At 32.9% G+C, this 72089-nt stretch overlaps 1 protein-coding gene and 1 long non-coding RNA gene across 6 annotated transcripts; both read left to right on the top strand.

Moving 5' to 3' along the window:
* Positions 1–30842: 30842 nt before the first annotated feature.
* LOC127850598 (plasma kallikrein-like) lies at positions 30843–36780 on the top strand. 2 transcript variants are annotated; one of them, XM_052383735.1, is made up of 8 exons: positions 30843–30940; positions 31292–31352; positions 33469–33646; positions 34050–34235; positions 34805–34902; positions 35599–35738; positions 36206–36263; positions 36570–36780. In XM_052383735.1, the coding sequence occupies exons 2-8, from the start codon at positions 31298–31300 to the stop codon at positions 36692–36694; spliced, it is 840 nt and encodes a 279-aa protein (XP_052239695.1). In that variant the 5' UTR covers positions 30843–30940; positions 31292–31297; the 3' UTR covers positions 36695–36780. The 2 variants fall into 2 exon arrangements, with proteins under 2 accessions (XP_052239695.1, XP_052239694.1); XM_052383734.1 differs by lacking the exon at positions 30843–30940 and adding an exon at positions 31002–31025.
* A 5069-nt stretch (positions 36781–41849) lies between these two features.
* LOC127850777 (uncharacterized) lies at positions 41850–48443 on the top strand. 4 transcript variants are annotated; one of them, XR_008035446.1, is made up of 5 exons: positions 41850–41972; positions 44572–44749; positions 45161–46107; positions 46256–46395; positions 48252–48443. It is a non-coding gene; the product is annotated as an uncharacterized LOC127850777 (long non-coding RNA). The 4 variants fall into 4 exon arrangements; XR_008035445.1 differs by lacking the exon at positions 41850–41972 and adding an exon at positions 43625–43769; XR_008035444.1 differs by lacking the exon at positions 41850–41972 and having other exon boundaries at positions 43778–44749; positions 45161–45378; positions 46001–46107.
* Positions 48444–72089: the final 23646 nt, after the last annotated feature.

Genomic DNA, 72089 nt, shown 5'->3' with positions numbered 1-72089 from the left:
AGCTAAAATTAACGGGTTTCTAAATAACCATATGGAATCACGCTTGTTTAAAATCATCGACATCATGTTGTTACTGAAAATCAAGTACCATACGTCACACATAATGTTGCATATCATTGAAATATAAGTGTTTTAATGTGTTTAACAAATCGCATGAAGTTGACAACCTGACATCATCAACTTGTAATTTTCATCAGATAGGTGTTTTATGTGTACAAAACTTTCTTTCAAAATATATGATTGTTCAATCTATTAAACAACACATTGTGCTCTTAAGTAATTTCAAGGTCGTTAAAAACGTGTAGAGCAGAACGGTATCGCTTCATTTTCCGTATTCAATATCAGTTTATTTTTTAGGCGATCGAGTGTATTTATTAATAATTTTGATACATCAAGGTGTATAATACAAGATAATTTCTTGTTAACAATAAATTCTATAATGATGATGATTTTTGGAGGAGGAGATTCAGTACCTTTATAAAGGTCGACACAATTCACAAGTGGTTCAAGCGAGTTGATCGGCAAAACTTACCCCATAATAAGTCAATGAACAAAAGTTCAATTACACAATATAAGGTATGAAGAAAATTAACCTTTATTTTATCAATACAAAATATGATATGATTTATTTTATTTATTTGAATTAACGTGGACACGTTTGATTGAAACAAAGTTTCGGTTTTCTGTATTTCATGCATTTATAATTTAACGTTGTAGATCAATAAGCCTCTCCTGAAATCATGCTTTTATAAGTAATTAAAACAGTATTTGCTTTCACTGTGTTAAACACGTTCTACACTTAAATCATAATAACATAAAAACACTTCAAATGCACACAAACCCATTGAATATAGATTCACGAGAAATACATGTATTGCATGATAACAATAATTAGTGATACATATTCCACGCCATTTTTAATAAATATACCCACGTAAATATTCTGAATCTTTCAATCGTGTCTTCTTCAATCAAAACAAACTAATTGATAGATTTTGTTCGTGACGCATGTGTACGCAGAAACCAAGCACGGTTGAAAGTAGATCAATTGAATGATATTATTTTGTTTTGTAAATTAAAAGCACGTACCGTTATGTGAATGTAATGGAGGTAGAGACAGTAGCTACGCAATACAAACCAAACAGTTGTGTGTTGTTTTTCAGAAACATTTTGTTTAGAAAAAAGTAAATGCAGTATTGGGTGAATTATTTGGGGAAAACCCAAATTGTTTGTCGGGATCTTGGCGAACAGATCACATTTGTACGACTATGTCTGATTGTTTTATTTTATAGACACATGTATTAGAACAATATGTGTCAAATTCTTGATTTTAGAAACATATGTGTCAAAATAGGCGCAAAGAAAGTAAGCTGCAACATTCAGTCGTCCGAAAATGCAACACATGTTAACCAATTGTGTATAAAAAACAGCATTATTTTCCATAAACAAAACACACTTTGTTCATGTTATATATATGTTATTATAAATTGGAACCCCTTCATCTAGATGTTGCAAGTGAAATGTTTGAACATTACCCGAAAACCCTCTATCCTTGATGCGTATGCTCCAAATAAATCGAGGCATGCCTTGAATCATGAACACTATGGACTATATCAGCATTGCTTAAATTTGTATAGACATTTCTATAGTTCAATTTTCAATAGATCTTATATGCACGTGTTTTGAGAGATATGCAATTTGGGACAATGTATACAATTCAACCTTACCGAGCATTGTTTTATTACATTTATAATATCCAACGAAATACACATGTCATTTATCCGACTCAAATATTACGACACCCATTATCTAACTTTCCAATTTTTTGTTCGACATATTGATGGAAACTCTAAATGTTATAGCTTCGGTTCGAACATTTGATTCCACATTGAATTCTACATTAAGTCAAAATTAAATAAAAAGTAACGTTTTACACAATTTTAAATCAATAATATGATAAGGTTTGTAACATTCTGAATCATCCATTTAAAACAATATATCCCATGTATTTTTTATATTGACATTGATGCATGGTTGTTTTCTGTTACTTTTCAAAACACGGCCGCGTGTTTACGCTGCGCGATAAGTTAGCGATGGTATTGTTTTAATTTGTAAATAACATGTGCATCACCGAGGAATGGATCATAATCGCATGATATCATATATTCACACTTTATATGTGTACGTACATGTAAGTTAGCCACAGGCAGAAATGACTGAAACAAGAAAAAAAAACATTAAACGACGTTGCGTGACCACTGAACCTCCAAGCATTTTAGTATTTAAGTTAAGTGCCTTTAAGTTCGTGTGTCTAATGCAGTGCAAAAGACAGAAAACAGGAGGTAAAGCTTGTTTCTTTGCGAAGCAATAATTGAGTGTAATACGTTTTGACCATAGGCGATACGTGTTTGACCTGATATACTGTATGTAGGAATATAATATTGAACAATATACTTATGACAACATTTGAATGGCTTTGCAATTACAAATCGCATCATCGTCGTCATCGTCTTCAACTCCAAATGACACCCAGTCAGTTGATTAACTGATACGCTTTGGGAAAATTCAAATGGGCCGCGTCGCGACAAAACCTGCCTAAATGACATTAATGACGTTTGTGGGAAAACCCGCTTAATCTGCCGTCTTTGTATTACGTGGGAAGTATTTAAGTGTTTACAAAAAGTGATTTTAGGTATTTTTATGATATGCGGAATAACATGATGCATGAAGAAAGGGAGGTAATTATGTGTGTGTTCATGATAGTAGTGTTATGCAAATGTCTGTTTGAAATATGTTAATTATATTCCTTTATTAATATGAAACGTCTGACAGAGATGGTAATCACGTGAAAGTCAAGATGGCGACGTTCATGCCGGGGCATGGCAACGTTCATGCCGAGGCAGGTATTGTTCGCCGTTTTACACCTTTTATTACTTTTATTAATTGTTAATGCCGCTCACTTCCCAGCCATATCAGCAAGAAAGTTACTGGAGTTTATTTCGTGTTGATATTCGCTCTTTATATCGACTTTACTCGCTGCAAATTTTCTTAGCGGGATGACCTGATTAAAGCTCCACTAAGAACATTTTTGTCGAGTAAAGTCAAGATATAAAGCGAATTTTAATACAAAATAAACGCTAAACACATGTTTACTGATATTGTTCGAAAGTGAGCGTCGTTTAAAAATAAAACAAAAGTTATTTTTGGAATAAAACGGCGAAAAATAACTGGCTTGAAATGGGCGTCGCCATCTTTACTATCACTGTGATTACTCGCTTTGTCTGAATTGAATGTAACAATAAAATGTAACTGTTTTGCTAATTAGCGTTTATTAAACTTTGCGCTATCGAAATCTATGAATTCTATGTTATGCTTAATAAAAGTGTATACTCTATGTACATTTTAAATCAATGTTTTTTTTTTAATTAATCCCAAACTTAACCTAAAACCTCAAGCATGTAGTTTGTAAGCATATAGTTATGATAGATTGTTAATATTGTTATATCAATACTAACATTGCTACAAAAGCAACGAATTGTGGTGTATGAACTTTTTAATGAGAAAATATTAACATCATTTTAAATGTTGACATTTCAAAATTGTCGAGTCATTCTAGTCTTTTAACAATGATAACTAATATATCTCGCTAATTTCCTTCAGAGTTTATAGGCGAGTCTGTGGTGTAAGGCATGCATAGAGGTGCTCCGATATCAGGTGTCAGTAGTAAAATTCCCAACTTCGAAGCGTTTTTATGTACTTGTATTTATTTTATTTTTTACCTATTTACGTGCAAATTATCTATCATACCGCTGCATTGACATCTGCCTGATATAACGTTGCATGTGCTTATTTCATACCGCTGCAATAATATCTGTCTGATATAACGTTACATGAATATTTTTATATCAGTTCAACAGGAAGTTCTTATATCAGTCGATGATAGGAGGTAGGTCATATTACTCGGAATAAACTATAAAGTAATATTTTTTTGGTAAAATCGAATCATATTCACAAACCAAACAATTTGATACCAAGATATAATATATAATTTAAACAATAAATGCACACACACCAAACAACCTTTTTACAAATATTAAGCGCACTTGCTCATGACGTCAAACGACAAAAGTCATATTCTTTCCAGCTAAAATGCAGCTTTTTAGTGATGTTTTCATTATTTCTTTAAAATCGGGGACGTAGAGGTGTGAACAGAAAAACAGGTTACTGTCTTATCTTTTTTTAAATATATATGGCTCGGCAGGAATAAAATATATATTATTCTAAGCCTTGCCTGATATATTACAACAAGTTCAGGCATTAACCTGTTATTCTTTATATATCAGTTCAGCAGAAAGTTCCAACATAAGTCAATGAAAGAAGGTATGTCGTATTAATCGGAATCAACTATAAAGAACACTTTTTTAGTCGGGGACGTATAGGTATGATAAACAGAAAAACGGGTTACTGTCTGATCTTTTTTCAGGCTCGGCACGAATAAAATAACGGCTCGGAGTGCCTCGCCGTTATATTAGTCTAAGCCTTGCCTGATATTTTACACACAAAAAAGATCAGACAGTAAACTGTTACTTCCAATGTATTACATAACTTATATTGAATCTTTATCATGTTAATAAAATTCAAGCGCTTCAATTTAACCTACAAGCATTGTTAACATATTTGTGTATATGCATTGTTAAGTGCGGTTGAGTAAAAAGAAATCACAATTTAAAATTGTGTTGCAACGAAATGGTGAAATTTTTAATAAGTCAGCTTTTTATGAAGCCGTTTTTTTGTACAGTTATTTATAGAAGTGAATTGTCAATGTTCTGACATGCGCGAACATGTCTATTATTTTAGACTTAATGTGGCTTTTGTATAAATATAGAAGGAGAAGAATCGGGCGGTAATCCCGATGCCGGCGGCACCACGGGGAATGAACAACAAACAACCGGCGTACTTACCTGCGAGCACTACTAAGCTCGACTACAAAAACTACACAATGTACTGTACGAGTGCATTGGAACAAAGAGTAATTTAAGTCTCTGTTTCAAAGAAAGACATATGTTCAGAATGCATCATACAAATTTGGATAGCCTCTCCCTGTAATGATGTCTACGCTAGGTGTGGGAACATGAGAAAACGCGTGGAAGACGCTCTAGAAGATAAGGAAAAGCTTGAGACGATGGATGCGTACGGTGACCACAAAAGCGTGCTAAGATGTAATCTCCTATTACATATATTTTTGTCATATGTATTCGTCATCTATTTACATTGACCATTGTTGCATTAATATGACTTAGTTAACACATCAGTTTCCTTATGATTGAGTTTTTTTTTTTAAATGTGACAAGAACATACACTATTTATTGAAAGAGACATTATATATATTATAGGAACGAGAGCTCTATAATCCGTGTTTACCAAGAAGGCGCGAACCAACGGACGCTGATAGTTACCATCATTACATATTTGACTTTAGCCAAAGTGTGAGCCTTCTCTTACTCCATACACATGGGATTCCTATACTGTCTGTCCTTGAGGAAGATCCATATCTTTGGTGTTAGATTAGATGGCGAGCCCAGCCAACTCAATTTACTCATTGATGAAAATGAGAATATGGCTAAAGATGGTTGCGATACTCAAGGCTCGAACGTTGTAATCCGGCGTCTTTTGCCATTCATGCAGATAACTGTCCAGGTATACATATTTATATTAAGTCTTTAAAGTTCAATTTTTTAAATCTTGTGAAGAGTATTAGCTTATTGTTTATGGTTAATATTTTTCTTAATTTCAAACATGCATTTTATGTACAAATTAAATAATAATAATATCAATTACATATTTATAAGTTTTTAAAACATATGTATTTTTTTATATTTTAGGTCAAAACAACAACCGGCTCCTCTTGGGCTATTTTATGTGGCGAGTTATGACTGGGCAGCAAAATACAACCGAGTACCTTATGTAGATACCAGGTTGGTAACTCAACGCAAGAAAATGATGTAAACATTTATTCGAAAATATGAACGCATAGGTGCGAATATTAATTTAATAACTCGTATAGATGTGTTGAATTACTTGTTAATGGCAAACGGTATTAATGAAATTAAAAATTTATTAAATTAAAGAAGCTTAAATTCAGTATACTGACAGAAATAACCCAATAATTATAATAAACATCATTTGCAAGACCAAACACGCAACTGAAAATAGTATGTGTATGCATGAATACCATTAAAGAGCATGCAATATGCAATGTGGATTGATGGTTTGGTAATATTAAGACGTTCCGACGGACCGAGTGTAAAAGTATTGACCAGTTGGAGGCCGTGGTATCTAAATCGACTGAAACCAACATAACCGTGCGATACCCGGCTTGTACGTAGAGGAATTAGGAAGCAGTTTATTGCAGAGTATATAATAATGTCAATGGAATACAGCATGCATACTTATACGCTTAATTTATAAACGATTTCGGAGTTCAATGTTTTATCAAATTAGCTTCTTTTTTGTTACAACTATACGCTGTATGGATTCGTTATTTCGGTACACAAAGAAACAAACGTGTATATTCGTTTGCAGGCAGAACCTGTACTTAAAGTGTTTTGCAAATGAACCGGGATTCGTAACACTAAGGGCTAGCACGTGACGCTGTACATAGGACTGCGTGCATCTTTAAGGATCCCGTGTTCCCCTCAGTGATGCTACTAGGCCAGATGTTGTGCCCGCTGCCGGCTTGAGCTCAGCAAAACATTATATATGTCGTCCCGACCGTACGTTCGATCCGCGTACCAGGACTCTATATGCCCAGGATCAGACGCCAAGCATGCCCTGCGCAAAGGCTGTCTGCCAAGTGCACCAGCAGCAAGTTTACGACTTGTCTGGTGTAATCAAACAAACTGCTTTTTTTAGGCCCACCCAATGTTATAACGAAAGAGTTGTCTAATTCTCACATTCAAACAAATAAGGATTGCCGAATATTATACCCCAATTCTAATGATCAAACTTGAACTGTATCTCCTATATTATTTTCGTTCCTTCGTTGTTACGCAAAAATATTGTATGTTTTATGATAACAAAATGATTAAAACGCCATAATTAATCCATGTAATTGTCCGTATGATAAATGAACGTGTTAGTAATTTTGTTAACAAAACCAGAATTCAAATACTGCGCGTGATATTTTCTTGATTTGTCGCAAATGAATTCAACAAAAAACAAAAATGGGACATTGCATGACTGTCGGGAAAATGCCCATCAATTAAGAGTAGCCGATTTGAATAGTTTTTCTACCATTAAACTCCATCATGAAATGCTGTAAAACTCGACTAAAAACCGAACATGTTAAAATTTGTCATAAACACATTTTTTACGACAGCGGCCCAAATGGTTTTCATTTAAAAAAACATGTGATTGAGATGTCTTACTGTCGTGTTTAATTCAAATGTTATTGTTTAAATCTCGTCCATTTGTTTGTACGATTTTTCAAAGGCTCACTAACTAAATTATTGTCAGTTATTTTTCATCTTACACGATCTGCTGGTAACGCACCTGCGTTAACGTTTAGTTTATTTTTTTAATAATTGAGTCTTATTCTGAGAAAACTCTGCATAATGCATGTGCGTAAAGTGACAGTCCCAGATTAGCCTGTGCGGAATCAGGGACGACACTTTCCGCCTAAATTGGATTTTTGCTTCGAAGAGACTTCATTTAAAAGAAAAATGTCATAAAAGCGAAAAGTGTCGTCCTTGATTAGCCTGTGCGGACTGCAGCTAATCTGGGACGTCTTTTTACGCACATGCATTATGCCCAGTTTTCTCAGAACACGACTCAATTAATACCATTTCCATTAGTTTCCTTTCAAAATGCAAGTATACACAATAAAAACATTTAAATATTCGTGCGCATTAAGTAACGTTGAAATAATTCCATATTCCATGGAGTTTAATTACAAGACGAATCTAGACGAAAGACGTCGTAAGAAATTAGCCTCTTTAGCGGTACCAGATTTTTTACAAAAAAACCGATCTAATTACGTAACATTAAGCAATCATTCTAATGAAATACATTGTTAGAAACTTTTCCCCCCTCCAGAGCTGTAATTTAAACATTTAGCCATTAAACAAAGCCGTTGTTAACCTGGTTATGTCAAACGAAGCTTCAATAAACAAGCAATACTCTGCGGAAACGTTCGTAAGATTTCCTAATGGAAGGCTGTGTATATAACAAACACGTATTTAGCCCGTTTTTGTCTTCTTTTGTAGACATAATTGTTTTGAAACAGTATCATTACTTGTTTTTTTTACCATGTTCATATTTTAGCGTGTTTTATTATATTACTTACGCAAATAACAAATCTATAACATATATTTATAATAAAATTAGTAAACTATTAAATAAATATCAATGATTTAATGACCCCCCCGTATACTTTAAATTAAGGATATATATGCAAAATATCAAAAATCTAATAATTGCGATTTGGGCGATAATTATTTTAGTCTCCTAACTAATTTCAAATCGCAAAAAGCGGTTGCATATATTATTTAAAGAAAAGTTGATTAAAACAATAGAAATATTGTCCTTAAATATTTACTTACAAAGAACGGATTATTTGTATTCAAAGACACCTTTTCAGTATATGTGGCTTATAAATATCATATCGTCAGTTGTATGCAACCCCCATACCGACTCCTCGTTGTTTGCTGTCACGAACATTATTGCAATTGACTTGTTGGAAAGTAGTTTGTCCATGCGGAAAACGAAAGCGTTTTAACAAATATGTGTACGATTTTTGTAAATAGCAAAATTCGTACAAACCATAGCATATATACATAAACACTACTAGCAAAATGTAAAGAAAGTAATGCGTTGATTTGGGGTGCATATTTGATTGCGTTTCGAAATCACTATACATGTATATGATTACAAAACTGATGACGATTTCTGCTTAAGTCTGTTGTTACATTGCAGTTGAAATGATTGCATTCTTTTAAACAGTAGGCTGCTATTTTGATGACATTTTAATGTGGTAGCTAGTGCCCTGCATGCCCCTATCTGAAAAAATTAAGCAATTACGTTTACATATATCGGTTGCTAACCGTTTCATGTTAGAGACAAATATACATGTACCACAAAATATGACATTTTACGACTTTTGGGGGGGGGAAGGAACTTATACGAACACAGGTCAGTTGTGTGTACTCTTGGTTTGTTTCTTATGTATGAAAATAATTGATAACTAAGTTGTAAGTTCAAATTTCTTCTCTTTAATGACTATGAAACCAGTGTTCCTTCATTCACATTATACATGTAAAAAGAATAAGATTTCTAGTCTTGTCTTCCCTTCACTCGTCCTAAAATATCAAAACAAAATACAATTTAATAGTAATATAAAACTATTACGCATTTCCTGAAATATATAAACATTCAAGAAGATAACATATGTCAACATATTAAAACAATCATGATGACCTTCAATCATTAATATGACCTTGTATGCCAAACCAATTATTGAAGCATAAAAGAATGGTTTTTCAAAAAGGCCCAGAAACACATATAGACAATATAAAAATACCTTTAACAATAATACAAGAACATGAAAAGGACAGTTCATTACTTACAGAGTATGTGGTACTCTAAACTCTTTCGCACCCGACGCCTTCGAACTTTTCTCTCTCTCTTGTTAGTTCAGTGACTTAGATATCCATATTCCTTATTTAAAGTAAAGATTAATGATATGTCAATGGATGGCAAGAGATATTCCCTGATGAAATTCTAAATTCAAAATGTCTACATTCTTTTACAAGCTAACCGACTTCCGCCGAAAAATGCTAGTCTCACACCTCTACATATTTTCGGTACCATTCAGGTGACAATACACTAAAAGTTCACCTGGTAACATGTGGTAGGTGCTGTTCTATATCAAGTTCAAAATGGTTCAAAGAAAGTTATTTCATGTGCCAGAAGAAATTTGTCTAAAACTGAAAGAAATTTTTCTGACAAGCATCAGTGTGTAATTCAAAGTTCAAATTTCTTCTCTTTAATGACTATGGAACCAGTGTTCCTTCATTCACATTATACATGTAAAAAAAAAGATTTCTATTGTTGTCTTCCCTTAACTCGTCCTAAAATAACAAAACATAATACAATTTAATAATAATATAAATATCACGTATTTCCTGAAATATATAAACATTCAAGGAGATAACATATGTCAACATATTAAAACAATCATGATGACCTTCAATCATTAATATGACTTTGTATGCCAAACCCATTATTTAAGCATAAAAGAATGTTTTTTCAAAAAGGTCCAGAAAACACATATAGACAATTTAAAAATACCTTTAACAATAATAAACGAACATGAAAAGGACAGTTCATTACTTACAGAGTAGGTGATACTCTAGACTCTTTCGCACCCGACGCCTTCGAACTTTTCTCTCTCTCTTGTTAGTTCAGTGACTTAGATGTCCATATTTCTTATTTAAAGTAAAGATAAATGATATGTCAATGGATGACAAGAGATATTCCCTGATGAAATTCTAAATTCAAAATTTCTACATTCTTTTACAAGCTATCCGACTTCCGCCGTAAAATGCTAGCCTCACACCTCTACATATTTTCGGTACCATTCAGGTGACAATACACTAAAAGTTCACCTGGTAAAATGTGGCATACCTATAACTCTATGTAACAAATCTCAATTAGGAAATTTCTATAGAATCCCATGATGCAAAAGAAAAACTGGGAAAACGATTGTGCATTTTAATCCGCCATACATAAATAGCTATTCTTAACAAACATCAATAAAGACCCATGCTTTGTTTTAGTTGTTTGATTATAAAATAAACATTTCAGAAAAAATAGCATACAAAACTTACAACGGTAAATGCGTTTTTACAATCAAGATCGCCTGGGTAATGTCAAACAAACCATGATATAATATTGGCATGTTGAATAAATCAAAATAAAGCATATCTACTTTAACATTGCATCGAAAAACGGAAAAACACATCAATACACGCCGTATCTAACAATTCTAGTAGTATATTTTCGAAACAATACCGAGTATGGGATATATACTGTTCGAACGAGATGCGTCTGTCAATACATCACTCTCTGCTATGACAAAAAGATGTATTTGAACAACGAGCATAGCATGTGATATATTTATCTTAATAAAAGGCAATAAGCACCAAAGTGTTACTATTTATTTATTTCCTAAAACACACCCTTATATGAATCAAAGTTTCCTAATATTTTTTAAATAGATTGGCATATAATTGTGACTGACTCTAAAGCGGACGATACTAAGGACTTGAACACTTGCATGCGGATCACGAACTAAGTAGTACGTGAATCTCTTGTAATATTTGTGTTCAGCGAATTTTACTTGTACTGTGATTTCCATGTTAACAGTTTATGCAATAACTAATGTTTACAGAACGCTTTCTAGGTATTGAACTTACGAAAACATTCAAAGCGCCTAGAACATTGTAATTGTGGTTCTAAAATAATATTGTGTTAATGTTAAAACGTGATTGTCTTGTTATCCATTCAATTCCCATTGTGGGAGAAACTAACCGGCTTTAACCCTCGATGCTTTTTATTTAGCAATACAAGGCGCCAACCCTTACCAAAATTATGATTGTTTATGTTTATTGCGTCATAGTATGCATTGTATCATAAAAACAATTGGTCATTTTCCTGAACAAAAGAATAATTAGACAGCAAAATTATCCTTATAAAGTTTCCAAGTTTGCATTATTCTTATTTAGTAAATGAAAAACGAAGAAATCCTCCACCAAGACAAATACATATTACATCAATTTTGTCGTATCAAAATTGACAAGCAGTACATACGGTTTCGGTTATCCTTAATTCGAAATTACGAATTTATTTAGAGGACGCCTCAACTTAAATTTCAGAATACTATATCAAGAATTTGAAAAGCGCTTGATTGTTGGACCGTTCGTAAATTGTTGTTTTGTATTTCCATTCTGCAAATCACGCAACTTTTGATTGCATCTGTTAACACGCAATATTAGCTTGTGCATCTCCATTTGGGTTGTTGCTTTAAAAAAAACAACAGTATTAAGATGTAACTCGTCACGTTTGTTAATCTAAAACAATAGAAACCGAATTGAAGGTTCATCCCGACAGAGTGTGCTGCCTTTGGTGTATGCTTTTAAGGATACACATACATGACAACGCGTTTTTTTTTCAGATCCCGCGTGGAGATTCGATATATAAGAAGAAAGATTTGGACAATATTCGTCAAGTATGACACTATTAAAACGCTATATTTGTTTCCGTTTCTAATAATTGAATGATTTGCTTCCTATGATTTATATCACGAATCAGAATCAGAATCTAACATTCCAAATGATATGGGTCAATAATTGATAGAGGTGTTATCTGACATTAAATTTAATGATAAAAAAACTGGCATTGTTTATGCCATTGGATGTGCAATGTCTTCATAAACCATCAAATATATTTTACAAGAGCAAATCGCCCCGATCAGGCGATAAACCTTTCAGTGCCCAAAAGCATTGCATGAAATAATTCATAGCAATAACTGCATAAACCACACGTGCACATGGATACGAGTTTTTATCTATATATAGGACAAAATGTTGTACTTTGAAAAGTAGGATTGACATAAAAGGTTCACTTATCGTGTAGATACTGATATATGCAAACTGATTCGTCTTTAATAACAAAGATTTTACCACGTTATTCTTTAACGCTTTCAATTGCAAAAAATGTAAATCACCAATCACTCATTCATCATTCTGAATAATATAACTTAAATTTACTCTAAAAGAGAAAAGTAAAGGTACAATGTACTTATAAATATGTCATAGTACGAGAAGTGATTCATATGGCGACTTTAAACACATGTAGATTGCCCATTCTGTAACGCCCACGACGATTTTAACTCCTATAAATATAGCTTCAGTTGAAGTATATAATGAATATTACAATGAACAAAGATTCCAACACAATCTGTTAACGAAAATCGGACGAGGAACTCCTTATAACATCGTTATTTAAAAATATTGTTAATTTATTATATCAAAAGTGGACACAGTCGGTGCGAGTTAAACAAGTTGAAATAAGTTTGTTTCTGTATCAATTAAACATGCATACGTGGTAATATGAACTTGTTAATACCAATGTTTGTAACGCACCAAAGATAAATCGTACCATATGTCGGTTACCTTATGTCTGTTTGTGTATGTTAATGCAAAATTGTAGAGATAAGTGGGTACTGGAACGTAATGCTTTGGTAAAATGTCTGTTCTTTTCTGAACATAAAATACAGTGTTTTTATAATGTTTGTTATTTTGAAACTGATGTAAAATGTTGTTAGGTCTGTTTTGGGGTAAACGTTTATGTAAACTGAAAATGCACTAAATGGCTAAGATTACTGAATGCAAGTATTCCATATGATAATATAGATACAGCATGCAACATTTCATATTGACAACTTAACACTCTCATCGTTTTATCGACATCTTATTGTCAATGTAACCACACTGTCTGTTTGTTCTTAAATAACAAGTAATGTAACAGCGAATTTATGTTTTGGAAGGATAATATTTACTGCATATCTCTATTGTTATAGACATTTCATGTTAATTTTAATAATGACTAATTATGAAATATTATGCCGAGTATAATCAAACACTTTGTGGTGTATAGTTAGGACCAATAACTTTACCATATAACAATTTAAATCCTCATTTTGATATACACATGTTAAAATGTTATTTCTATAAACATGCATCGCATATAAACACCAAAGACACGTGGTCATACAAGATATATTTTAAGATCGTTCAATCTATAAATTGATTACTACCTACCCGAAATATAATTTATTTGTTGACTAACATTAATAATTCAAACTGTATTTCATAGGAATATTACAAAACTTTAGTAAATATGTATACTCTTGCAATATTCATTACATACAGTGATTATAGTCAAAGAAAATCTTAAAGCGCCATAATAAAGATAAATCTTGTACAACAATTAAAATAACATCAGCCATACAATCTTTTCAATTTTACACATTATTGATTATAAAAATGTTATGATAATGTTTCATAATGATTAAACTTCATAACATATTAATTCAAAGACTGTCAAATTTCAAAGCATGCAAACATAACACTTGTGGCAAAACAAGACCAGATCTTATATATATATGTTATGGCGAATTCAACACTCTGCAATAAGACGTCTGATCATATATAGGGTTAGAACAGTACCCACCCAATAAATATGCAAACATATATATATATATATATGAAGGTTGAAGTAAATAGAAAAACGCATCCTTCATTTACGTCATATACAATATTCCTTGCCGGAGTGTTTAGTAAGTATACTGAAAAATCAGCCAAACCGATAGATGTTGATTGTTTGGAAAGAAATACTATCTCTATCGCGCTTTATGATGTGCATTTACACTGGATATTGAAAGGTCTTCATACGTTATTAAACTGCTCATAGTTCGTTTCTCGTTAGGCACTGCCTGAAAATTATAATTATTTGGAAAAGCGTTTGTTCGATAGCTGTTTGCGTATACCCTGCAAAGTGTCGAGTCATGGGAACACATTTTCCTCCTGAGTGATTCACACTTCCAAATGGCAGCGTAATTAAAGAACAGCTTTAGGACATTAATATTGACAAGTATTCTGAGATGTTATTATCGTAAAATTGATTACATAAAAGAAAACAACTATGGAGAACAAAGAGCCATTTCAGATAGTATGCACTTTGATGCGGTAAAGACTCATTAGGCAGTATCAAGTATTGAAGAAGTTATTAGGCGTTGCTGTTTTGTTTACAACGTTATTACTCGTATCATTATAGAAAGAAAATGCGTAAGAGTGTAATTCTAAACATATTTCTGGTTGCACTAAGATTGTACGTATATGTGTCTGAATTGCTGATCAAATATTGAATCTAAATACATAACACTTCTTAAAATTTAAAGTACATTTCTTGAACGGCAATTTCCATTTTATATTTTAGTAAGGCTCGGAATAAGTTGTTATAGCCAAAACAAACTACCTCTAAAAATTGATATCATTTGAACGTTATATTGAATAGTATATCATCGGATGTTATATCCAATCTCGACTGTAATCAAACTTTGAAATAACATGAGGTCATAAATGTGTAGTTAGTGATTAACAAGGAGTCTATCAGAACAGAATGGCACTATTCTCAACAAAACAAAAGCATTACAAATTTGGCTACACATTAAAAAGCAGTGTTTGTTATAAAAAATGGCAGCATTGTGTTTATTGTTTTGAAATTACCCTACATACGAGCATTTTAAGTTTACAAATTAAAACGTAATGAATTTGTATACATAGTATCATTATACGGTATACATATTGCCGACCTATTTATTTCGTTTCACACAGTATCATTATATTTTCACATACTGTGTGTGCTGCAAATGTTGAATTTAAACACTTTCCTAATGTCCACTGGTTATAAAATTCTTTTTCGCTTTGAACTTACGTCTTACGAGCATTGTTTGTAAATGTTGTAACTGTATGTTTAATAATGTTTGTTAATGTAACGATATTTGTAAGTCTGATATTAATTCTCGCACAAAAGTGACACGTGTGTATATCAATAATACGTTTGTACAAGCTTTCCGACAGTAAATAATTCTCTGAAAAACTGATCCGGCAGTTATGTAACAATTGTCAAAATACTTCAAATTATCACACTCCTTAAATAAGAAGTAAACGTTATGTATTGCTATGTTTTGTCGCCACATCAATATGTGATTGCTGTGTTTGAGTGATTGAAGTGAATGTTAACATGTGATAACATCTCTAGGTTGGATCTGATCGGTGTTTTGGGACTTTTTCAATCATGTGCACTCATCAAAAGATTACAAGATAATATTGAATACATAAGTTCCAATCGTTTCAGAAAAAACTATTTTGCACAATTCATTAGCACAATGTCATATAGTCTCCCTTTATTCATTAATACACGCATCAGTGCCATACAGTAATTAATTTAAACCCATATATTTCTGCGGTTTAAATAACTTATGTTGAATGTTAAATGACCTTCCAGACGGATCAGATCATTACTTTAAACAAGTTGAATTCAATAATTGACAATAAAGATGATGAAAACCAACAATTATCAACGCATTGGATAATTTACAAAGACATGTCATATATGTATTCCTATTTATGGCTTTATTGAAGATTATTTCGTGCATAATAGAATCAGAACACACGATATACAAATATACAATAAATATGTAAATATACCCTTCAAAATCACAGGAATAAAACAAATATGCACCAACATCTGAAATAAAGATACCACTTTGGTAGGCAGTTTAATACCGAGGGGGGGGGACTATAGTCTTTCAATTATTACGTACGATACATATCTTCATCGTCTGTGTCGATATGAATAACATTTGTTTTAAAACTGTGCTGTCTCATTTAAAAAAGAACGTCATGGTCTGGACGCTTTGCCCTGAACAGGAAAAATAATGAAGCATAGAAGTACTCATTAAGATGAATTCCTGGATTTTGAAATAAACCATTATAAACGTTATTTCCGTACTATTAGAGAGTCAAACTGCCAGACAAATAATTTCATCGTTAGCAACCCATTTCACCTATATTCCGATTACGAAACATAAATGTACTTTAACAGATAACATATATTTGTCACTTTCACCATCATCACAAAGCTAATGTGCATTTCGAAGTTAGTTTGGAAATTAACTATTGATTAGGAATATGTAATTAATGCGGCGCTGTTTCCTTTTACGAAACAACCTAATTTTGTCGGCCTAATTGGCGGAAAGATAGCAAACCAACCAATACTAATTATGTACTATTTAATTCTGTCGATGTTAAATTTAGCATGGCTTTTCCTTAAATACTATTTAAAAATGATATTTTACGTTTGGCAAATAATTGACTTTTGTTTTAAAAAAATCAAGAGAAACACCTTGCGGGATCAATACAGGCATTGTCAATTATGTTTCAATGCATCTTACAAGTGAATAAATGGCACTACTAAAGACGTACGCATGCATGATTCTGCAATCGATAAAACAATTAACTGAACCCGTTAGCCAAACACACTTTCAAACGACCGATGCAGTACTGAGCTGCTTTCTGAACTAATATCAAACGGGGATCGTATCGTGATTATGCATTTGATAATATTAATTTACGTAATATGACGCTATCTGAAAAGATTCGCATAAAATCCCGTTAAGCTATCACGAAAACAGTATATATAATCTAAATGTTTCAGATTGCATTTCACTTACACGGAGAGAAACGTAAAACCAGTTGGTGGTTTACGGTCTCAAGCAATACCACCCTAGGTTTTGTTTGTGTAATAACCATTAAGCATCAAACGATTTTACTACTCACAAGCTATTGAAAATCTATCAATAATGCCAATAAAGCGAAACAAAAAGACACGCGAATAAATACATATGTATGCATTTTTGTTTCTTTTGTTTCCGGAGTCTTGGTGTGTAAAGGTACAGGGAAAAAAATTATTCACCTGTATAATGCATTACATTCGTATAAATGAGTCGTTGGTTTCTAATTACTAACTAAACGATTTATGATAAACATGAATTGACGGATAAATTTAACTTCGCTCCAGCTTTGGACTTTGTTCTACTTAATTTCAAACTGCATATGAATGGCTATGTTACCCCTCAGTTGTTTCCTCATTTAATATTACATGTATATATGTTTGAATAACATGACGATATGTACGTTTGCATGCCAGTGCTCGTAGATTGCAACTGCCCAAATATGTAAGTAAAATTCATCAAATAAAGACAATAAATGAAAACTATTTAAATAATGTCAATAGGCGATTCATATACAACATCATGAATCGTTTGAGCAACATTTGTCTAGCCATGTTCGTTTTACATTTCATGTATGAAACTTTTGTTGTTATCGTGATTATTACCTCTTTTCACTTTTCACATAATACTGCAGGGCAAAGTTCTGCACAGTTAATTATTTCGAATCTCTTTCACGTTTTGGCTAAGACAAGTGCCAAACAATTCCAAATTACCAACAAAATAATGTTTTGATGTATTTTAAGATAACGTGTACGTGTTGTTTTGAAAATGCGAATGAAATGCATGTTGGTTTCGATTTGATGAACTTGCGACAAACTGTATCATTTTACCTATCCGTAAATTAAGACAAGCAGTAAAATAAATGATTTCTATTAGCTTGAACATAAAAGAGTTTCACTGAATGTTCTCATTTGTTATCACGTTGTCTTATAAGAATACTCGTTATGACAACCCGTATCAATAGACCAGGCCACAGTATTTGCCTTGACACAAAATCGATGTCTAAGACATTGTGACAGCATCGTTGCTTAACGTAAATATTAATTTAAATTCATAAAACCGGCATGCACTTTAACTGTATTAGGATTGCTTTCATGCAATAACTATTTTTTTCGAAGTGACTGGGCGGGCAAGCTCGTTTGGTTGAGCGCTGGATAACAATACTGAAGATTATAAGGTTATCGTACCGATCAAATAAAGTGTTAAAAAAACGTTCAAGCAATACACTCTAAGGTTATTAATTACATCTGATTAAATAACGCAGATTTCAGTAAATGCAATTTATAAATATTTAGCAGTATGGTAAACCGGCTAGAAAAAAAACGTGAGTTGGTTACATGACAGAAATGATGTTGTAAACGGCAAAACATCCCACCCAATTTAGAATTTGTTAGTAAAAATCGATACACATTTATTGAAAGCATTTGAAAGTGGAATAAAAAACACCACACGTATTCAATTATTCAAAACATAATAACATTAAATTTACACACACATATATATATGTTAATATTGATATTAATATATTTTTTTAATTAATTAATTTATTTATTTATATACTACTTCTTTAACTTTTGAAATTTTATCAGTATCATATACCTTTATAAAAGTGTGTTTACTCTAAGTATATTCAAGGTTCTGATATATTTATAAAATATGCAACAATATAGATGTTCTTTAAAAGGTACTTATCTTTGAAAAAATGGATTAAAGCTACATAAATATTTTTGTATCGGGTCTTTCTTTCTGTATTTTTTTTGTTAAGGCGGAGTGAATATTATTTAAATCATACATGCTATGAAATATTATTTTCGCTTAAAATGGTATGCAATCAGTTTTAAAAGTGTTCCTATTTCAAAATATATCTGCAGGCATACCGGTAGGCTTGAACTCGATTTTATTGTTATGGTAAATTATAACGTCTAGACATACTCTATGATCGGGCATAAGTGAAATTAATTGCAAGTGTCATCTGCATAAGAGTGCGATATGTTTATCATCCACATAAAATACAAAGTGCATACCAATTTTGCAAATTCCTGCATGATGCATGATATTAGCCTGTCCACTGTCTTCTGAAAAAAATGCGAGTATCACGTTCATTGCTGATATATGGACCGCACTGTAATAGTATCGACTAATATACTACTCAAAATTTGATAAGGATCCCTTTTTATTTGCACATTATTTTCAATTTAATTAAATTTAATTTAAATTGTTATTTTGCAGGTTTTGATATTATAATTTGTGTTTTTTATTATTTTATATTTATGTATTGATTTATCATTGATGCGTGACGCTGGCTGAATCTAGCTAGGGTGAACTTCAAATTACACGTACTATTTTGCAGGTTTTGATAGTATAATTTCTATTCCTATGTAAATAATTCATACCAAAACATGCCAAAATAATTCCGCATATTTATCAATGATATTTCATTCTGCATTATATATTATTCGCTCATAAAACGGTAACAGACAACTATACTCAAGGCGTTCATAATCGTTGCTTATTGTAGTAGCTTGTTCGACGAACCTATTTAAATATACAATCGCGTGCGAGATGATAAACGATTTATTCTCCCGAATGTGAACAAGATACTTTATTTATAGCACGATCATGCTGTGTAGAATTGCAGAAGTATTCCTATGGTACTTCAAGATACTTCAATTTCAAGAGCATCCGACATACACTGCCTAGATAGGGCCACGAGTTAATAAGATTTTGGAATAATTATGTGTAACAGTTGCTTTTATTGACGTTTATGTACCTTACAGTATTGAACATGACATGCGATTTGTACTCGGATGTTAATGAGCCGATTTCGTAAGAGTTTTTAAAATGATGTTTTACTGTCAAGAGTACTTGACTTTAAACAAACAAACGAGCTAATCGCTTTTATTCAGATATTTATACAACCTCTAGAATATTTACCAAAATTTTTATGTCGATCGCTAATTGTTTATTTTGATTTTTCCATAACAGCTCAAAAGTAGATTGCAAATAAATTTTTCGTTGCGGTTTTCTAAGATTCAATGATTTAAAAAATTTGGTTAAACTAAAATGCAGCCATAAAAACAATGCAACTATAAATATCATTTATTAAAATGTGTTATTTATGTTTCGCTTTCATTAAAATGAAATTGGCTTTATTATTTAAATCACTAGAATGTGATGCTATATATATGTCAATCATAAGTATAACGTGGGCAGCTCCCATGTTATTTTCTAAACTGTCTTGCTGTACGCCTTTCCAACCTTATACACATTTGCAACGGAACATATAACTTTAACGCTAGCACACAACTATGCAATTAGAAAACCGAAAGAAAATGTTTTAACCTTATACAATGGTCCAAAGTCTACGACCATTCTTAAGCATAATTCCTGCAACAATCAATTCTGATTTATTTTAACGCAACATAATTGTTAGTTTCAATAGTGTGCATACAAATAAAAGAGGTTCAAACCATTCTCTTTAAATATAAATCTGGATAACAATCATGTATTTAATTTATATTTTGTTAGAATGGTATAAATTTAATAGGATCCTAGTACAGGTAATTGTGTCTTTACGTTTTTATTAATTTCGTTATCTTATTTAGCAAAGAATGCCAACGACAGATGTAAATATATCCGTAAGATGTATTTTTCCTACTAAAATAGGAAACTCATTAAGTTTGTAAAACTATTCAAATTAACATATTGTAAAGCAATTTATCCCATCATCAGACGTGCATTGTCGAAATAAACCAGTGTGGAATAAACTTTCCTCTATTTCGGCAGTGCTCGACATATAGCTGTCACGCGCGGCGGAGAATGGTCATATTACTCGGAATCAACTATAAAGTAATCATTTTTAGTAAAATCGAATCAGATTCAACAAAACAAACAATTTGACACCAAGATGTAATATATTTTTAACACATAATGCAACTCAAAAAGCAAAAAAACTTTATTGACAAATATTAAGTGCGCGTACTCGTGACGAAATTATTAACACGTCATACGCCAAAATGCATGTTATTTCACGCTAAAGCTGCAGTTGTTAACTTGTTTTGTGTGTTTTTTTTTCATTATTTCTTAAAAATCGGGGACGTAGATGTATGATAAACAGAACAAGGGACAAAATTGTCACAAAACCAGGTTTTCATTGTGAAAAAAAATCTGATAAAGGGAGAAAACTCAAACTGAACTTTTGAAATGAACAAACAAAATTAACCCCCTTTGTAAGTTTGTTTTAAAAAAAAATCTATTTTTAGTCGTGGCGACCTTGACATTGGAGATATTGACGTGATTCTTTCGTGCGACACACCGTCCCATGATGGTGAACAAATGTGCCAAATGATTTTAAAATCTCACAATGAATGACATAGTTATGGCCAGGACAAGCTCATTTATGACCATTTTTGACCTTTGAACTCAAAGTGTGACCTTGACCTTGGAGATATCGACGTAATTATTTCGCGCGACACACCGTCCAATGATGGTGAACAAATGTGCCAAATGATTTTAAAATCTGACAATGAACGACATAGTTATGGCCCGGACAAGCTTGTTCCGCCCGCCCGCCAGCCAGCCCGCCAGCCCGCCAGCCCGCCCGCATTCGCCAATCTAATAACCAGTTTTTTCCTTCGGAAAACCTGGTTAAAAACAGGTTAGTTACTGATCTTTTTGTAATGAATTTGGCTCGGCACGATTAAAATAATGAAACAATGTTTGCTTAAAATAACTTTGGATTTTCCGTGTAGTTCGATTTTCCTATTCTATTTTTAAAGAAATAATTTACGACTAAGAAAATTGATGGGATAAATCGAATACTAGGTCGGTGCCGAATAAAGCAAATTTTATTTTGCTCGGCACGAAAATCTGAACCACTCGCCAAGGCTCGTGGTTCAGATGTTCTAAGCCTCGCAAAATAAACTTTGCTTTATTCGGCACCGACCTAGTATTCTCTATTAGGTCCTTGCCACATACAACGGACTTCGTTGTTTAATAAGATGTTTCTTGCGGTTGTGCAGCTAAATCAATCCTGTCTGTAAATGTCATTAAAGTTCTACATGGTGAAGTTAAGCTAAATACTTTTTAGTGTGAGTTATGTCATATGCTTAGTTAATTTATCAATGTGGGTATGCATGAATGTGTGACATCAATATTATGTGTTTCGACAAATTTTAGCGATGTATTTACATCCATATCTGAACATGCCCGTAAGCCAGCACGGTGAATGCCCTGGTTTTCTTTATATAGTATGCATGGCAAAGTACACGCAGAAACATTTGTATGAGGATCTCTTTAAGGATTGACTGGTTGGCATAATTCCTCATAGTATGAGGCATGCTGCTAATTCATTTAAATTTGAATCGGTGGGTCGCCTTTACTGCGATATGTATAACGGAGGTTGTGTATACATCCTTATACATATAACTATATCCATGCAAACAGCAATTTAAATTAATTCATCTCAGAACGGTATACGCTTCGTAAGAAATATGATTCATGATCGGAAGTAGGCATGTCCTAGTCGCTTAACCAAAATATTAATCAAATTGATTTACATATAACACGTATATCGTTGTATACATAACGGATACGCACTCATGTATTGAAAAACTCGATACGTTGAATAAATTGTGCGAAACAAATTTAAAGGAAACTGTCATTGAAATAAAGGTACGCCGGCATCACCTCGATCAATCAATAAAAACTTTTAGTTATATTTTGATATTTTGTCCTCTCACCTATGTGATATATTTAATAAAATTTTAGACAGCGGATTTTTTCCAAGTAATTGGGATGAGGGTGTTATTATATCTCTGCATATAAAGGGAGATACAAATAATGTTAACAACTATCGAGGTATAACTTTAGTTAGTTGCTTATCAAAAATATTCACAGCTATATTAAATAAACGAATTAATTCCTATTGTGAGGAAAATTGTATTTTATCTGATGCCCAATTTGGATGTAGAAAAGGTAAATCTACAACTGATGCTTAATTTGTTTTATCGTCTATATAGCGGAAATATATAAATGATAATAAACGACTGTATTGTGTATTTGTGGATTTAAAAAAGCCTTTGATATCGTTTACAGAAATGGCCGGTGGCTTAAATTATATAAAAAGCGTATAACAGGTAAACTATTGCGCATTGCTAAAGATATGTATAATAAAGTTAAATCATGCATTAAGCTTTGTAATAATTGTTCCGATTTTTTCGAATATGCTGTAGGCTTACGTCAAGTGGAGGTAATCGCGCCGAGTTTATTTTCCCTGTTTATAGATGACTTCGAGTTATTTTTACCACAAGATATAAATTGTGGTTTAGCATTGAATGATATTATCGTGATATTGTTGCTATTTGCTGACGATATGGTAATTCTTGGTAATTCGCCTGAAGAGATTAACACAAGTTTACTTTTATTACATAGTTATTGTACTAAATGGAGTCTAGATGTCTATGTAGATAAAACGAAAGTTATGGTTTTTAGAAAAAGAACTACTGGATCTTGTTGTTCTGCCATCGTGTTCTGGAGTCAAAGTTGGAATGATTTCGTGGATCTGCTGCATCTTTATATAGGATCTGAATCAAAAGCGGCATTTAATCGGCGATCTCGACATTTTTCAATACGTAACAGAGCGTAAAAATGCACAAAAGAGCTTGATAGTCGTATCAGAGCCTAATTTAAAGCGTCATAATCGCATCAAAGCGTAATAAAGCTCATCAAAGCGTGATTTCAAGCGTAACAAAGCCTTATCAAAGCGAGATCAAAGCAGGAGGAATCGTAACAAGTCGGGAACTATTTCGTCCCCAAAGCGTCTCCCAAATTCGTATAAGAGCGTGTCAGAGCTTATCAGAGCATAATAGATCGTGACATATTTGTAAAAGTAAACAAAACAAAAATGTCGGCGCTTTGCTCGCTGATGTAAAGCGCGGCATTCGTCGTTGGTGTGAACTAGACAGTAGTTGAATAGGGCCATAAGACCGAATTTGTTGTATTTTTTTCAAAGAAATCCTTTCAGGTATGCCTTTAGCTTAAAACCCAATTATTTCTTTATTGAATTTTATTATTCAAAGATAATTATAAAGGTTATTTCAGCATATAAAGTATGAAGTAAACTTTGTGATTTTTAAAGTTAATAATTCCGGAGATGTCAATAAGCGAACTTTTAAAAGATAAATGACCGAGATATACAATTTCTTTGAAAATCAAATATCTGCCTATGATTAAAACATTTTTTATATAAAAACGCATATAGTTCCAGATATACTCATTAAGCAAATGTATATGATTCAATACCGATGCAGACTTTTTTTATTGAATAGTACATATCTTTGTTTTTCTAAAGATTTATTAATTCTTTAATAATACTTCTTATTAAAGTATCATTTTTAAGAAAAATGTAAAAGCCCTAGCCCAAATAAAATTTGTAATTTTAACTAAAATTGGTCCGGAAATATTTATAAGCGAAACTCTGTAAGATTTCGTTTATTGGCAAACTTTTCTTATTAAAAAGTATTATGGTTTAGTCTTAAACTGTGTTGTTTTTTATTAATATATTTTATTTAAAAATTGCTTTCAAACAAAAAAATATTTTTATGATTTTAAATGTACTAGGCCAGGGGATATTCATTAGCAAAAGTGTGTAAGATGTCAGAACATGGCAGGTTTTTTAATTAAAGAGTGAATATCTGCCTTTGCTTATAACTTTATTTTTATTTTATCATTTAAATACCATTCTAATGTTAGAATCAAAGTATGTAGCCTGATCAAACTGTGTTTGTCTTGTTCTAAATATTTACTTATTTGTTTGCTTGCTTTACTTAATTTCTTAATACAATCTAAATTTACCATAAACATGCTCAACACGACACATACATGCAGTAAACTTAAATAGTCCCAAAAATGTCCGCTACATTCCGTCAACGTATTAATTTCTTTCTTAAATGTTCACTATACAGTTAAGATTTAAAATAAACTATTAAAACACGAAAGCAGTGATGTTTTTTCTTCGGTAATTACGGATTGTCAATTAAATTAAATTAATTAATGGTAAAAGAAACAACATCTGCGATAGAGGAACGAAAGCATTCCCTCAGTGGGCGACGATGTCCCAATGGTGGATTAAAAGTGTTAATTGGTATGGCTGTGATACCATATATCTCCACATGTGTAGATGCTGTTATAAAGATAAGATACCATGCGTCACCTTATAATAACATGTCAAATGACAATAAAGGTCTAATTCATGCTGAGTTTTATCAGAGTCGTAGATCTTCGTCTCTGGTTTTATGGCTCTTAAGAAATGCAGATGGATCTGATAAAAATATTTATTTAAAATATACGAACTGTTATATGATTATAGTATCGATAACAGAAACCATCTAAATCTTCAAATATATTTAATAAAATCGCGTCACTTCGTGTTATTGTTCAGGGACCTATACAAACATATAGGTCCCTGCATTGTTCTTCAGTATCAAGATGGCAGCGAGCGCGAGTATTCAGGGGCGGTAATCCAGGAGTAATCGATTTCTGGGATTGTCTATAGAAGGCACTATCCGGATTCCGTAATTTACCGATGGTTGATATCTTTCAATATTTCAAAGATACCGTTTTTTGAGGAATGCCGTCTGGTATCTGTGACAATTCTTCCATTTACGGCATCGAGTCCTATCACTGGCGAGCTACATGACATATAGCCGGGTTTTCTAAATGTATGCAGAACATTGTGCAATTCTATGAGAAAGTAAACAGATGTAGCGAGTATTGCATTTTATCCCATTTTCAACGCGACATTGACGGTATAACACCTTATGGAATATACTAGCCTGTATTCAACCTTGTGGGATATACCTGTCGCGTGCACGGACTACTTTTTACTTTACCACTGAATGATTTTTCATAAGAAATAAAGTCGAGAAAACTTTAGCTTCAAAATTATACGACCTTCAAACTTTAAATCTAGTCATATGACATAATTTTTCGCCATCCGTATAATGATCATCTGATTGATGGCGTCATAAAATGACATACTTATTGCGTCATTTTCCCCAATTTTTTTTTACGATTTATTATAAACGCGACTTATTTCACATGTACATGTACTGTATATCGACATATTTAAATTGTCAATTTATCACATTTTCCTTATTTCGTGTAATGTGCATATTTTATAATCCCTGCATAATTATACTTTTGACATTTTAGAATGTACGGCTTGCCATACAAATATCGCACAATTCATAAATAATCTGCAATATTTTCTTTCCGATTTAATTCACGTTAGGCATAGAGCTGTGTTGAATAAGATGGTAAAAATAGCACCACACTGGAATTCGGAACGTCCCATTTTGTACACGGGTATTATCCACTCATTTATCTGATGTTATCCATTCTTTGTGTATTTATATATTACATTATTTTATTGTACAATAATGGCACTAACCATAGGCAAATAAAAGATTGTGCAAGTTTAAACATAATTATGTTTGTATGCAGAAATCTGCAAATGCAACCGAGTTTACCAACGGCTATTATTTGATAAACTGCTCCGGTTTATTTTAACAGCAGTAATGTACATAGAGTACATGACGTAGCGTGTGACGAAGAAGAAAGTTTATTGAGTTCATAAACTCATTTGAATATAGTGATTGGATGGCATAAGTGTCTTTATTTAACTATGCTAAAATAATTATTAAAGACCCTAGATGCAAAATCGTCAATTATTGAGTTAAATGGATTATTAGATGGATTTTAAAGGATAATTAAAGGTAAGATACTAGTTCGAACGTGTTCTGGTTATTGTTTGTTCTTCTGTCGTTCCCTGTTCTCGGGGAAATGATTTTAACATGGACGCCATTAATGCATCGGATCACACACGGCATACCCATAACATTATATAAAAACACGTTCTGCGCGTCCTTAAATTCGTCGTCCGAAGTCGGAAAACGTATTGCCCTGTATATTAAGTCAAATAAAGTGTAAGTCGCTGCAATTGTCTATTTACTCGTCGAAATTGTCTAGGTCGTCGATGGTGCTTTATACATGTATGTTGACAAATCGACATCATTTTTTCAGGAGCAATCGCCGCCATATTGGATTTTGATCATTTTCTTTCGAAAATAAAACGAATTATAGTAAAGTAAAATCTTCTTTTCGCGGTCGTAATGTGTTACAATTCGCATGCTGCGTTAAATTGAATCGAGGCATATGGTGATATTTTTAATCGTTTTACAGTTTGTGTGTGAATTTTTTAAAGACTATTTTGCGTACCAGAACAAATACATTTATATCACTACGCATGGTTACATTCGTTAGATTTTAAGCGCTTTTAAGAATGAATTAAAATTATTGTTAAGGTTATTAGATCTATTTATGTTAAATGTCACGTTGAAAAAAATCAAATGGGATAAATAGAATACTAGGATTAGCGCTGAATACAGAGAAGTTTATGTTGCTCGGCTCGAACACCGAAAGCGCTCGCCAATGCTCGCGCTCCCTGCGTTCTAAGCCTCGCAGCATAAACTTCTCTGTATTCAACGCTAACCTAGTATTCTGTATATTTCTGTTGCGTGAACATATGAAAGACTAGAAAAGCTAGGATGTCAAAATACATATCAAACTTTTATGTAGATTCACAAGAAGTTAATTGTTGAATGTTTTAGTAGATGTTCTGTTTAAATATATAGTTCTATACGTATGTTCATATATAGTATAGAAATGTCACTAGGTTCGCATTTGTATAAAATAGTAATTCACGAAATGGCCAAATATTACATAGATTATCAACGTGCTGTATGTATGTTTTAAAAATATGACAAATATTTATGTACACGGGTCTTTCAGAGACTGGAGATGAGAAACTGTTAAGGAAGCGCACCCGTAATGGGCACCTTTCCAAATATAATCTAATGTAATATTTTCTTAATCAGCATCATTTCACTGAACTACATGCACATTTTTATGTTGGCTTTCCATGCTTTAAAAAAATATATACTGATTTTTTTAAAACCACCCCCACGCTCGGCTTTTATCCAGTATATTTGCACCCCTGGGGTATATGAAAGTTCCATAATTCATCCAGATTTCCAAATATGGGCATGCAGTTTTGTAAAGATGCAGTAACGGTCTTTCATGTTTAAACAAGATGAAATAAGTATTCTTTTACAGACATTTATTTTTTATAACGTGTTATCTATGGAAGAGCGCCATGAAATGTAAGTGGTTTCAGCCAAATAGATATTGGGTTGGTTAAAAACAAAGTGTCATAAAATTCAAAATAGTATCATTAAAGTAATATTTTGAACTTTGTTGTTATAGATACACTATATACAGCAAAATATCCAATAAATAGATAGATTTACCGTTTACCTTTTGAAATACAAATAAAAATGCAACATGCATGATTCGTATTTTCAGCAGTAAATCACCCAATTTAGCCATAACGTTGATTTAATTTTAAAAATTGAAGAATGTGCATAAAAATTGCAACACATTTAACAATAAACATAGCTTATATGCTATATTTAATCAAATTACGTTAGAAAAGAAATAAATCGCGTCGCAAAAGGTATGCGTTGTCGGCAGGATTCGAACCTGCGCGGGAAGATCCCAAAAGATTTAAGTCTATCGCCTTAACCACTCGGGCACGACAACTTCACATTTGTAACTACTTAAATTAGATATCAATAACTAAACAGGTAAAATGGCTCTTCAATCTTTGAAGAAATCGCGGGAAATCTTTACGGGTGCGCTACCTTTATGTACATTGAAGTTCAAAAGGAAAATAAATCGAATCCCTTGCGTTTTCATTGTTGATAAAATAACTGCAAACAGAGGTTTGTTCAAAACAAATTGTTGATAACAAAATCAATGCAATACATTCAGGCAAGCGAAATAACAATCCTGACTAAGTGTCTTTTAAACATCGTTTTCTTGGTCGGTATTAACCAATCACAATCGATTAAAATATTAAACGTTTGTCGTAGATAATTTACACAAAAAACGTGTATTACTTATCGCCTATTTTCCTAAACTATTCTTCGTATTATACTTATTTAAGCATTGTTCGTAAAGGCATGTATTGACACTTTTTGAAGATGCGTAAATCCGTGAAAATCTGCGAATAAGTCCTTTAAAGGGATCTTTTCACGCTTTGGCAAATTGACAAAATTGAAAAAAGTTGTTTCAGATTCGCAAATTTTCGTTTTAGTTATGATATTTGTGAGGAAACAGTAATACTGAACATTTACCATGGTCTAATATAGCCATTATATGCATCTTTTGACGATTTTAAAACCTAAAAATTATAAAGCGTTGCAACGCGAAACGATTGAATAATTTGGAGAGTTCTGTTTTTGTCGTTAAATTTTGTGAAACTACGAAGATTGCTTATATAAGGTATACAATACGTTAAGTATGTATACTCGGCGGAATAGCTCAGTAGGCTAAAGCGTTTTTACTTCAGGACTCTGGCAGGACTCCAGGGGTCACTGGTTCGAACCCTGCTCCGGGCAATGTTCTTTTCCTTTTTTTAATTTTATTCTTGATTTTTTACTGGAGCTTTTACGATCCAATGTTTACATTTATCAATATAAAGAATTTAATGAATAAGTTAAAACATGCCAAAATCTGTGAAAAGGCCCCTTTAAATTGATAGGTATGAAATGTTTGTGTCATAAACATATACCCATATGTGTTCATATCAAATAGTGGGAAAAAACGAAGCATTAAACTACACATGGGAAGTGTCTGTTTAAAAGTAATTTGATTTGCTTTTATTTTTGACCAGTAAGATATGTCGTTATCAGGACATGCGTCTAGTAACATTATCAGTGGAAGGCATTTCAAAATAAAGGTTTTATATATGTAAACAGCACGCAACAACTGTATGCACCAACGTTTTAAGCACACGTGTTCAATGCTTTAGTCGCTCCTAATTAAAATTTTGAACAAAATACACGCACCAAGCCCTTATATCTCGCAGGTACGCAGAGTATTCGCATCAATAGACGTCATTTAATGTTTTGTCATTTGTCAAAAAAGAGGTAAATGCGTGGCTGGATCTCTTGTTAGTAATCTAAGATGTCCTAAGTAACCTTCTTACATCAGATGTGTGCGACAACGATTTTACTTATAACTTTACTGAATAAGAATGTTGAAGATTTTACCAATTATTTTAATGCCCTAGTATATAAGTAAACCAAGACAAATAAGTAATACTGACTACTTTTAACTAGTATTTATTACTAGTAATCTGCACTATATATAATAATGAGTGCTTTCAACTCAAGTTCTTTCTAGTATATTCAATAGTTAATATCATATTCGATTTATTTTAATAATAAAATTCGATGCTATCAAAGTGAAGTTCAGTTGATTGACACAAATTTATACCATAAACGGTACACCATACAAACATCAAGTCATTCGTGATCGCGATTTGTTCGTTTGACGTTTGCATCGTAGATAAGAAGGGTTTGTCGGTCTCCAACGATCATTTGCAAGGGACCTGCACTGGTAAGTGGCTCTTATTTATTTAAGAAACTATTGACATCGCGCTCCGAATTCGGGCGAACAAACTGCAATAAAAGTTATCAAAATGGTTCAGTTGCTGATTATCTTTCGTGGATTTGCTAGTCAATTAAACCAATTTTTATTTATTGTTATTCAAGTGTCTTGGAATGAGATTTAGGTTTTAAGTAAGGACTTTTCCGCTTTTATGTTATACTATTTCAATTTTGCTTACAATTCCCGTTAGATTTTTTCTTGTTTTTGTTACACTCTCAAGAATAAAGTAATTATTATAAATATCCTTGTTTGTACATTCAAATATTTTAATTATTGTTATTTTTATTTCGTCAATTTCAGAACAAAATGTTCCTATTGTTGTGTGCTGGTGTTATTGGGATGGCCATTGCGGCACCAAGCGGTGAGCATGTACATATGGCTAATTGGGGTATTCCACTACGACCCGATTCACCACGATTTGTCCCGATTTCCAATATTTTGAGGTCGGGCACATTCGTAGCTCAATCGGCGAAGGTCCTAACTCATTCGTAGCTAGTCGTGAGCCGGTCGTAAGTGAATCCTGCAACTAGTGAGCTCCCGAAAAATCGTGCCCAGATTTTAAACGTGTTTAAAATTTGGCCAGGACCTCCAAGACTGAATTTGATCGCAGTTGACTCGCAACAGCGTCGTAGGGCGTTCATGGGCGTCGTAATAGAATCGTAGGTAATTCGTGACTCAATCGGGAAATCGGTGATCACGTGATATGTCTACGAATCAGCTACGACTTTGTCAAGACTCTCACGAGTTCACCCCGAGTGAGTTGCGTACCCGCTAAGATTCTCGCGATTTAGTTACGAAACAGTTACGATTTTTAGAGAATGGGTGTGGTATATAAACAGAGCTTCTCAGTTTTTTTCAGTCATTCAGTTGTTGTGGCTTTGTATGAATAACAGGTTATATGTTTATAATCAAAAAATGGCAAGAAAAGGCAAAATCACGGGGAAGATAAGCAAGAATACACTTGGTGTTGATGTTCAAGATCTAGTGCAAATACTACAGCTGCTCTTCGTCGAATTTCCATTTTTGATTTGGCGCCAAAAAAGGAACAGGGGCAATGGAATGTAGGTCACATTGTAAAGAAAGATCAATATCAATAGATATTGGCGCCTAATTCATGGGTGCGTTCGGTGAGGTCCTAGCTTAGTCGTGACCAATCTGCATCGTTCGCAGTACAGTCGCAGTAGATTCTTACACATCGTAGTGAAGTCGCGACCCTATTCGCAAGACTTCAACCGTACCCCACGATTCGTCGTAACTCAATCGCACCGGTGTCGTAACTGAATCGTAGACTGTCACGAGACTTCCCGATTCAATAAATGTGATAAATCGTAGCGAATCGTGGGCTTTTTTTCGTAGTGGAATAGGGCTATAAGACTCTAAAAGGGCGGAATATGGACTTGAAAATATAATTTAGGACCCTTTTTGGGACCCATATGGTAGTTAATGTAGAATTTAAAAAGGTTGCAGTATGCACTCTAGATCAAACATGAATAATACATCTGTGACGTTCATAAGACATTGACAACGAGAACGATACAGAAGCAAAGTGTTTGGTTCCAAATACATCGTAGAATTACGCTGATTTTTATTGTAAATTGTCTCAGTTTAACGATTACAGACGTGTTTGTTTTTGTTCTTTGTTCAGTGTATGATATGCTGAACTGTAAAGCGACTTGTTTTGCTTGATCTTACCATTATATATCATATCATTATATCATTCTCGTATTGAAATAATTTGATTTCTAATTATTTCTTTTAACTTGTTGCTGTCTAGTGTTAGAATGAATAAATGTTCAGTATCTATGTAAGTCATGATAATATACTACATTCATTGAGGTTTTGCATGTTTACATGCCAGTGTTTGTAAATATTTCTATCAAGTGGCTTATGTAATATGTAGTCTGTAAATACATATGTATGTTTGCGATAATTTTTATCAACTGAAAAATTGATAAATACATTACCGTAAAGATAACATGGATACTAACATAATTTTCAGTGAATGAATACTGTTCTTCTTTAAATAACATCGTTGTCAATGTTGAATATATTTTTTCAAACGATAATATATTATTGTTTATCATTCAAACATATGTTAAAGTATATATATATATATATATATATATATATATATATATATATATATATATATATATATATATATCATGTTCATATGTGTAGGCTTGTATAAGCTTTATCAATGAAATAAATGGTGGTGTTGTTGTTGTTGAATATACGATACACGCATTTGTACCGCCGTTGCACAAATGTTGGGATCCACCTCTGCATACCGTTTGAAAAAAAAATATCCGTACAAAGAAAGGCTGAACCTATGTATGCACCAATGTTAGATTGATTAAGATAATTCTAATTGATTTGAAACGTTATTTTGCAAAAATAAAAGCCAATCTTCTCGTCACTATATTAATTGGAGTTTACAAACTTCCTCAAATTCACACCCGCAAAATGTATTACAGTACCATGCGGTGTGCCCACCGTTCAGCCGATTACCAACCGTATTGTGGGAGGTCAAGTGGCCAGGCCCGGTTCATGGCCGTGGGTTGTCCTGCTTGTCGACGACCTTGGATACATCTCCGGAAGTGGTGTCATGATTGACAGTCACGTTATCCTCACTTCCGCTCAGCATTTTGAAGGGTATTCAAGAAATATGAGAATCATTAAACAGATTATACGTAATTTTTTATTTTATTTTTATTTTAAGAAAATAAATTGGTCTTGTAGTTTTCGAAAAAATAGCAAACTGCAAAATTTCACATTTATTGCTGACCACAATATTAATATATCTTAGTACGGGTTCCTCAAGAACAGACACATATTTAAAAATAAAGCATATATCTTATTCATATATTTAAATAGGGTTTCGTAAATTTAAGGTCATGTTATATTACCTTTGACTGACGATTCTCGTTGGTTTGAGTTAACTTTTTTTCCATATTCTATGCAGTGATAGACCCACCTCTTTTACAAGAAGCACGAGCCTACAACATTTTATTATATATTTTAGAAACACAACACATGTAAAAGCGTATCGTTTCAGATTTGGATACAATTTGTTTGACCTTGACCTGCGTCTCTGGAGGGTGTACGCGGGCGAGTACAACATCTCGACTACGGACCCACACGAGAAGTACTACCACATAAAGCGTGTTGTCATCCACCCTGGATATAATATCACTTCGCTGGAGAACGACATCGCCCTTGTCATCACAACTCAACCGATCCAGTATGTCGACTTTATTGCAAGAACGGTACTTTTTTGATAAAATGGCATATACAACCAACAACCGCAATAAATACACCTTGTTGCTTCTTTGATTAATTCACAGATGTGCACTTGTCGAGTCAGTTAAACGGTTTAGACACACGTTATATAATATACATCAAATCTGACGTGCACTGACGTAAGAAGAAAAACTGATTTCCATCGCATCATCACCTGCTTGCCGATCGCGTTATTCACTTCTCGTTCCATTGGAGTGTCAGTTTCGTAATCTCGAGACACAGAACTTACGATTGCTATGAAATTTATTGCACTTTTTACTAACGTTCATCCTCGACAAATGTACAATTGTCATGAAATCTAAAAGTAAGACGCCCAGTACAATGAATGCATATTAAAAATTGAATATATAAAGTAAACAAAAATGTATTTACATTTGGACGTTAAAAATTCATATGCGTATAGACGTGTTTGACGAGTTTCGGGTCACGTCGAAACTGTGTTTTCCGGTAATTGACTTCCATTCAAATCTTGATGCCGAAACTTAGGATATTATTCATTGCATTTTGTAGATTAAACGATCACACTCGGCCCGCCTGTCTTCCCGATCCATCCACGCAGGCACCCGTGGGTAGCGTCTGCTATCTACCAGGATGGGGAGGTACCGCAAGTAAGTAGGGTCGCTGAAAGCTAAATATAAGAAATAAGCATCCGTAGGCTTCATGGCTACCTTCATTATTGTCACTCCTTTTTATTATATTGAAACATGTTTGCCATTATTGAAATTATGTATGACATAAGTATAATGAATGTAGTTCAAGATCCTCGATAAGATAACAAATCGTGGCTGTATCAATGCATTATGCAACATTTATTTGGCAAGACGTTTCACCAAGATAACATATTGATACACAATCGTATATGGGCAATTATCCAACGGTTTCGGAATAATTCACGACATTCCGTTGATAGCCTTTTTCTTAAAAATGTAAACAGACGAGGCAATCAAACTCCTTTGTGGAAATAAGAAACGGAACTGTCCCTATAGCAGAAAACTGCAATAATGTAGTTATGCAACTGTAACTCAAAAAAAACGAACCTTGGAAAATAAAAAGTAACATTTTCTGTGGTTGTAATAACTTAACCCATTTATGCCTAGCGTCTAGAACAAAAGGCCTTGGCAAACAGCATGATGCGGCGTCTCATCTGGTTCTGCGCTGTTTGCTTAAAGAAATTTCTGTAACAAAATATTCTTAATATAGAAATAAATATACTAGAAATCCCTAATTTTGGAAATAAATTGATCCAATTATGAAGGATGGGAGAGTCCACTAGGCATAAATGGGTTCAATAATCGCTATTGCAGAGACCGGAAACGAGGAGGTGATGAACCAGGTAGACTTGCCCATCGTCGATGACAGCATCTGTCTAAACCACTTCCCGGACTACTTGACCAACACCGAACTGTGCGCTGGATACGAAAACCAACACAAGGACTGGTGCTGGGTACGCTTAAATGCAGCAAAACGCTGCGATATTTATGAATTGTGTCTTGTTATGAGAAAATTGGGCTTAATGCATGTGCGTAAAGTGTCGTCCCAGACGGCACAAAAAACTGCAACCTAGTTACAATGTGGTAGTCCTCTTTAAAAATGTAAAAACAAATATTGCATAGGATATTTGAATCAAACGAATCCCCGAGTGTTTTTTTATTCGATTAAAACGTCTTTGTCGTTCGGATGCATGGTAATAAGCCGTGGTTTCAGTGCGTATTTTTACCTGTTAGAACTCAAACTTGTTGTAAACTGACTGATAACAAATGCAATTTATATTCCTACAACTAAATAAAAAGTGGTTTGTTGAATGTTCGAGTAAAGAAAAACCGCAGTATGGTACATGTTACTTGTACGTGTGTAAGTTTAAATACAATTGAAATGTTGTGCGCGTATTCATTGAAACATTATATATTGTAGGATGACCTTGGAAGCCCGTTGATGTTCAAGGCCAACAATGGAGCCTGGGTGATCCAGGGTATGTTTGTTATTTAATGTAAAAGGCATTAAGTTCAATCTCCGTGAATAAGTGAATTATTATATTAGTAACGGATTTCCTGTATTCGTCTCGAATGTTATTTATTAAATCGAATACCCTTTTTCTATTTAAGAATAATATGTTAAAGAACTGTCAACGTCGGTCATAATTTAAAGGGATTTTACAAAATATTCAGCCACGTGTTAATCCATACATATTTATAACGGTATCTAATTATCGACCCAACGTTTTGGATTTTTCACTTCTAGTATTAAACTGATGTAAGTATGATACTACCTGTTTCAGGTCTAGCGTCCTCGGGTGGCAACTGCACTACAGCTGATGAGCCCAGCGTGTTTGAGGACATCAACATGTACACACAGTGGATCCGAACCACGATGGAGGACGCCGGATACCCCTACCAATACTAGACTTCACGTGAAGACCTACACGCAGAGTTTCTGTAGATGTTTTTGTGTTGAAATATCGTTATCTGACTAATAGAAGTTCGTGTTTTTGTGTTTTGTACAGTTTGTAAATAGATCATAATGTGTCCCTTTGCGTACTTACATGTATGCGACGAGGTGAGCTCAAGGTGTATTATAAAAGAATTAGCTCGAAAACTATTATTGACCTGTTCAAGAGAATTTGCTATCAGGACATGCGTCTGAAGACAAGATTTGTATAGCGCATTACAAAATCAAAGGGGCTTCTTAATTCAAGATAATTATGCTCAAGGAATTTCGCAATCAAAGGGTAACATAGTAAAAACATTAAAAAAAAAACCAGCAAGAATCAAGCAGATATGTGTCAGGTATTACCAAACTGAATAAATGGAACAATATAAACACACCACGCCTGTTCATGGCATTGTGTGAACAGATGTCGCGTTATCTGATTAAATTCAAGTCCTTAAAGTTAAATTTAATCACCCTCTTACTAAGGTATATGAGGCGAAACGTTACGAATATGTCTACCGCTGAATTGATAACGTTTACAGAATATAGGAACTGTTTATTGGCCTCTATTGTTTTATCAATGGTTGTTACCGCGTATGTGCATAATGCCAATTCAATCTACTAGTAATATTTACTACTTTGAACAAGTATTGTTTGCTATTACCCCCAACTAGATCTAATAGCTAGTGCTTTCAACTAGTGGTATGTCTACTACTCATTGTCTAGTATATTCAAATTTAAGTTTTACATATTATTATATTAATTTTAATTATTATCTCAGATGTCATGATTGTCAAAAGCTACGCGAAAGTGAACTTTACCCAATAGTTAAGTTGTTGTAATCAGAATATTGCAAATAAAGCATTAATTCTCATTTAAATGCATTTTTACTTTTAACGCAAGAACTTAAGAATTTGAATTTGTCAATACGAGTATAAACTAATGCATACTAGGTTGGGCTGAAATAAAACTTGTCAAGATAGTGTTTTATATTTAAATGAGGACACACTATTATAAAGGGATAGCCATCGTCGTTCCAATTGTTTAATACAGAAGACGATACTCATAGTTTGATAACGACATTTGTGTCTTCAAGTATGAAGGTAATCTGAAAATTTAAACTGTTGTTTCAATTCTTAACGTAATGTTAATGAGCACAATAAATTTACGTAATTCTTCAACAAATCTGCATTCATGTTAATAAGTCTAGTTTGAAAATGAGATTACATAAATTATTAATAATATATTTCGAATAAAGACAGACGTCTTACAGAGAGCATTCTAAACCAAATCTCTAATTTTGTATAACCATTTGTTACATCGGATTACATTTCCTACATTATATAATTTGTATGATAGTGAACTTTATAATAATTTGATTGTTCTGAACTATTAAACTTAATGAAATATTTTGAAATTCTTATTTTACTTGTTATACATCACGGGTAGCTTCCAACCTCCCGTATACTGCTGTATTTGAAATAATTATAAAAAACAAAGTTACTTATTCAAAATTCGTTTATGTAATCTTTCGTTGCCCTCTTCGTTCGAAAAAAAACTTAACCAAACACGTATCACAAAGTGCAAAATCAACATATGAATCAAACAAGTTCAGCATCATTTTTACAGGAGCATGAATTTCTACTGAAAATAAGGATCCGATTGCCTTTTAACCCTTATCTGACATGGTTTGAGTGGTTTGCAAAAAATGTTCAACACTTGATTATACAATCCCGAAATATTTAATTAATAGACCTTTGTTCTAGTAATTACATATGAGGATGAAATTTCTCTTTTTGTATGTTATTCCCCTCTTTTTATTAAAAAAAATTGTGGTTTATCCATATGACTCGTGGAATCAATCGCCAAAAATAGTCGTTTACATTGTTGTATGAACATTGGAGACTTTTCGGTGTTTGTGAAAAAATACAGCATCTTCGGCGAAGTAAGCAACTAGACAGCTGGTCTAATGTCATAGTTGTGTAATCATTTTTACTCAAAAAGTGTTGAATCATTTGTAAACATAAAAAACGGTGTTGGTGAGATTATCTTCCATTTACGACGTCGGAATCGAAGAAATCCGGCAATAAATCCAGGTATAATATAACACACAATGTAACTTAATCGTACATCAAGCATTTATACCGCTCTTAATAAGTTACCATAACCCGTTTCTATACATCGAGTCAAAATATTTCTTTAGGTAATCTAGTCCATATAAACGGACTGCCAGAACCTTTGATAATTTTTGCTATGGCGGCTCTGGCAGTCCATATGCACCCCTTCATAAACATGGGTGCAGTTCAGCGCAGAGAATCCGTGCGCTTCACTAAACAGACGTCGTTCGAGACAAATTAAGGAAAATAATGAATAAACTTCATAAACATGTTAAATTTACCTGAATGGCAACCTACAGATGTTATTCTTTGCATGCACCCTATATAAAAACGACGATGTTTCAACACACTTTCCTCGCTGACATGTTTTATGTTTAAATTTGAAACAGTGTATTCTGTATCGAATAACACATCGTTATCGACTTTGTAGGCTCCAACACATAATCCGACGTGCAAAATATTGGTGTACTGCGACCTAACCAATATTGGGTAAATTTTCCAATATGGCGGATACAGCGTACGAAAGCAAAACTAAGTCAATAAAAAAGCAATTATTTATTGTTTTAATGGTACCATTCGTATGAGTTTGTGGTTGAGACAGGTAAACGTTGATAAGATCTTGCAGTTTCAGTGTTCCTTTACCATTGCATTGTTGATTAAATTTTGCACCCATGGGCAAGAGCCGGCGCATTGCAACTATCAGCTAACCATTGGGTTATAAAGCTGAGAGTTGAATTATTGCAACTATAGGTAATCTAGCTAGCACCGTATAGTTTCGTTCTTAAAGCTACGTTTTTAATCTACAAAACGCTTTTTGAATGGACAGAATTATAATTAATTTTAAAGCGGACGTGCGCGTTCTTAATTGTATCTTCCCAATCGTTTTTATGTACGTTTGACAATTGTGAGCTTTTGATTTGTTTTGATTGAATTTTAAATTGCATATTTCCTGCATTTCTTGTATTTAGAAACAATGTAAATCGATTAACCTTTTAATCAGTATCTGAATTATTTTCTTTTCACTATATTTTTCGTGACATTCACTTTTTATTCATGCGGTGATATCCATCACAATTTGTTGTCGCATTTCACTTAGTGTCTGCCTTTGTTGTAAAGTGTGATATTAAGCGGGATTTTATTTACGAATTGTTTAAAATAATGTTCATAAAAATTCATAATGTTATATGAGTTCATGTAACTAGTTAGCAAATAATCCTTAACGATCTTGCCATTGTTTGTAAAACACATACATTTGCCGATAGTCAAATCGCAACCTTGTTCACCGTAAATCATGGGCTTAAACAAATATTTTAATCGGTTACCTAAAGCATTCGTGCGTTTGTCACTGCCTACTCCTGGGACATGCACATCAATATCATCATCATTTAAACGAAACATAATGCGACAACATTGTACAAAATCAGACCTCCGCCCGACCCTCGAGATAACGTCTCTGTGTTTGTTTATCAATTGGTTTGAAAATTGCATGCATATTTTTTTTAGTTAGAAAAATACATAGGTATGATTATGCAATGGATTTTTGTATTTTCACACTTTGTGTTTATGTGTATTTTAAAAAGTAAATGAATGTCATGTTCAGTTTGAAAATAGGTCTTAACTTATTTTATATGTACATTATAATTAATATCATTTTAAATAATTAAGCACCTTTAATAATATCTTTCTTAACATACACCAAACTTCCACCACTGTTACTTTAAGCATATTATGATATGTTCTATTTGAATAATAATATAATAATACAATTTTTAAACTTTTCATTCTAAGTCACTGTTTTTAAAGCAACATTACTACTCAAAATCAACGAAAAGTTCGTACAATATTTCGTAAAATAAAGATAAACAATTACAAAGCATTGTTCCTTATGGCCATTGTCGAAATTTCAACGCCAGATGTGGTCTGGTAATTTAGATGTTTGTGGATACAAAATGCTCGTTTTTATTTTGGTTTTAACATGGTGCCATTTTAGTTTTCGTGTATCGTATCAATATATATATTCGCAGGAAATTAACATGGAATTTATTGTGGTCACAAATAAATAAAATCGAGCATTTTGTATCTACAAAAATCTATGTAATCATAACACATCTAGCGTTGAAATTGTGGCTATTGCCATAAGGAACACTGATTTTATCCCGTTTTTAACGCGACATTGACGGTATAACACCTTATTGAATATACTGGCCTGTTTTCAACCTTGTGGGATATACCTGTCGTGTGCACGGACTACTTTTTACTTTACCACTGAATGAGTTTTCATAAGAAATAAAGTCGAGAAAACTTTGACTTCAAAATTATACGACCTTCAACCTTTAAATCTAGTCATATGACATAATGTTTCGTCATCCGTATCATGAATCAGCTGATTGATGGCGCCATAAAATGACATACTTATTGCGTCATTTTCCCCCATTTTTTTTGACGATTTATTATAAACGTGACTTATTTCACATGTACATGTACTGTATATCGACATATTTGTACTGTCAACTTATCACATTTTCCTTATTTCGTGTAATGTGCATTGTTTATAATCCATGCATATACTTTTGACATTTAAGAATGTACAACATAAATAATCTGCAATATTTGCTTTCCGATTTAATTCACGTTAGACATATAGCTGTGTAAAGTATAAGATGGTAAAAATAGCACCACACTGGGATTCGGAACGTCCCATTTTGTACACGGTTATTATCCACTCATTTATCTGTTGTGTAATGGAATGTTTCCCATTCTTTGTGTATTTATATATTAAATTACTTTCTTGTACAATAAGGGCATTAACCATAGACAAATAAAACATTGTTCAAGTTTAAACATAATTATGTTTGTATGCAGAAATCTGCAAATGCAACCGAGTTTACCAACGGCTATTATTTGATAAACTGCTCCGGTTCATTTAAACAGCAGTAATGTACATAGCGTGCATGATGTAGCGTGTGACTAAGAAGAAAGTTCATTGAGTTCATAAACTCATTTGAATATAGTGATAGGATGGCATAAGGGTCTTTATTTAACTATGCTTAAATTATAATTAAAGACTCTAGATGCAAAATCGTCAATTATTGAGTTAAATGGATTATTAGATGGATTTTAAAGGATAATTAAAGGTAAGGTACTAGTTTGAACGTGTTTTGGTTTTTGTTTGTACTTTTGTCGTTCCCTGTTCTCGGGGAAATGATTTTAACATGGGCGCCATTGATGCATCGGATCACACACGGCGTACCCATAACATTATATAAAACCGCGTTCTGCGCGTCCTTAAATTCGTCGTCCGAAGTCGAAAAACATATTGCCCTGTATATTAAGTCAAAAAAAGTGTCAGTCGCTGCAATTGTCAGTTTACTCGTCGAAATTGTTAAGGTCGTCGATGGTGTACATGTATGTTGACATCGACATCATTTTGTCATGAGCAATCGCCGCCATATTGGATTTTGATCATTTTCTTTCGAAAATAAAATGAATTATAGTAAAGTTAAATCTTCTTTTTGCGGTCGTAATGTGTTACAATTCGCATACTGCGTAAAATTGAATCGAGGCATATGTTGATATTTTTACAGTTTGTGTGTGAATTTTTTAAGACTATTTTGCGTACCAGAACAAATACATTTATATCACTACGCATGGTTACATCCGTTAGATTTTAAGCGCTTTTAAGACTGAATTAAAATTATTGTTAAGGTTATTAGATATGTTTATGTTAAATGTCACGTTAAAAAAATCAAATGGGATAAATAGAATACTAGGAAAAGCGTTGAATACAGAGAAGTTTATGTCGCTCGGCTCGAACACCGAAAGCGCTCGCAATAGCTCGCGCTCCCGGCGTTCTAAGCCTCGCAACATAAGTTTCTCTGTATTCAAAGCTAACCTAGTTGATTTTGAGCGTTATAGAGACTTTAAGAGTTCACGTTCCACGTAAAATACATTATCGAACTGGTTTAAATAGATGCAAAAATTCGACTGGCATTATCTGCTGTGAAAATACCTCAATTGGTCATGCTTTGACTGTCGCCAAAGCGGTTCCCTTATTTAATTGGTTTCTAGTACATTATCTTGTTTAAGCAAATTTTTTTGTGAATGATGTAAACGTTATTCTGCTGTTTCCTTGTCTCAAGCATGGTGGGTATGAAACGCTTCTGTATTGACATCGTTTCCGCCGAATATTGCTGACCTTTGGTTTTGCGAGCATTTTGCACCGGTTCTTACACGTTCGCCTTCTAGAAAATAACTAAAGTACCATTGATCATGTGATTATTTTTTCTATTATATGTGCCATCTGTTTTTTAATGGTATGCATCGCTCCCTACACTCCGATTGCTGAGTCGTTACGATGTAATAACTTATCGTACCGGTGGTATACCAAAAGCCAACACATTGTTTTAAATGCTTATACTTCTGATATCTGTTAGATCGCGCTTGAGTTCTGTTTTAATAGTTTTTTTGTTGTTGTTGTTTTTTCGATTCTCTAAAAGATCAATCTGATAGATTCGAAATCCGCATTATTTATCAGAATAAGAATTTATTCCCTACTTTGGCAATAAAACTCTCTACTACGTTCACTGTCCTATATTTTGACCACAATTAAAATTATGTTAATTTGGTCAAGTCGCTCTGTTACTTTATTCACAGATTACTAGATGCTATCAATCTGAGACAGTGTTATGTCAATATTCAAGATAAGGAGGGTCCACCGGCCCCTCGCAATGATTTGCATTTGTATCTGCAATGTTTAGTGCCCTTATATTAAGATCTGTACTGAAACAGTGTTTCTCATTCTGGTAAACAAATTGCAATAATAGTGATTCAAGATTTAAAGTTAGGGAATTGCTTGTATGCATTAGATGTTCAATTGAAACAATTTTGGAAGTGTTTTTTGACGAATATATAAAACGTTTTGGGTTTGTTATGTATGTATTTTATTGCTGGACTTTTATGCGATAAACTTTTCCTATTTACACAAATGACTCGATTTTTGTGTTTTCCTTTTTGTTATATTGTTCCAAAATAAGGCATTAAGTCAATTTAAATATTAATCTGAACATTCAAATATGAACATGCATTGCAATTGGCTTTTTTACTACTTTCAGAACAAAATGTTCCTGTTTTTGTGTGCTAGTATTCTCATGATGGCAATGGCGGCACCACGCGGTCATTATATCAATATTGAAACCTATAATGGACCTGTTGGGTTAATATAGGATTTTAAATGGTTGTTTTATATAACTATATCTAGATCAAACAAGAATCAGATATCAGTGTCATTCATTATTACCTCGATGACGAGAATGATACCTTAGCGAAATTGTTGTGGATGGGTAGTTCACTTCATACATAATATTAGCAGTGATTGACTCCGTTTAATTATTGCGGACGCGTGTGTTACTTCCTTTGTTCAGTTTGGGCATGCCTAGTTTTAAAACAAATATTTCATTTTATCTTATAATCATATTAATGCATGTTTGTATCGCCATTACTTAATTCTCGGATCAGGATCATCTCATGTTTCGAAAATTATCAATATAATCAAGACTTACCTTATATATGCTCAAATTGTATTTAGATTCGGATAATTGCAGTTGACACGTTCTGTGATTTTGAAAAGAAGTAAAATGGGTCAGTGCGGTTCTACTAAAATATTAAGGGGGTGTACAAACTGCTAGCGAATGCCGTAGTAAGTCTATTTATTTGCACTCCCATTAACGTATCTAGTGCCATGCGGAGTGCCTACTGTTCAGCCGATCACCAACCGCATTGTGGGAGGTCAGGTGGCAAAGCCTGGTTCGTGGCCCTGGGTGATCCTGTTCGTCGATGAAAATGGATACATCTCCGGAAGTGGCGTCATGATTGACCATAATGTAATCCTTACGTCTGCCCAGCTGTTTGAAGGGTATTCATGAAGTTAGACTAATAATTTCTCACAGTCCTAGTTTCGCATATTTGGATTCATCACTAGAATAAATGAAATTACCATCGTAGTATTCGCAGATGTCTTAACTTGCCAATGCCCAATTAATCGCTGAAAACCCTGTCTTGATATATCTTATTCTGGGTGCCTTAAAGAACAAAGATTTAAATATACGAGTATATATTCTATAAAAAAAAAAAACGGTTATGCAGTTAACGACCCTGATGGGTCAGATGACTTTTGACTGAGAACTGACGACATTTCGAATAGATTGATTTACCATTTGTCTTTATGTTATTATGTTTCATGATGGTCCTAATTCGATTTCAAGATGCACAAATCAACTACAGCTCGATATTTGTTCAATGCAAAAGTAAGAGCATATTGTTTCAGATTGGGATACAACATGTATGACTTTGACCTTCATTACTGGAGGTTGTTTGTGGGCGAGTACAACGTCCTGACCACGGACCCCCACGAGAAAGTCTACACCATCAAGAGTGTTTTACTCCACCCTGGATACAATTACACATCCCTGGAGAACGACATCGCCCTCGTAATCACCACACAGCCCATCGCATAAGTCGCTTGCTGTTCGATTGGACATGCCAGTATTTGTTTTATATTGAGAAACGATATATATAAATATATTTTACTTCTTACTTACTTGCTTTTATTCAAATATATAAAATTGTTATTAAAGCTTTGCGGTAGTGATCTGTGTAATGTGATAATTAAGTAGCAACAATGGAATTATATAAAGTTAACTTGTATGTGTATGTAGTTTAGAATCAGATCTAGTATCTATTTGATATTTTAAGGCTAGTTGAGTCAAGATTAAGGCCACTGTAACTTAAAGTATCAAACCCGTTTTTGTTAAATTACTTTCCGAAGTGTTTATGATAACTGCCCTTGCATTGGTTGATACAATTGTCTGGGATTTCGGCATATGTAAAAGAAAAATCAAGAGATAGTTGAAATATTAGATTAACGAGGTGTAATTTATTGTCAAACATTTAGGATGACGGCTTCACAGGTAAGTTCACTAGAAAACATCAAATTGAACTAATAATCAGTTTGCTTTAAGGTGAGATACGTCACAGCAATAAATTCGTTCATGGTATCATAACTAACTCAACTCGTGTTTTTTAACGGTTTGAGCATTGAATGTCGACGAAATAATATCTATAAATGCTCGACAGCCTGTTTACCTTTATTCATCGCATGCTGTAGATGGAACAACCATACGCGGCCCGCCTCTCTGCCCGATAACTCCACAGGGGTGTCCGTGGGTAGCGTATGTTATCTTCCAGGATTTGGAGGAATGGGTGGCATCCAAAGTAAGTGGCCATCAAACCCAAATCTCTTTGGCGTTAGAAATTAACGGCACTATCCCATTGAAGAAACTTGGTATGATTTAGTTATGGATCAGAGACTCAAAAAGACAAACCATGTTTATAATTTTAATATACATGTACCTTATTGCAGTGACCGGGACCGAGGAGGTGATGAACCAGATATACTTGGTCATCGTAGATGACAGTGCCTGTGCCAGCCGTTACAAGGGATACATGCCCAACAACAAATTGTGCGCTGGATACGAAAATCAACATAAAAACTTTTGCTGGGTAAACTGAAATGCAACGTAACACTACAATAGAATACTGTTTCGTTGCCTAGAAAGACCATCCCGATGTTAAAAGGCTCGATTTATGAAATGCGTTTTAATTAATTATTCTTTTTTAACTATGTCACTGATAACAACATTGACGCGCGATTGACATGTCGCCAAGTTAAAACGTAGTCCTCTGTACCATTAATAATAAATAATCAGCCAAAGCATCTTAATATCAAAACAATGCGTCATCGTTACAAACGTATGTATCGTTCGGGTTCGTGTTTATTGAAACACGAGGTTAGTTACACATGTAATGTCTACATGTCAGATCGTAAACTTGTTGCTAAATGCCTTATAAATGCTTTCATCAGTATGCAGTTTATTATCACACCAGCAACCCAAAATTTGATGTGTTGAATGTTCATGTTAAAAACCCTGCTGCATTTTACACGTACCAGTTAAGGGCGTCACTTTATCAATGTGTGTATAGCAAATGAAATTTGTTACACGTATGCATGATCTCTTGATGTATTTTTGACCTTGGAGGTCCTTTGATATTCAAAGCGAACAGTGGGGTCTGGGTGATCCAGGGTATGTGTGTGAGTGTTTTATTAGAAGCATAAAGTTTAATTTCAATGTATCAGTAAACATTGCTACACTTCCTAGATTTCATATCTTCGTGTCACGGGGCATAAGTAAATCGAATGCCTGTTTTATTTTTATATTGAAATGTTTAAGAAGTTCCAACGTCGGTCACGATACACATTGAAATTTCAAAAATATCACTAGTATGAATTTATTTTCGGCAATTGTCCATGGCAAAGTTTTCATTCATTTGCCACTAGTTACTGAACTTTGAGACTTTTCTCGCGAATTTTTCAAACTTGACTGAAGATTTTTATGTAAAATTGTACATGTGATTATTTAAGTATATTATGTACAACCTCACGATAAAGTCATTAATCCATGACGATCGGACGCTTTAGCACGTGGGCTATGTTGTTGTTGTTTTTTCATCTTTTTGCACGTGGAAATAATAAAACGCGATATAATTCTAATTTTATTTCAAACCATCATTTAAGGTGGGTTCTTAACCAGGAAAACATAAAATTTGTACTTTTTAAAGCGAGACTATACGATTTTGTAAAATATTTATGAATTTATATAGAATGTGTAAAAAATTATTATACATATATTTCAATATAAATTAAAATAAAATTTAAGAAGAACATGTGTCGAAAAATGCGAAATAAGCCAGATATTTAATTCTGAAATCGAAAATGTCTGTACAGTCGAATTCGCCAGCATGTATATCATGCATGTACGATGTGAATCTATATCTAAGTTTACGGATCATTTAAATTTCGTGCAACGATATCTATTCATACGTCACACGAACACTAACTCCGATCCTAATAAAAAGACGAATGTTTCGGTTATTGTAGGAAAATATGTTCGAAATATCTTTGTCGCAATCGGCTCGGGGCGCTAATTTGTCTTTGCTGCATTTTATGAAATTCGTCTTCAATGTATAATTTCTTTTGCCTATTTTGTGTTTTTGTAACATATTTTTATCAATATATTACAATTTAACACATAAAACAATCGTTTAGTCTCGCTTTAAATATGGCACGTATATATAAATATTCACGAGTGCAACCGCGCAATCGGCATGTTGCAGGCTACGTACCCCACTTCCTCAAGCGTCCGATCGTCGATGATAATTGATTTTATCGTGAGATTGCGCTGAATGTAGTCAAATGACAACAATAACAATTTTAAATCAAAATATTTACTTTAATCTGACATTATAAAGTTTGAAAAGTGCTGCGTTAGAAAAGTCTCACTCTGTACTGCCTGTTGCAGGTTTGGCGTCCTCGGGTGGAAAGTGCATACTCGCTAATCAGCCTTGCGTGTTTGAGGACGTGAGCATGTACACAAAGTGAATCCGTACCACGAGGGAGGACGCCGGTTACCCCTACCAGTACTAGGCTGTACGCAAAGTCCTTCGTGGAATGTTCATGTAGATTTGTTAAAATATAGTTATCACAAAATATCCGTTTGTGTTTCTTTGGTATTGACAGTGCAGAAATATTTTGCACGCTATGCTTTTTTTGGTACTTATTCAAAGAGGCTAAGATTGCACAAGTGAGCGATATTGCATCCTTAAAATCCTGAGAAATAGTCACTTATTCCAACAAGATTGAGAATCATTGCTGTAGTTTCTTATACAATGAAGTGCCCCATCCTTGCATATCTCTGCTACAATAGAGTCTGGTCTGATACTACTGCAGATTATTTCTATTTCTGTCACGAATAGTGATCGGTGGATCATCGCCCATGGCGTGATTTATCGTCACTTAGGTTACGCAGTCTACTTGCTCAGGCAGAGTTCAAGAACCCTATTATTGACGTTAAAATGTTTAGTAGCCCCCACCCTGATGAAATACCTTATGGCATTTGCCGGTATATTTTGTGCTTGCATTTCTTGTATACTGAGCTGTTTAATCAATAAGTTATTTATATTATAAATACACGATTTAGTTCTTCGACCTACCTAGCTATTGCAATATATGTGCAATTTGTCAAGCTTCATAATATAGAGGAGTATCAGGGCGTTGATTAAATTTAAGATGGCCGATTAACCGCCATCTTGCTTTTTATACCCCTTAAAAGTTGCGTGACGGTATCGTGTTTATAGCAATTATTGGAAGAGGAAATATCAAACTATAAAATGATATCGCGCTTTAAAAAAACTATTGTAAATGAAAAGCAATACAATTATTTAAAAGTTGGCAGTTTCATCATCAAACGCTATGTGTAACGTGCTTACACTTTTATTAACAATAAATGTTCATCCGAATTATAAAACAGAAACAAGTGCCATGACATGAAGTTTATTTTAAAGTACAAATCAAGATTGCTTAGTATAAGGTTGTAAACTAATTAAATAAAATGGTTTTGACTTATTCTCGTCAATGTAGGCAGGCACACTAACTTTCATGTTCATATACCCTAATTAACAGATAATTACAAATAGTGTCTTAACACAAAACACAAAGTAACAATGATGAGACGTTTTATACATCAGGTTTAACATGAACCGACGAAGATGTGTGTGCCTCCTATTTAATAACTGAACACCACGAAGTCCATGAGGAATCCATGTTCAGTCAATTAAATAAACTAGAATACTGGTAGATTGGTTACAATACAAAACGTGCAAAATAATATTTCACCCTACACTGGAGACTTAATGGATAACAATAATAATAATGTAACAATATACTTAGTCAAGTAAAAAAAAATCTGCTACATATGAGAATTCAATCTACGCAGAGTTGTAGTGTATCGCTTTCACATACTATCTATGTCATCACACGAAAATCCTACCAGATTTGGTAGGATTGTTTTTGTTTAAGTATTTTACTATGAAAGTAGCATCAGTTTAGGTTCATACTAAATCCTACATTAAATAAGTAAAACTAACAACGGTAAAATTATTGTTTCACGTGACTAGGCTATCTTCACGTGGTTGGTTATGACGGCAGGGATGTGATCCAGTTATACTGGTTCCTGTCAAATCTCTGTGCGGAGGTTGAGGAGAATTTTGATTTAGTGTAAACTAACCGATATGAGTATCATCGAAGACATGGCGGCCCCCAGGGCCGAAATGTCTACGAAAAAAATATGTACGCGATATCGAACATACTTCTACTTCTGTGTTGTTGCTTTGTTCCTTAAGTTCTACCTGGGTTATAATTTTTATCGAAAACATAGTTCTCGAGATGAGAATAAAGTAGAAAGCATCGGTTCAACGACACATCTAGTAAGTGTACGTAAATTCGGATAGTGGTATGTTTGGTCATGTCTGATAATTGTATTTCTCATATCAAAAGCGCAATGAGGTATCAGTAGAGCTTAGCACAGCATCAGCATACGTGGAAATGAAAGATCTTTTAGCTTGAATGTACAATGTGCTCACTAAAACGGCCAGGATGGTTATACGGACCTTTTTATTAATATCTAAAATTTGCTAAATTCAAGAATTTTATTGTTAATTAATTTATATTGATGAGGATATGATAGTTTATGGTTTTAAACATGATTTGATAAGTTAAATTGGTTATTTTCAAATTAATTATATATTTAGTATCTATAGCATGGCTATCCGTAGTATCGGCCCTCGTAACGAAAATATACCAATTTTGGAAGTGAACAAATACATAAACATGCATGTGTTACATGTCAATCTATAGTTAATTGTGTATTTGTTTACATGAAATTAACACCTTCAGTAAAATCAGCATTGTTTTGACAAAATACTGGCTAGACTTAGCACCTTAAAAATTTGCCATGTAAACACCCCAGAGGCCTCATTTAATGTCTGATCTTAATGAAACTTGGTCAGAACATTTTTCACGATGATATCTTGAACAAATTCGAAAACAGCTTTAGTTGTTTGAAAACATTGCTGCTAGGGCGCAGGGCATTTTTCGTTATATATGGCTATAGTGAAATCATGTTAACACACTAGAGCCCAGCTGCCCACATTTATTTCCGATCTTCATGAAACTGGGTTAAAACATTGTCCCAATATTATCTTTGATGAGTTAAAAAAAGGGGTTCCGGTTGGGTAAAAGGTCACATTTTTGTCCAGTCTTTATTGAACTTAGTCAGAACATTAATTTTGTTCTAATGATAACTTGGGCTCTATACAACATGTCAGTTCCTGTGTATCTCTGCCTCTGTCTCATTTGTTTATTAGTCCCCTACCGGTTTCACCGGAGGGGACTTATGGTTTACACTCCGTCTGTCAGTCAGTCTGTCAGTCAGTCTGTCTGTCTGTCTGTCTGTCACAGTTTTCTGGATCCTGCGATAACTTTATAAGTTCTTAATATTTTTTCATGAAACTTGGAACATGGATAGATGTCAATATGGACATTATGCACGTCATTTCATTTCGTTTCTACGTCAAAAATTCTGGTAAGATGTTCCCAGACATGGAAATGTGTTTTGAATGTTTGCTCTAATTGTAGAAATTTTAACTTTTTTAGGACTTGAAGTATTTAATTACCTAAACTTATAATATTCAACTTGGAAAATTTGTATTGTGACTATGTTCGATCAAACACAGTAGGTAATCTATAAGGAATGTTTACATTTAAGTATGAATTTTAATATAATTCAACAAAAAAGATATACGGTATATTTTCAAGGTAATTGTGTAATTGCAAAATTAACGTGACAGGTAAAGTACTTTATAATATCATCAACTGACTTAAAATAAGATAATTTTACTCGGTGATTCACAGCCATAATTTTATCATACAGTTCTTCATCAGTACTCATATTCACGCATGACTGTATTAACCGTTGCAAGATTTCCCACATATTCAAATATAGAGTGAGGCATAGAATTCAATCAATTACGAAAAAAGCCCTCCGTGCCTCTGTATTTACCTCTAAACAATTGTTGTTAATTATGCTGTTAAAATCCCTTATACTGTGCACTAAACTCAAACAAATCACTTAACCTGTAAATTTAGTAGTATAAACACACTCAAATACAAATTTGTACCAATTACACTACATATACGATTGAAGCCGTAAAACCACAATTAATATGTAAGTTATTTAAGGTAAAATGTAAACTAGTGTGAACGAGTAGGTAATACTTTATTTAATATCTTATATATATATATATATATATATATATATATATATATATATATATATATATATATTTATTTATTTATATGAGTATTTCATAACCAGTTGTTACCCGTTCATTTGTTCTTAAAAATATGTCGATTTGACAGAGACACACACACGTCTTTATGAAATTGTATACCTAACGATGAAACGCAATTAATGTTTTGGAACTTATGTAATGCGAAGCAATATGTGTTAGTGTTGTTTGTTTGCAATAGGCGAAAACATAATTTTTTAACGTTTCCTTCAATTTTCGCATAATTTGAAGCGTGTGTTCCCTTCGGTTTATTAATTGCATACGATTGTTTACAAACGATATCGCAAAAGTCATACATTCTTTCTCAGTTGATTAAATTAAACCTAACTAAACAGTTTTTGGAAATATTAATTACCCTGCCAGGATCAAATTTGAGGTATTTAATTTGCATTACATAAAGTGAAATACTGCCCTCCGGGACATGCAATGTTATACCATAATTATATCTTGTGAATATTAATTGTTGTCATTTTCGGGATTTGTATGAAGTACAGAGCCAGGTTTGCATGCATTGAATTTGAAATGACATTCCATCTCGCCTCCTCATCGATAAAATCAAAGTAAATGCCATAATCACTCTTACATCTGTACATTTTTATATACTTAGCAAAATTGCAATACCTTCGTATCATAAAACATAGACATACTTCTATAAAACAAACAGCGGGATAACAGAAAATGATCGAAATCGCTCAAATATTCGGTATACAAGTGTCGAACATAGAAGAATGAGCAGAACGAATTGAAATAATAAAGTAAGACCAGTAACTAAAGTGATATCCAAGAGTGATATTAACTATTCGAATACGTAAAATGTTTACTCCGTCTACGTATCTATGCATATATAATAATCGGATATTCGGACTGATGATGGTTTGAAAATTAAAGCGATTGATATAAATAATGAAACATTATTGACTGTTTTTTTAAATATATTTATTCATTTCAGATAATGGGTTATACGCCACGAAATCGTTCCGTGTGTACATTTCAAATCACAGAATAATACGGCCGCTACATCAGACACTGAAATAATTTACAGACATTATATCAGGCAGTGCTATATTTTTTAGTGTATACTTTAAACCGGTTTAAAATAGTTTTTAAGTATGTTACATACTATTAAGAAGTTTCCGCAACAATACTAAACAATGTAAATTTCCAAAACGTGTTCAATTTTGAAGGACATATACTGCCTGTTTTGTTTTTCTTAAGAATTATTTGGACTTACACATACAAAGTATTTGACTGTTCGATTGTGATAAACTGCACAGTTGCTATATTAATTAATTAAGATTCATTTTTCCTGTGACAGTTATTTACAGCGAAACATCAAATGCGACAATATTTATCGTACGCTTTGATAAAATAAATACAAACTTTGACGTCTTCACAACTTCTGCATCTTGACATTTTCACCTTACAGAAAATTAACTGCAGATATCAAATTTTGTAAGATCTTTTATTACCGAAGATTAAGCCGAAGTCGCTTATTTCTCTGACTTATACAAATCTAGACTGAGTGCAGGTTACCAACATATATTAGTATATACTATTATGTGCGGTAATGAACCAATCTATACAAATATGTTAGTAAAATATGTTACGAGACTTTTTTTCTTCACTCTATGTTTTGAAGACTGCACGTATGGGAGTGTACGATCTATAGAAATGTATTTGAAACGACCAATTCCTATCATCACCAAATATATTCCGAACGCATGTCCATCAATATTGAAAGATGTTGAAACAGGACGGTGTTGCCTATTTCAGATCTGCGAAAGGCTGTGAAATAATACGTCAAATAGTTAAAATGTATATATTTTATATTCTCTTAATCCGTATTAATCGCTATGCACAATTTTCTTTTGACCAAACATCATTACAACATGTTTACAATCGCTATCTTTCTACCGAACGTAGTAATAGATACTTGACGTTAAACAAAAGCAAATAACTCAAATAATATATGTATTGTATAACAAAAAGCAACATCAAACTCTAATTTAGTTCTGTAAAATATGTAACTTTTGCTAAATAGAATATTATGTTCAATGTGACCCCAGTTACTGATAGATATCATTCAGCTAATACACTTTGTCTTAAACTGGGCAATACATGCGGATACAGCTTATTCATATTTGGCTTTTGTTTGGACACAAACATTATGTCGATATGAGCTTCTCATTAAACTATAATATGTATTTACCGTATGCCAGGAACTACCTGAATCGTATTGTTAATGATCATATACCACCAACGTCTTCTTTCCATAGATAAACCAATATAATGTTACTTCAAGGTTAATTCGACATAAGATATTGCTAAGTTATCATTTTTCCTTCTTCAATTAGATACACATTATTTCAGTGGTCTGCATTTAACGTTAAGCAATTACTTTGCCAAATATTCAAGTCAATTGTGCATGTGGTCCGCAGTATCTGAAATTCAATTACATTTATTATAAAACACAGTAATTTATATCATATCGATAAAGTCTTCTAAAAATACCATACTATTATATTAAAATTACAACAGTGTTATTTCTGTTTTGGCATGCATGAAATACATATTTTGTTTGTTGATTGATCCCAATATTGGCGTTTTAGAGTAAATACCAGTAATTCCTTTTTCGACATATGCTCAAAAGATGACCAAACTCTTAAAAGAAATTTAAAATATGGAATCAGGCTACAGATTTCAAGTAGTCTTTGCCCTCTTCCTTATATATACATTTGCACATAAATCGCCTTTGGCTGCGTTCCAATACTGTACGAGTTAACATCACGGCACATTATTCTCTGTTTAATATTCGATTGTTTCTATAGCAGTGTAACACGATGTTCAGTGTTATTATACACTTTCGGTGAGTGAAGAACAATTAAAATAGAAATATATAGTTGAGTAGTAGATTCTATTAGTGAAACTAAATTTAAAAAAAGAAACATGTAGATCGGTAACTATATTATGAACACCAACCATGAGAATAACACAACTGTAGAGGAATTTCCATGACAGTCTTAAACACATTACAATATGCAAAAAGTCAAAACTAACTCGTTGGTTCCCGATTAACAGCCCAGTGTGTGGAAGCGATATAAACGCAATTACTGTGCTAGTGTTTTACCCTTCACAATACATGTTTCGTGTTCATAGTTCTACGTATATGGATGTTTTGACCACTTGTAAACATATATATGTACTTGTTTCATACGTGACGACTTCATAATACGATGTGTACATGAATAAATAAACACATACCTTACATGCAAGTTAATATCACGCACACTATGTATTTATCATAATATGTATTGATTCGGTATGATAAAAAAACAACAACACAGGTGTCTCTAATTCCATAAACATAATAATTTGTAATTGGGAACAAGATTATATTATTCGTAAAACATGTTTCACTCTTTTGATAAATACGAGAAATTACTTAATATTTGAGACGGTATATCGTCATGGGTGAACTTATAAAGCTGTGTTCTCGATTGTCTGCAGTGTATTCGTTATCGTCAAACGAATCGTACATTACCACACACAACCACCCAATGTAGCTACTTCGTGCATATCATTTACTCCTTTTTGTACAAAATACACATTTGAATTTACTTTATGTTTATCATATGTGAACAATTATAATTCGACAATCTTGGAGATGCGTACAAACTGTGAATTCTCATTCGAATTTAATTGTACGAAGTGTATGTTTTATCAAATAAGTATGATGTATAATCGAAACTTTAGAAACTCTTACAGTAGAAATATATGTAGTATACAAAGATAATTCATTTCATGGTAGATTATTACAGCATATATTCATATTCATTAATATTTACATGTTATATTTTCCGCGTGCATTCGTTTGTGCCAATCTCATAAGTGGCCATAAAAAACACTATACAGAAAAAAGACATATACTTTCCCACTGTCTTATGCGTTACTTTATAAGTAACTATTGATGTGTTATGATGTGGTTATTAACGTATTTGGAAATGTTTAGTAATACTTGGTGTTAGTGTCCACTATGGCTAAATCTTACCATTAGGTTGCTGAAAAAGAGTGAGCATTTTATAAATAAATGCAAATTCTAATGGTATTTATGTGCATTAAACAATCTACAGTCTACTTTGTGATATCATACATGTAATGAAACTGCGTCAACTACAATTACACATGGTGTTCCTTCTTCGGGCAAATTTTTACATTTTCATAATTGTACATGGATTTTACCTTTCACAGAAGAAAATAGAGTCTGTTAGAAATATCCCACCAGCATACCTTAAAGCATATTTCCTAATAATGCATTGGTGAATTTTAGAGATCATCTACATTATGGCTTCATTAATGTTTCGAAATGAATTAAAGTTGTAAGTCAGATCTATCCCTTAACATCGCTAATGGTTTTCTATTAACTTAGTTTTGGGCTTTACATTTGAAGGGTTATTACACAATAAAATAATTTAAATTGTATTAAGCGCCCAATTAAGGCAAACGCTATGGTTTGGAATGTATTGAATCCCGTTATCAATTGACAATTCTTATTGTTATCCATGCCTTGGAAGATATACCACTGCTCGGTGTGTATTATTTGCGCTCATTCGGTTTGATGTTGTATTGTTTAAGCTGAACATACCGGTAGTATTGCATTTTATACTAATATAAATATTTTATACATTTGACTTGTTTATTCAAGTTGTCAAAACTCTTCTCTTTAAAAATGATCTTGTTTAAAATTGTGTATATTGTTGCACAAGTTCGAAATAAATAACTTGAAGATCCTTGTCAAGTATTCATGGCTTTGCGCTTGTAATGATATCGCACCAAATTTGAACTAAGTATACCAACGAAAGATGAACATTTAATCGTACAATTTAATTCACTTTCTTAAATAGAAACCCATTAAGTTTGTAACAAAATTCACATGAACATATCATTTGGCATTTATTGCATACTTGCACAAGCACTGCTGAATGCATCTAATGTATTTATAATTGAGTCGGTAGGTTGCATGTACGGCAATATGTACTCGGGTAGTGTACACATCCTTATAATTATGTCTTTATTAATATAAACAGCAATTCAAATTCAATCTACTCAGAACGCTGCAGTAAGAAATGTGATTCCTGTTTAGCAGTTTGCATGTTATATGCGCTGAATGCAAATATTAATTAAATTGATTTGTATTTAAATCATACAATGAATCGTTCGAGATACAATGGCAGGTTGGCGTATTGTATGCAACATTATATTATAGAACAGAATGAATGTCCATGCTTTCATGCACAACATATCATAGTCTAACCGATATGAACCGCATTTAATGTCATTAATGTTACTATTATGACTTTGAAATAAAGACATCTTTCATTAACAAAATAAATAACGGCATCCTCATTAAAAATATTCAGTAAATTAAGGGGTATATTTTAAGACTTTATTTCACGATCACATCGTTGGTCATCATATCATTTCACACTCACATAAAAAACACACTATCACATTGATAAATGATGCATTGCTTGCATATTATCAAAGACGACTGAAACTCGGAAAGTACTGACATTTCTTTCCTTGGTAACACGATATAATCAACGCTTGATTAAGTATGACAATGATACGTGTGTTACTGCTGAGTATGATCGAATATAATTAATAAAAGCTAACGAGGCGGAAATTTCAGTCGGCATTGAAATGTGTTTAATTAAGTCGTATAACTGTTTGGTTACGGATGTGTATATAGCACATCCTGTCAAGGAATCAGTAAAAAATACAAAAACAAATCATGCATACAACACATTATGTAATGTATCAGTCGGTTGAAAGGTTAAACACATTGACATGTGGGAACATCTTAGTTCTATTCCAGGCGATGTCGGATATGTGACTGTTAATTGGGACGTGTTTTTCTTTGTTCTATATTTCTCGTCACGCTACTGTTTCTTAATATCAGTGTACAAATCACAAACCGCAGTTTTTAATGAAGCGTATGATACCAACGCATGATTAAACGCAAAGATGATATTAACGACTGACACGAACAATTACTTTTAAATTTACTTTTTTCCAATTGATAATGTAATGATTCCATTAAATAGAGGTTTACATTTGACTTTGGAGTCAATAAATTCCAAGATGTATTTTATTTGAAATTATTTAATATAAATAAGTTAGAACACTATTTACGATAGTTGAGTATTAAAATGCATGATGGTTTACATATTAATGATAATAACAATACGCAACAAATGAAAGAAAATAACAATATTGATTCAAAGCATCAAAAGGGGCGTCATTTTTCACGTATATTTTCACACAATTGAAACAATACAAAGTTCGAGCATTGCCTTTCGAAATTGCACGTGTTGCCTTTCTCACTTATATATATATGAAGTTAAAGTGACTGTTTGTCTGTTTTAAGCAGAATTGCTTTGACATTTAATTGTATTGAATGAAAGAAAATAACAAAACAATTAAATTAAACCTATACAATAATCGCTTTAATAAGTGTGACATATAAGATGATGCATTTTAGAAATTGATTATTAAAAACTGAAAATTATTCAATTTAATTTAAAATGGCAGTGTAATGTTTTGTATTGTGACGATACATAAAAGGTGCGACTCGTTCTCTTTATAAGCGTGACTAGAACTTTCAAAATGCCTATACGCATAAGTAATCTCTTTGTAACACAATTTCATAGATATTTCATATGATTTTCATGTCAATTCATGTCAGAAATGGAATAATGTATTCGTACTGTATATATCTTATCTTACGTGACGTTACAAACAATAATGTATACTTAAACATGCGTTTAACGTATTTACTTGTTTCAATAGAAACATGCATATTCAGTAACTTGCCTTATGTACTCATTTCTTTAACACACTTTTTAAACGCAAGTTTATTTTGTGTTTTGTAATTATGATTTGTGCGAGTCAAACGTATCATTATTAATTAATTTTAGATCTAAACCTTGTTGACAGTGGTTAAAATAAATGTTTATTTCCTATGACAATTTGCATGATGTGGTTAACTAAAGTGCAATATTTTATTATATCGTTGCATTGCACTAATGCATGCACATTGTACCCAACATTTATGACATTTTGCAAACGTATTTAAGTGTACTTGAACATAGCGACAACATGGCTGTTATTCGGTTTTAAATGATTCTTTCTCATAAGAGGTTACTTAGGGATGGCAACTTTGGCATGTCTTAAATTACATGTCACGCACATAAAGTATTTACCTTTTTCATCAAAAGAGACATTATGCGTATGACAAATCATGTTCTTCTTGCGTTTTAAGAAGATAGAGTGGTGTCAGATTCACACAACTAGTAATTACTTTTTTTGCGATAAGAAACGACACCATTTGTTGTTTAAAAAATAGCATCCAAGAAGGTCTAAGATGATATGCACAAATGTGTCGTTGATATATACACTGTTCTATAGGCGTATGAAAGTAGTGGCAAAAGCCGTATATTACGAGAACTTGATAAATATACGTAATGTTATTGTATTTAACTCTTACTTCGCGTTCTTAACTTTCCCAAATACATATTTATTTATTTTATTTATTTATTTTTTTTTTGGGGGGGGGGGGGGGTTTTGCCGTTCTCAACAGTATTTAGTAATATTACTGCGGTTCATGTACTATCTCACACTATCCATGAGATAGCAGGTGTAACAGTACTGAGTGCACTCAGATTGTCTAAAGGTGCATGTGAAAACAGTATTTCGTGCGCTAAAATAATAAGAACAGAAGAACCAAAGTACCAACAGGGTAGCGAGCTACTAACATCAACCTTTAGATAAATGTTTACTACAAGTGTTCAACCAAAACAAACACTCGAACCACATTTTGATGTGACGTGACGTCGGCATGTCTGATTGACAACACTAACGTCAAAACTTATTTATCCTAAAGCTTTTCAACTCGTAATTTGTATATCCCGTTTTACCAAGTGAATTGTCCGTAAAACACATTTATTGTGTTTACACCGACAAGACACCGCAATTAACCTATAGTTGCGGTCGAACGGGTAATGTCATGGAAGTGAAAAACAGACAGCACAGTACTCGTTAAAACGTATATATCGTCACTTTGTAAGATGTATCTTGGTCTGGACGTTTTGTCATGAACAGAAACATGAATGGACTATAGAAGTAGTCATTACACCGAACACGTGTATGTATAAAGTAACAACAATACATATTATTTCTATACTATGAACGAGACAGCATTTAGATAAAGTACGTCATCAAGCGTTTTACTTATAATACGATAACGACATACAATTGTACTTTTAAAGTAAGTAGAATTGTCAGTGTAAACGTTCTCTCAGCGCGTAATGTGCATTTGAATGTGATGTCGAAAATAAGAAAGTATTATTAAATCGACTCTCTTGTTACACCAACATGACTCTAATGTGTTGGCCTGATTGGTTTAACGATTTCAAACAAGCCAAAACTATGTTCTATTTAATGTAATATGATGTGACATAAAGTTCGTCTTTCCCTAAAGATTTCTTGTAGAAAAGTGATATTTTGCGCTTGGAAAATATACAGTGTGGTTTTATAATGTCTTGATGTGCACAAGGATACGCATTAACATGTTTATAAAAAGGCATGGTCAACTTTTTTAAATGTCTCTTTTCAAGCTGAAAGCAATTGCATGCATACACATGCCGCTGTTGTTTGAAAGCAACATCGCGAAGAAATGCTTATAGTTGGATCAATACATGAATTGTCAATTATGCTTGAGTTCAATTTATCTAAAACGGGAATACATGCCACACAACTGTAGCATTAAGAGAGAAATATGGATTCATTTATAGCTTACTCTGTAATTAACCCATCTCTTTAATTGATTCGTTTTGCTACATACAATTTCAAACGACCGAAACCAATTCCGTCAGTCTTTTCCAGTTTAAGACAGGAAGACAAACATAACATCGCATGTTTCCAATTAATAAAACTATATATTGATAAGTTGAAGTCACTTATTTACTTTATTTTTTATCATGCAATCATATTCTAATATATCGATAAATTCTGATAATTCTGATATATCGCCTTATGTCTACACCGCCTCGGCGGGAGCAAATGGCTTCTATACAAAAATGTGAATAAAATGATATATACTATTGTTAGTCATTGAATATCAATTATCTTTTTATTATATTTATTTCGATGACATCAAACCAGAAATGAAGCAAATATTTAAGCATATGTGTTAAAGGTTTCGGTTTTGGATATACTTTTGAATATGGTTTAGATTTGACTGTTTAGCAAATAATGATAAGAGTTTAAATCCCAGAACAGAAATTGATGAAATAGGCAATGTTAATTTCGGCGCCAATATATGAGCTCAATACACGATTTAAGGAATAAGACAGTACCGAGATAGTGTACTGTTATTAGAACGTATCAATGCATAAAGCGAATAATAATACATTTCCATATATCTAGTAATGTATCTCGTCTATCTCTAACAATCGTAAATTATATAATGTACATTTAATCTACTGTACATTGTGTCAATTAAGAAACTTAAATGTTGTAGTGTATGCATATCATCGGGCAACATTATATATCTTGATAATGTGTATGGAGTTTCAGTATTCTTATAATGTATTCAAACATTAATTTATAAAGATAATAATAGGTTAGTGTTGATTATAGATAAGGTTTATCATGCGAGGCTTAGAAAACAAAAAGCACGAGCCATGGCGAGTGCTTTTTCGTTTACGTGCCGAGTATGATAAACCCAATCTATAATTAACACTAATCTATTATTCTATTTAACCAACTTTTTATTAAGTAAACCTTTTTATTTAAGCAAAATAAGTTTCCATGAGTGTTTGTCGTACTTTGATAATGACTGTAGTGTTACCAAGGTCAGTGTATAATTAATCATTTTTGTTTAATCAGAATATCGTTCTGTGACAAAGAGTCTTTCGTTATTAATAACAATGTTATTCATATTGAATTGCAAATCTAAAAGTTGTATAACATCAATAAAACATTTAGTTGTTATATAAAAGGAACTACATTTGTTTACAACGTAGCCTAACACCTGCCGTGGTTTATATCAGAAATTTAATCAACGGGATGTAATCAACCGATTTTGCTGTAAAAGTGGGATACACATTTATCAGACACGACTTATTTTCATATCTTAACTAACAAACTTAATGCGTCTTATCTTCAAGGTTTTCTGTAATTCCTTAAGGAAACCGTCTGTAGAACAAAAAATACAATTAAACAGGATCGTAAATAGTGTTGCAGACGTCCAGTTTCCAATCTGACAACGACTTATTGAACCCGTCTTATGAGAAATCACAGTCGGAGGAAAATTGATAAATGGAATAATTGTATTTCATACAATTTTCTCCGAATGGAAGTAAAGTGTTGCAACGGTTATAATACGCCAGTACGTTTAGTTGAAGTTTTGTATAAATCGTTCTGCCATAATTACCTTTAAACATAGATTGTATGTGCAGTTGTGTATACTTTACTAAAGATCACATATAGCTTTCAAACATATTGGGGGAGTCGTAGTTTCAATTATTGTACTTACACGTGACACCATTAAACATATTAAAGCAAAATCCATCAATGTCGTCAATTGTGATTTCATTTGACAGTTTAAATTGCGACACAAGAAAAGCAATATTAGGTTTAGAATTGATCGTATTTGCAAACACTTATCACTAAAATTAATCACTTCTACAATAATTACTATAATAAGTATCCAAATATATTTTACATGATCATCAACCTATTCATATTAACTATAAAATGTTCATTTCTATGATGCTAGAAAAGACGATATTGGCGTTTTACTAAAGCGTTAGTTGAAACCTTGATCAGAAAAAAAGGGATAAGCATTTAAGATCTATTTAACAAATATTGATAGTAACTAACCAATTCATATTGATTCTTCAGTAAGTAATTCGAATATGATTTCGATTGAACAAAACAATCTGTCCCACGGACTGTTGTGTTCTGCATAATGTATAATTTCATTACGCAGCTTCATCAGATTTAAATAAAATTGTATCATCATATAGAGACGTTTTCCGCGGTGATTTGATTTGGTTACGGTAAATAGTATTATAAAAGAATGGTCGTATTACACATACATTTTGTATGAAAAAATTAAGTTGAAATTAAAAATAGTATTACATTATATATTTGTATTAAAATTGATATGGTAAAGCATATCTTAACATATCTTACAAGCATTTTGAAGCAAATGGTCATAAAAAGAGAAATTACCCCAAATATACCGTTATGAAATGTCTAATTTAACAAAAGGCTTCAACTATTGATTCAAATATTACAGATCAAATATAAGATATAGAAGTATTTGTTACATCTTCTTAAAGTTTGACAAACTGAACAAGATTTGTAAACAATGTATCCACAGTGCATACAAAATTAATTTAAAGATATACACTTGTATGCAGTTTAAAATATAGAAATCTCATCAAAAGAGTATATTCGGAATTGCACAACATAGTTAAATAAACGGTTAGGTTTTATGCATAATACACTTAAATCAGATACAATATTGGTATGCTGTTTATTTAGTTTGTATCAAACGTCACTAATTATAGTTGAAATGTGTCTAACAAGGTGTGTTTATTTGATAACTAAACAACAAAGTACCGAAGAGATGACCTTCACTCGAATTCGATTGTTTGTGTAGGACTCTGTTGTAGGCAGCCGGTGATGACGTTTTTTCCGATCGATTAGAATACCGAATCGACCTGACCTACATGCAGAAATTGATAGCGCGTGTTTGCAAGATTTGAATGTGAAAGAAGTGCGTTTATTTATTTGATTAGGTTGTAAGTGCTCAGCAAAATGCAACGTGCGGGGTAACACACTTGATTAATCTAAAACTATCAATCAAATAATTATTTCACTGAAGTCCTAGAATCAAGAATAGTCTTTACAAGGGACTTTTCAAGAATTGATCAAATTCTGCTATGACTTTACATTAACCACCCGTTTCGACATCATTCTTCGTGCATATCGATTTGCTCATACCATAATCGCCAGTTGTAATCTGTGAATATTCAAATTATAAGCAAATTTTTATTAGTTCTAAGTCTATGTATTATTCTTAAAACTTAAAATCGGATAATTTATTCAGGCCCAATTATGTATGTTTTTTATTATAAAGCACTGTCGAGGATTTATAGTAATCCATAATTGTGGGTGTAAGTAAGCTTGTTTGTGCATAACGCTTAATTGATATTGTTTAATTAAATTTATTCTAAGATTCTGGGGCTTTTGAAGTAGTATTTCGGGATCAATTTACGCATTTTTCCGTGAATTATGGGAACACACAGACGTTATGAAATTGGTCTCCTTCATCTCTTAATCCTAAGTGGAAGAACAACCGGATGGTGTCTTAAGAGGAATGATATACTATAGGTGCTATCGCGTGTACCTTTGCCGTCGGGAAACGTAGCATTTGGACTAAACGTCTGGAATAATAACACTGTCGAATATAATTTTGAACAGTTTTGTATTAAGTAACCGAAAACTGTGTGTTATTACGGTACGTGCACATAAAACATTGTACTTGTTTGCTTTTATCCTTTCTATGAGCACTCTTCGTTGTTTCAATACAAAACGAGTATTTATACGTAAAACTAAAACTGCAACCGTCTTGTCTTTAAGTTCTTCAGTCTGCTGCTCTGCAAGAGAGCAAATGCAGATCAACTTTAAGAACTGGTTTTTCTATCGTGCACACGTCATATAAAATTAAGTTTCCCCGTTATACCTCGTATAACAGTATTGTTATTATTTGCATCAACTTCAAACATGAACATTCGTTATTGTAAATATAATTATGAAACCACGTGTGTACTTATTATTTAGATCTGTTTATGAACAAGTTGATACATCGTATAGGTTGCAAGATATTCGACAATCCCATTGTGAATGTTGCGGTTCGTATTACTGTACTAGTGTTTGAGATTTGCTAGTATCATTAGTGAAGACAATCTGACGACTGAAGGGCGACGACGAGCGGACATATACATAACCTGAAACGAGTATACCCAAACTAACATTTAGTTGTTCTAAGGTTTAAGTAAGGTACTGATACAAAGAACGATCCAGATTATAAACATATTGCACTTTCGACTAAGAGTAATTTTAAGATTTGAGTTTTAACAAAACAATATTTTTTTTTTAAATAAGCAATTATTTTTAACAATATATACTTGATGCTTTCAAATTTAACTCTTATATGTCTACCTACATGTAACATTTAGGCACTGCGCATTCATAATTTCTTAGATAAACATGTACAAACATTTTTGAAACTTCTTCTTACACCAATTCTTGCTCTTTTTGAATTAAGAATGGTCAACCATGTGTTTTTTTTCCGGCAGGTGCATTGTATTTTCGGAACTTATACTTAGCAGCTTAATTTTGTTCAGTTTTATACAGAAGTTCGAGTCCATAATTTCGAGGCAAATCTGAAGACACCATTGTTTGATCAACCAAGCCAGCAAGGCAATTCCTAAAAAGTACAATATAACAGCGGTCAAAGCTGAAAATACGAAATTGATCTCTCTAGAAACACAGTTATATTAATTAAGTAACTACCGTTGTATGCTACGTAGAAATTCTAAAAGATTACTTATTACTTATGTCGTAACTGTTCTATTGATTTCGTTCAGAGCATACATGATTATCATACGAATAAGGTTCGCGCCAATGAATCTCTTGTGTGTGGCATGAGAGATTATTTTTAAAATGACCACAATGGACCACGATGGCCTCCAATAATAAAGCGAAATGTCATGTGCATGCCTTGCTGCACATAACCACACGACTTTCAGCAGTCGTTTGCATGTTTTCTGTTGAAAGAATCACCCTGTGGATAATGTAATCTGTCCCTCAATATCGTGTCCCGTAATTGTGTGCACGTTTAATCACTCTTTACCCCATCTAATAATAAGCACGAATTATACGTGCAGACAATGGTAAGCGACCGAACTCAGAACTAATGTCATTTATGTGTACTCTTGTATGTTTTCAACCAGGTGTAGCCCCCTCCTCCTCTAATTATATTTGATGACCGTACAAGGAGTTGAACGAAGCTTGTAGTATAACTATGTGTTTTGATATGTTATATACAGTGTCGTTTTTGGAAAATGTGTTTTGACACTGGTCAGAACATGTCAGTTAGAATACCTCTCCTACGATTGGCTCTTGCGTATGTTATTCCTTATTGATACATAAAGGATCGCTTCACAATCATGAGTACCGAGAAATGCAAATACATTTCATTTACTCTAAGCTCTATCGGCGATCTGGTAAATTAGTTATAAATCACTTTCGTTCCTGTCAACCTGACAGTTTAGGTCAGGACTGATTGGAACCAGTAATGACCATTGCAAAAACAGCGTTTCGTTTTGCGTTCTGTCGATTAAATTTGTCTTAACTCCATTTACTTTAAGCATGATGTTCTATTCATCCCCAGTTTAGGTTATCTCGGTTTCAACCAGGTTTCATATAACATGCCTGATTCTGTGTTGATCTTTTGAATTTATCCCATTTAATTATGTGTATTATGTGTATTATATGAACGTTGATACGTGTTTGATATGAAATTTGGGCATTTCAATTAGGCAATCCTTTCATGGTAACTGACTATTTTATCCACATGCAAATGCATAAAATCAATTTTGTAATGATCTAATACACGCGATACGTTTAATTATTTTTCAATGCTGATAATTTGTTTTAGAATGTAATACATTTTTACATGAAAGTGCCAATGTAAACGGACGCAACTTTCCAAGGAGAAGTATTTGTCATTTTAGCAAGTTATTACTTTGGCAAATACTTTAGCAATATCTATTTCACATAAACACCAATTGAACTACAATAAAATGCTAGTAAACGTCAAAGATACCCACCCTGCCATGTCCTTCATTCAATTATAAATTGTAAGGCATCGCGCGCTTTTTAAAGCTAGCTTTTTTCACCCTGACCTTCCAGCCGCAGCATCAGAAATTAATCGATTGATTCAGCCAAAACGATTTATGCAGTGAGTAAGGATTATACATATTAAGGTTATATGTTCTTACGGACGACGTTATAGTCGGTTTAATATGCCGTTTAAGTACATGTAATTAGAAACATACCTAATTCCACCAATTGTTCAATTTATGTACATACATATTGAATACTCTCGTACTCTCGTAAATATCAATATTTTCAATTTACCGGACGTTAAGTACAGAACTTTGGTCATGACAACAATAAAAGTTCCAGTAACTACCCAGTACACGAGAACGTGTATTGAACCTATTTATTTTGCACATGTCTGGTATAATATGATGATAGCATAATTCACGGCCGTTTATCACGGTCGCTACCTCCTGTTTGCGATGCATTGACATTTGAGCCAACGCTACTTTCAAGGTGGCGCTAAGGACCGCATGTTATTAAATGTCACGGGTAATTCTGTGATATAGTTTCGTACGTCTTTTCAACATAGTTTGCATTATTTTTAAAATCTGACAATAAAGTGCGATTCAGCGAAGATTAATTCATCAACACATGTACATAAACATATAATAACAACCCATTTGGAAAGGTGATGACCAAGGTAAGTTGTGGCATGGTAAAGATTTTAACATAAAATCAATGTATTGTGCCTGTGTGACGAGCAAATTTCAACCAAATATACTCACTAACAACATCAAACCATTGCTTTAACATGTATAAGACTTCCGATTAAGAAAAGAAATTGACTTCTTGTCTATCTTATAGAAAGGTTGGTGCTTTTCGCAAAGAGATGTAGACAATGCCGATGAGTAGGCGCTAATGACAGAAGATGACGACATTGCACTATTTTAACTATTCTAATTTTCGATGCCGACAAAACACTTTGTGTTTCGTATTCCAGGTTGAGTTTTCGATCTTTTTTCTTAATTCGATCATAATGAAATATACAGTAAAGACTACATAATTGTGAAGAATATACTACAAAACTGGAAAGAAGCTTGAGTATAATAAACACAAAAACAGTACAGCCGAAACTATTCTAATTTTTTTTCAGACATAAGTAGGAACGATAGCATATGTGAGCCCATTTAAGATTCGTTGACCTTTGCCTTGTAGTAAATGAAGTCATTTCTATTGGGGACAAAACTCAGCGTTTCAAGAAGAAGTGATATCTTTTATTACTTTGTGAAGTTGGTTTTTGTATTTACACATTTGTTACAGAGGACATATTTTGAGAATGTTGAGAATTTAGTAAGTGTATTAATCAAATATAACGTATTTTGGAGTTGTATCGTACATTTTTCAGGTTATTGACCTCTTAATTGAGTTGGTTATTTATATATTCACATATTTACATCTTGTTTGTTTACTAGATTGTGTTTATGTTCTGTACAGATTTGAGATGAAGTATTAACGTTGAGAAAGTAAAAGAAATATTGAAAAGGTACATTTTCTATCAAATGTAAGTCATGTGTAGATTCATACATCGTGCATTGGCGCCACCTTAAGCCCTTAGCTCAATTTCATTGGCGTTGGCTCAATATCGTTTGGAAAAAAAATCTAAAAAATCTGCAAGAGTTAAACGTGTATGTGCATGCAGAAACCAAAATATGTTTAATGCAATTGTTTAAAATCGTTCGCGAATTAATCGGTCGGAAGTTTGCTCGTTATAGAGGCACAATCAATAATTTGTTTTCAAACACATAAATGACCTACAGTTTCCACATGGGTTGTGGTTGTATGTTTATGTACATTTGTGGGTGAATAAATATTCGCTGAATCGCACGACATTGCCCGATTTTTAAGATATTGCGAATTATGTTGGATAAATATATACAACCTACTCACCCTAAAGAATTATCCATAGAATTTCAAAACATCCGGTCTTTAGCGCCAACTCGGAAATAGCATTCGCTCATTTATTTATGCATCGCAAAAAAGATGTGTTGCCCGTGATTAACGGCCGTGATATTTGATAGTTATTGAATGTCGTTCCTTCACATGTTTACGCTGCTATTGCTATTTTCCGTACTACATGGCCTTTATTATTTTAGAAGTCATAATTAACATTAATAATTGTTATCATGTTATGTATTATCAGATTATACAAGCCATGGTGACTCTAGTAACGTGTAACAATAATCTACCGGCAATCCCATTCAAATCGAAAGTGATAAGATTATGAGGCAAATAAGACATGCTGCGCGTAAGCAGTACCTCCCAGAACAACATTTGCTAGTAAGATAGACACATTTGTATATAGATATATATAGATCGGTTTCGCATTATATTCGTTTTCAATTGATCCTGATACATATTGATGTTAAAATCCTTGCATTTAACAATTTGCGAACAGACAGACCAGACAGGTTTCTTTCATGCACAAAACATGTATTTTGTGAAAAAGGTTCACCCAATAAAGTGAACGCCAGTGGTTGTTTCATCAATGGGACAGCATGCTCAATAATCCTTCTGTATTATAATGTATGCAATATGTGTACACTACCCTTCTTTGACTCAGTAATAACATTACAGTAGTACACCTTCTAATTGTTCATACGTTTTTTATGTGAGTTTTCCGATGATTTTAGTTATGATAAGGTTCTAATTCAAGTAAGGTTGATATGTATGCATTTTTCCAATTTCAATTTCTGATCTCCTTACTTTAAACTAGTATCGGAAAATAATAAGTATAGCCGTAACCAAATAGCTCAAACTCAAGGGTACCGACATGATGAGTTCGAGCCATCTGAAATTCGAACCTAACGATTTTTAATATCATGTATTTACTTACAATTGCCTGCAACATATTTGCATCTCTAGATAACGAGTATTCATGCTTCCTAAACGCCGTACTCCTTTCTGCGTATCGATTGAAAACCATCAAATATTTACTTACCATTTGTATTAAAATATATTTAAAATAGTAACATATGCATCAAGCAATCATAATATTATAAACGCATATTAGGTTAGCTAGTTAAATTGTTACATATGCAACAAACAATCATGATATTATAAACGCATATTATGTTAACTAGTTTCTACGAAGCGCACTTACTTGTACATTTAACCTACAGCAAAACGATTAAACAACAATTATTGGCACACACAAATATTACTCAACATTCTTTACTACAACGTAATGATCTTTCACTAGTAAATCGAATGCCTAAGTGCAATCGACAAAGAAGACGCAGTTTATAAGTTAATATATGCTTGAGTTCTGCCAGGCAAATAAAAATGTTATCATAACACAACACATATTGTATCGAAAACCTTAATAACATATGATTGAAGTTGTCTTCGCTCTTCTTGAACATATTGGGTGTAAATAATTTTATAAGTTTGCACCGTTACGATGTTTCTCTATAGTTCTCTGAGTTTTAGCTGCCATCTTTATTTGAATAGTGGTATCATGAATACATTTACAATATATTCAGAAAAGACGTTTAAATATAAAATCATGTTAAATAATTTATACTAGTAATTCTCGATACTAGTCAAACCATTTATAAGAAAAACATTTATCGGTAAAATAGTGCGTATGTAAAATGAATTGATTCGAAATAATAAGAATAATCAATATACTATATGTCTGTATTGCTATTTGGTTTCCAGTAGCTTTCAAAAAATTTCCGGTTATCTTTTTTTCATTTTTTTAAATTTGCACCATAATCATTGTCGAGCTAATGTTGATGTGTATGTAAATTGCACTTGTTTTACTTAACGGGTTTATGTGTTTGTTTTGCAAGAAAGCAAAAATGTTAGTCTTATAGGATTCATTTTAGCCAGACACATCATATGAAGTACACTTGAAGTTTGATCTGAAACATTGTACACACATTCAAAAACTTAGAAAACCGTGTTGTTTTTGCTTTGGTAATTTACTTCTCGTTTCGTTTATAAGACACTTCTTTGAAAGCCAAAATGCATACACGTAGAATATGTAGTATCTGGTCTTTGTTGATATCAAATGATAATCTGGATAGAGATTTTACATATATCTATGAAGATAACTTTCCCAGAACGCGGCTTGCATGTGACAAATTAGGCATAACAATGAAGGACATTGCATATTACGGCCACGGAATAGACTTCAATATACTCTTCGAATATGTATCGTTGCGTTCATGTAATAGAAATAAGTTTCAAACTACAAATTGATGTGACAGTGATTAATTTTAATGAATTCGGAGCCATACAAATACATTTAGAACTTGAACATAGTATTATAATGAATGCGATTAGGTGAAACATAGACTATCAATACTTATTACGTTTTTAAGTGGCTTGATTTTAAATTTGAAAAAAGAAATTAAATTAATGTATTAACACATGTATCATATTTGGATAAACCTGTTTTAATTTGTATAGCAATAAAAAAGTTACCTATATGAACGGTGAAAACCCAAATTAGAATCCAGGGCCATGTGATTTGAACACTAATAACAAATGTCTTATAACAGATGTTTGCATATTTTAAAATGGAATATGACGCGAAGGAAAATTGTTTTCATAGTTACAATGTGTAATATGCCATACTTCACTTTACACGAGTAATATATGTGTTGTGTTTTGTTTTCTTTCAAGTTTTACTTATATAGTTAAACATTGTGCGTTTGGTATTGTAAGTTTAAACGTATTTATTGAGCTAAATACATATTATCAGTAGAGAGAAAAACATTCCGCTATGATATTAACCTTAAGGTTTATTTCTTTGTTTTCAATTTGATAATCATGTATAACCGAAGATAATATGTACATAAGTGCGATGCTATGAAATCATTAATTTAAACGTTCAAAGTACTTTCAAGTTATGACCGTTAATTGCTACACCAAATTTACCAAATTCCGTAACTTAATCAGAGATGATTGATGTTAGTATC

The sequence above is a fragment of the Dreissena polymorpha genome, chromosome 11 (genome assembly GCF_020536995.1).
Source record: "Dreissena polymorpha isolate Duluth1 chromosome 11, UMN_Dpol_1.0, whole genome shotgun sequence".
NCBI lineage: Eukaryota > Metazoa > Mollusca > Bivalvia > Myida > Dreissenidae > Dreissena > Dreissena polymorpha.
Note: the sequence above shows the minus strand (reverse complement) of the source record. Positions and strands in the feature narration are given on the sequence as shown.

Excerpts from the sequence above, each read along its gene's own strand:
- LOC127850598 (XM_052383734.1), top strand. Across the intron at positions 34,903-35,598 it reads AGGATGGGGAGGTACCGCAA|AGACCGGAAACGAGGAGGTG; the intron begins GTAAGTAGGGTC and ends TCGCTATTGCAG. Across the intron at positions 35,739-36,205 it reads AACACAAGGACTGGTGCTGG|GATGACCTTGGAAGCCCGTT; the intron begins GTACGCTTAAAT and ends TATATATTGTAG.